Source organism: Anabrus simplex, chromosome 8 (assembly GCF_040414725.1).
Source record: "Anabrus simplex isolate iqAnaSimp1 chromosome 8, ASM4041472v1, whole genome shotgun sequence".
NCBI lineage: Eukaryota > Metazoa > Arthropoda > Insecta > Orthoptera > Tettigoniidae > Anabrus > Anabrus simplex.
The window spans coordinates 124,533,341-124,605,429 of record NC_090272.1 but is presented as its reverse complement, the minus strand read 5'-3'; the positions used below and the strand labels follow the sequence as shown (position 1 = coordinate 124,605,429).

At 38.1% G+C, this 72,089-nt stretch overlaps 1 protein-coding gene across 2 annotated transcripts; it reads right to left on the bottom strand.

Moving 5' to 3' along the window:
• Nucleotides 1-26,079: 26,079 nt before the first annotated feature.
• LOC136879192 (protein NATD1) lies at nt 26,080-68,301 on the bottom strand. 2 transcript variants are annotated; one of them, XM_067152965.2, is made up of 4 exons: nt 68,212-68,301; nt 67,811-67,962; nt 50,966-51,072; nt 26,080-26,291 (listed from the first exon to the last, which is right to left on the bottom strand). In XM_067152965.2, exons 2-4 carry the CDS (start codon nt 67,950-67,952, stop codon nt 26,178-26,180), a joined length of 363 nt encoding a protein of 120 aa, XP_067009066.2. In that variant the 5' UTR covers nt 67,953-67,962; nt 68,212-68,301; the 3' UTR covers nt 26,080-26,177. The 2 variants fall into 2 exon arrangements, with proteins under 2 accessions (XP_067009066.2, XP_067009067.2); XM_067152966.2 differs by lacking the exon at nt 68,212-68,301 and adding an exon at nt 68,142-68,160.
• Nucleotides 68,302-72,089: the final 3,788 nt, after the last annotated feature.

Below are 72,089 nucleotides of genomic sequence, written 5' to 3'. Positions count from 1 at the left end.
AGCCCTCTAGGGTTTTAAACGAGTACGGGACCGTGACTCAGGGCAAGATCACGGGTCCCGCACAACGTCCAGCCCCCGGAAAATCAGAGAAGTAAGTAGGGAAAATAGAAGGCCTGACCGAACACAGCACTGTCAGGGACAGAGCCGTGCAGAACATGATCGCTTGGGCTCGATCTTGGTCTATGCCAAAGAGAGAAAAAGGCCCTTTCGATTTTTAGTCGATACCGGGGCAGATGTGAGCCTTCTAAAAGAACATACCGTGCCTAAAAGAGAGATCTATCATAGGAAACCAGAATTAGAACTGGCCGGAATCACGGGGCGAAGCTCGCGCACAAGAGGTTGCGCTACTTTGCAGATAGGGGAATATTACCCCGAATTCCACATTGTAGGAGATGATTTCAGACTGTCTGTTGATGGATTAATAGGTAGAGACCTATTGCAGGACAGTATTATAAACTTCAAGGAAGGGTATGTTGAAATTTTTGAACAGATATACCCTATGGGGCTAAGTGTCCAGGAAGTCTGTCATGTTCGTGTAATAAGCGAAAACACTCCGAATGAACCTGACGGCACTATAGAAATTGGGCTGAGAGACTGTAAAAGTTTACTGCAATGCCTATTGGACACAGGAAGTCCAATATCCCTTTTAAAAGAGCAATTTGTACCTTCCAAAACAGAAGTGCGTAGAATAGGCGCAAAAGTAAGAGGTACGGATGCCCAAGAAATCCGAACCAAGGACACAGTTGACCTTCTTATAGGGGAAAACTTTAATGAATTTCATGTGGTTAATAATAAAGTACCCCTACAATATGATGCCATTATAGGGCGGAATGTACTCAGGAATAGTATATTGAATTATAAGAAGGGCGATGCGGAAATAAACGGAGAGCAGTACTGCATAACTAAGAGGATCCCTCAGAGTCAAGTTATCAGCCTCCAACCGAGGACAGAAACAATAGTATCGGTAAATACTGATAAAGCGCTGGCAGAGGGAATAATAGATAAGGAAGAGCTACTGCCAGGGGTGTATCTTGCTAGTTGTGTGACTCGAGCACCCAATCGCAAAGCTATAGTGAGTATCTTAAATACTCGCGATACCGAAGTGACACTTGATAGCCCATTAATAAATATCCACCAAGTACAGTGGAACGAAACCCCTAACCAAGCAGAAGTGTGCACGGTAGAACAAGTATCGCAGCAACTTGAAAATAAGTCTCGTGAACAGAGGCTCATAGAGCAATTAAGGGTAGATCATTTATCGCCTAGGGATAAGGAAAAACTATATGCGATTTGCGCCGAATATAATGATGTATTTCATCTCGAAGGAGATAAATTGACGTACACAACTATCTTAGAGCATAGGATAGATATAAAGGAGAATCAACCCCCTATAAACGTTAGGCCTTATAGAATTCCCGAAGCACTGAAAGACGAAGTGCAAAAACAGGTGACTAAAATGTTAGAGGATGGAGTAATCACTCCGAGTACCAGCCCGTGGAATGCCCCATTGTTAATTTTGCCCAAGAAAATGGACGCCTCAGGGAAGCAGAAATATAGAATTTGCCTGGATTATCGTCAATTAAATAGTGTAACCATAGGGTCTGCGTATCCCATTCCCCTAATCACTGAATTGTTGGACGCACTAGGGAAAGCACGCTACTTCTCTACCATGGATCTCGCGTCTGGATATCACCAAATTTTAGTACGACCGGAAGATCGTGAGAAAACGGCTTTCTCAGCATTAGGACGCCACTACCAGTACGTTAGAATGCCCATGGGGTTGGTTAATGCCCCAAGCACCTTTGTCAGGATGATGAATACAGCCATGGCAGGCTTATTAGGAGTTAAAGTTCTGGTTTATCTGGATGATATTCTTTTATATTCGAGCTCTATAGAAGAGCACCATCAAAGACTCAGAGAGGTCTTTCAGAGACTCAGAGAACACAATCTGAAGTTACAGCCAGATAAGTGCGAATTTTTACGCACGGAAGTAGCTTTCTTAGGACACATAGTAACGAAGGACGGTGTTAAACCGGATGAACGAAAAGTAGAAGCGGTGAAGAACTTTCCTAGACCCACCACCACTAAACAGCTCAAGGGATTTCTGGGATTAAGCGGCTATTACCGCAGATTTATACCCGAGTACAGTAAAATCGCGAAGCCGCTGTATGGACTCTTGAAAAACAACGTCCCTTACGTGTGGACCGATAAACAAGAGACGGCCTTCTGTATATTAAAACAGAAGCTGACAGAGCAGCCAGTGCTGCAGTACCCTGATTTCACGAAACCTTTCATCCTAACTACGGATGCAAGTGGAGAAGCAATCGGTGCCGTGCTCTCACAAGGAGAGTTAGGAAAAGACTTGCCGGTAGCTTATGCAAGTCGAACACTGAACAAGGCAGAGAAGAATTACTCTGTAACAGAGAAGGAACTCCTAGCCATTGTGTGGGCAGTTAAATATTTTAGACCTTACTTACTGGGTAGACATTTTACAGTGGTTACAGACCACAAACCGCTGAAGTGGGTATTCAATGTTCAGGACCCATCTTCGCGACTGATCAGGTTCAGATTGAAATTAGCGGAATACGATTTTTCAATCGTATATAAAATGGGAAAAACTAATAAGAACGCAGATGCGTTAAGTAGAATCCCAATAGAGTCCGAAAGAGTAGAAAAGACGGAACCTGAGACAGCGGTAAGGGTAGTAAGCGCTGAAGGCCAAGAAGCCGTATTAACAGGTGAACAGGAAGGAAACTCTAGGAAGGATGACCTCGAGGACGCACAAGCAGAGAGGTTAGACGAGAATCGAAACCGTAATCCCAGCCCCGTAAATGCTGAGCCAGAGGGAGCTGAGGAACCGGAACAGGATGGTTCACCTGAAGTAGAAGTTCAGAATCTCACTGAAGAAGAAAAGCTGAACATTCTACGGGAAGCGCATTGTTCACTTGTGGGTGGACATCAGGGCATGACTAGAACGTTAGCCCGAATTAAAGAAATAGTCCAATGGCCAGGTATGAAGAAGGACATAGAGAAATTCATACGTTCTTATCCTTCCTGTCAGAAAAACAAAATCGTAGGCCCAGCAGTTAAAGCTCCACTGCAGGTGACCGACACTCCCGAGACTGTGTTTGAAAAGGTGGCTATGGACGTGGTAGGCCCACTCCCGGTGACCGAGAATTCTAATCGCTTTATTCTCACGTGCCAAGATCTGTTATCCAAATATTTAATAGCTATTCCGATCCCTAATCAAGAGGCGGAAACTATAGCTAGGGCATTGGTAATGAACGTAGTCAGTATTTTTGGGATTCCCAACATTATACTAACCGATATGGGTAGTAACTTTATGAGCCAAACGTTCAAGAAAATGTGCAGATTATTAAAAATAGAGAAGGTGCACACTACTGCTTTTCACCCACAATCTAACGGTAGCATAGAGAGAGCGCATCGCACACTAGTGGAGTACCTGCGGCATTATATATGCTCAGAGCAGAATGATTGGGATAAGTATCTCCCCACTGCTACATTTGTGTACAATACTACTCCACATACAAACACAGGGTTCACGCCCTATGAGTTAATTTTCGGTCGAAAGGCGAATATTCCTGGTATACTACAGCGAAAGCCAGAAGCCACCTATAACGAATATCAGAATGTAGTTGAAGAGCTAACGCGTAGGTTACAGCAAAACCAGGAAATTGCTAGGAAAACTCTCATTAGTAATAAAGAAAGAGAGAAGGAAAATTATGATAAGAAATTACATGAGGTAACTTTTCAGATAGGAGATAAAGTACTCCTTAGAGATGAAACTCTACGCCGAGGACGTAGCTCTAAATTTTCACAGCCTTATCGAGGCCCTTACACAGTAGAAAAAGTAGACGGTGTAAATTGCTTGCTAAGAATGAACAACAGAGGCAAACTCATAAAAGTACACCAAAATCGCCTCAAACTCTTCATTAGTTAGGCCACCTCCAAAAAAATGTAATGGCCCTTATTTCGGCCACGGTAGACAACACCCCCTTCTACCCCTATGGCTTTTTGGAACTATCGAAGGTTGCTGGTGGAGTTATATGAAATACTCAGCCAAACCATCGTGCTAAATTTCCAGGGGAGTATAGAAATTCAACCTCAATCAGAAGGGCCTAGGATATCGGTGCGCAGGACGCAATGCGCGTAACTGGACGGCACCTTTCAATAAAGAGTCATGAGAGGCGAGGACATGACTCGTATGTATTCTCGCAACTTAGGGTATGGTTTACCCTACTATACAGTATAAAACCCTATAATATGACTGCCAATTAAATTTCATACACACTAAGCTTGATAATATGTCAAAACAAAACAGTAGTAACCACTCTTTAGTAAACACCCTGTACCCGGACACGTAACAATATGTAATACATATCATGTAATCGTAATGCATAATCCCAGCGAAAGTGCCACACTGAATGAATGAGTGACCTTAAGATAAGACAGCGCTACAGCTGTACTGGTAAACAGTGAAACTAGATAAGACCTCACAAGCGAGGCAAGACATGTGTGAGTCAGACCGGACACCAAAATATGCATGATATTTACAGTAGAAATCACACAAGTACCTCGTCCTTAGTTTTAAAAGGGACGAGAGAAATTTTTCAACGAAACCTGCCTCGCCCGTAGCTATAAGAAGGGCGAGATGACACTCATTAAAACACATAGTAAACACAGAACTACTAAATACTCAATCATAAACCATTTATTCAAAAAAAAAAAAGAGGAGAACCCATAGCTATCGGTAGTAATGTACTTGAAGATACCACGAGGATCCAGAACTGGGGCCTGATAGATAAACCCTAGTCTTATGGTATGTTTCATGACAGTACGAATTTGTAACAACTGTCACTCTGAGAACAAATTGGTGTCGGAGCAGCAATTTCCAAGTAAGTAGCAACGCTCTGAACAACGACTCATAAGGTAACATTCTGGTACTCGAATTTACGGTGATGTTACCCTTGGGCCGGAACAGCCGTCTCCTTCTAGGATGTTGAGTATCGGAAGGTGAACTAGTCATGGGCCGCTAGCCACCACCTTTAGAGCCACTCATTACAACTCTTTAAAAACGAAAACTGCCTAACGGTGTACCCTAAGTTCCATAGCGGACACTGTAAGATAAAGCAGATCTTCCACGCCACAAGCTAGGATCTCCATGCAACTGTAAGACTCCTTTGATGTCATTTTCTTCAATTTTTCGGACAAGTGCACAGTAATAGTACCCACATCAGGTACTTTCTGTGACCAGGAGTCACACTGCACGAATCAATATTATAACCTGTTTTAAGCATGCTGCTTAAAAATATACCCTAAGGGCCAAAAGGCCGACCCCAAAGGCATTACTACCAACAATAACCTTTACTCAAAGAAATACACATATATAGATAGAAATATATTGGACACTGTTGCAGGCAAATGAGGCAATTTAACGTGATCACAATAAAAAGAGTACTGTGCACATGTACTACTCACAAACGTTACAACGTAGTGAAGTACATTTTCTTTCTTACAGGTCACTCTCACTGAACAAGATAGTGCAGCCAACAGCGAAGGCAACCCACCTTCTACTCACCACACTAGTAGTATTCATGTATCACATAATTATGGTTAGTACACTAGACTACCAAGTTGTCCCGTATGAAAAAACTCCAGGCATTTATTTTAAGGACCAAGGAGAAATACAACTTACCACTACCGAATGGAAATTGGTCACATACGTAAACTTGACAAGGCTTCACACAACCCTTACCATCGTTCGAAAGAATATTCAGAAAACACAGACACTATGTTACCAACTACCACAGACATTAAATAATACATGTCAACGGGAAGTTCAGTTAAAACTAATAAGACTACAAAAGATTCAAAACCTCAAAAATATAATTAAACAATTTTCTAGAGTACAAAATCAGAGAACCAAAAGAGGTCTATTCAATTTTATTGGCACATTATCTAAATCATTATTTGGAACAATGGATCAAAACGACGCCGACTTTTATCAGGATAAAATATCCGAGTTAGAAAAAGAACAGATATCAATGATTAAAATTGCGAAAGACCAAATGTTGGTCGTGCGTTCAACACTCCAGTCAGTAAACAGTACACTGTATGACGTCACCAACAATGAATTAAAACTTAGTCAAAGTCTGGAACAAATTAAAAGTTTTATAAAAAATGAAACCAAACAGTTAAAACAAGCTTACGACCAACTTAGCATTGAAGTAAACATTAACCAACATTTAATAGAAATTGAGGACTTATTAGTCCAATTACATGAACAGTATAACGTGATAACCTCAGCCCTTACATATGCTCAACTAGGAATCATTCATGTTCAGATTTTAAGCCCTGCAGAAATAATTAAAGCTTATAAAAAAGCATTAGGGCAACTCCCTCAGAAGATGACCCTACCATTTGAATTGGGCACAACTCATGAGTATTTAATTTATAAGATAGCTCAGTTGCAGGCTATCATTAACAAAGATGTCTTATTATATGTACTCACAACTCCTCTCAGTGACGAAAAGAATTTTAAGGTGTACAAGATTCTTCCTTTCCCCACACCAGTGGCAAATGAAAATCACCAATATGTTATAATAAGACCAACATCAGAATTTATTATGATAAGTGAAGAACAACAACTATATACTTACTTGTCCAAGGACCAAATGCTCAAATGTAAGGCAATCTCTAATGATAAAAATGTATGTCCATTAGACTTCCCTTTAAAAATTACTCATGGAGAAGATGATTGTATTTTAACTTTGTTGACGGGTACTAGCTCCATGCCAATAAACTGTCCTAAAGATATAGTGCAAGTGCAACAGTCTTTTTGGATGTCAATCAATAGAAATAAATATATCTATGTAACCACAAAACCAACTAAATATACAATGGTATGTAAAGACACAAGTGATGTCACAATAAAGGGAGTAGGTATTCTCACCTTTTACGAAACTTGCACTGCCTACGGGTCAAACATAAAACTAAAATCTACAGCTCAGGTTAATACCACTAATAGAAAGGACATAGTTCCTGATCTGTTCCTAACATATGATTGTTGTGAACATTTAAATGTAAACTTAAAATTACCAGAACTAGATTTAAAAGAAACCCCTTTACGTAACATATTAGTGCATGAAAATGAACTCAAATATACGAGTAGAAAGGTAGAAGATTTAGAAAAACTTATTACTGAGAAAGAAAAGGACTTGCAATTCAACCACTTGTATTCACATTTCAATATTTACAAGATTATAGTATGGACAGTGATAGCAATAATAATAATGATAGGAATTTTAACTTGTTGTAAATGTTGTCCCCTCTATCTAGGTCCAACATATAAGAAATGTTGGAAAGATACCTCGGGGTGTTGTACTAAAATTTGCCTCACACAGAAGATTGTAAATGAAAGCAAAATTAAAGCTAAAAGCTCTGATGATGACTTAGTAGTACATTTCGATAGAAGTACACCTGTCACAGGTCGTGTCAGTATTCATGAAATGGAAAGTGAAGATGACACTATCAGTCAGATGCAATCACCCCTAGGTAAGAAGTCACGCACAAGAGTATAACAGTAAATTACAAGTGGTTATCGGAAGGGAGTTTAGGAACCCCTCAAGGGAACAGAAAAGAGTATACAATAAGAAAGTCATTACAAACAAGTGTAAAAGAGAAGTGCCTGCGTCATGTGGACGCACACACTTCTTTTCCGAAGGGGGGAGGTGTCGTATCGCTGATCAGGCACTCCCGCATGTCATAAGTCGTGAGCACGCGGTTCGAAAATAAATTCGAACCGCGACCTCACAGTGCAGAAATAAAAGTAGATATAAGAAATTTTGAGTCTGAAAATGAAAATAGGACTTAAGGCATCAAGAAGAAATAATTATATGGGTAAGAAAATGAGATTGAAATATTCATTGGGAATTACTAAAAGAGATGCAGTTCTGAGCTTTCAGGCAGTGGTGAAATGTTTGAACAAACACAGGATATTGGTCATTCCTTATCACTGTATGTACATGGTCAAGGATGACAGAGAGCGGCTTAAACCGCACGTAGTACAGGGAAAATTCCGAGGTTCGACCTTCTGGAACAATTGAGAAGGTTGAGAATTCCCTCTGGGAAGGGATGCTCCCAGCCAATGAGAATAAGACAAATCAGAAGTACACAGGGTTCAAAGTTCGGCTGAGCATAGCAACAGCGAAATACAGAATTAACTTAAGGGAGAGCAGAGAGAGGTAATCGGTTAGTTAGTTCATAGCTCACAGTCAGAAGAGGTAGTTGGGAAGGAAGCTGAAGGTCTGGCGGGGACATTGAGCCAGTCAGGTCGCGAACAGAACTTGAAGTGAAGTTAGAAGTCAGGGATATTATCATTAATAATAATACTCTTAGACAATACGTCAGGAGTCTGAACACTCCTGTAAAAGAGTAGTAGGGTGAAGGGAACGCATTAGCGATCCTGTAAATTAACGAGAAAATAAGGGAAGCCTTTTTTAGTAAATTAGGCTTACGCGACCAGGGAAAAGTAACGGATTCTGACAAGCAGTGGAAGCACATAATCTCTACTGCTCTAGTAAAGACGTAAAGTAAAGGGTGACAATTAAGGACTTTGACTGTTCTTCAATAGGAGTGAAGTTCTCTGGAGGAACCCACTCAATAGACACTAACTATACCAGGAGGCTAGAGGGAAGCATCACTCAGGGACTAAAGTCTCCTATTATCAAGGAAACAGGGATAAGACTGTACAAGATTGGGCCGGTCAGTAGGGAAGAGGCAACCACGGATCGACAGGTTCCAGTACAACATACGAACTCAATCACCTTGTGATTAGCCTGGACTGTAACATTGTAAATCAGAACTGTATCTCTTGGGGAACCAGTGAAGGGAAGAAGTGTAACAGCGTGTGCTAACGTGTGATAGTGAAACTCAGGCTTCAAGAAAGAAGACGTCGTAGAAGACTCCCGCCGCTCGGAAGATAAGTATTAACTAGTATTGAATGAACTAAATAGGGAACTAAGGACTTTTAGCTAGAGAGAAAGTTGTGCAGGTTTAGGAAGTTCCCTAATTCATGATCAAGTTAGTTTCAAGAGTTGTATATATAGATGTATATGTTGTACAGTGAATAACTTTGGGAAATTTCAATATATTAATTCTTGGCATTAAGCCACCTTAATCTTGGTGTTATCATTGTAGAGTATAGTGCATTCTAGAACCCTATCCAGTCCCCAGCTTGCCATATCCTTAGGATATGACATATGGAAATAAGGACAAAGGAAACCAAAAAGGGGGCAGGTAGGTCAAAAGTGTTATTCAGATATATGGAGTGACCTCTAGATAGTGTTATCTATGGAATAATTGCCGCAATTACCAAGACGGCGGACATTTATGGCACAAAATTCATATTAAATATTACCCCAAAAACACTATTATACAAGAAAAAAATCACAAGATAACACTCACACTCTTAGCACCAAAAGTTAAACCACTATTATTTCTCAGAAGCCACAAACAAAGTACAGTTCTTCTGTATAAGCCGATACAAGACACAGCACCATTATACATGATCTTACTTATGAAACAAAAACTTGGCATTTAAGTTCATATATTCCTGACTGCATTTACTTATTTATTTTTGTAATGTGTTGTTTGTTCAGCATGCTATTTTAAAACCTTTCTTTTAGAATATGTTAGCTGTTCTGTACATATTTTTCTTCATGAAATTCAGAACTACATACTGTATTTATCGTTCTTTGGCTGGGTGTTTGTTTTGGCTTTATTGCTGTTTTCTTAATAGGTGATCTACTGTGTTGGGTGGATAGTTGTCTTATTCTGCGATTTCTTTTATTTGTATTTCATTGTTAAAATCTGTTTTGTTCATAGGTATGGTTATAACTCTGAGTATCATTGTGTTCAGTCCTGCTAATTTGTGTGTGTCCGATGATTGTAACCATTGTATACTGCATATGATGTTTGTGTGGGCTTCTTATATATTTTGTATGACAGTTTATTTCTATTGATTGTGATGTCTAAATGATCTTCCCATTTGTTTTTGGTTCCATTGTGAACTTGATTGAACTGTATACAGAGTTTAGTGTGTTGAATAAGTGTTGGGCATTTGTGACATCATAAATGCATATTTATGTGTATATCATCAACAGATCTGCTCCAGTGCCATATCCCTGATAATGGTAAACCCACGGTTAATCCTTTCTTTTGGGAATATATTTTGTTGTTGAACATAAATGTGTTTTGTTTTAAGGTTGTTTGCAACAGGTTGGTTTTTTGTGGCAAATTGTTTTCTTTTAGTTATTTTTCTATAATTTTAACCAATTCTTCTACTGGTATGTCAGAAGATATGATTGTATTTCTATTATTTTCAGTTTACTTAGTTCTAATGTGTTTTTAATCTACCTGTCATTTTTGATTGATATCTTTTAGTTTAGCATTTTGATCAGTAGTTTGTTTAAATTGTAAATTGGCATGTTTTTGAGATTTACTACTGGTCCTATAGGACATGTGTCTTTGTAATTTTGGGAGTGCTCTTAATGTTGGGATCTTGCGATTTGTAATAAGTTTTCTTTTTCCTCTTTGGTAGGAATAAAATAATTTTTTAAAATAACTTCTTTAAGTTTTTTGTGTATTTATTTGTTTTTTTAATTATGACCACTGATGTTCCTTTATCTACATTTATTAATATTGAAAAGTGTGATTTGATAGAATCTGATGTTATACAATTGAATTCTTTCAGAATTTTATCTTAGAATCTGATGATGTTCTTTCAAGAATGAAACACATCATTATGTTTTTAATCAATGGTATCTTGTTCAGGTATAATCTGTTATTTAATGCTTTATTTTTTTAGGTATTTTCTAAATGTATTTTATTCTGAATTAGTTTTTGACAGATGAAAAACCTAAGTTATAGATAGTCAGTAGTTGCCAATATGTGATGTTAAATCTTCTTTCAACATAGGCATATTAGGCAATCCCGGGAGTCCCTAATTCAATGCAGCATGGAAGGTGCAAAAACTTATAAATAAGAGACTTCGGAATAAGAATTGGTATATAAAGGATTTTCAATGTGGGAATAGGATGAACAATGTTGTTACATAGAATGCTTGCTATTGTTCTGTAATTTAGGGAGTAATATGTGCTATGTTAATGAAAAGCAAGCCACCCACAACTGATTATAACGTATGTATTAATGTTTTTGTAAGTGGCCATTTTTGTACATATTAAATTAATTGCATATACAGATACATAATCATTGATAATGGTAATAATGACTGAATGGTACTGAAATGTAACTAAAATTGTACAAGGTAAATCTTGTTATATTTTCTGAGAATAATGTAAATGTTGGAACAGGGAAAATTTCATGCGCTGGGAGAAACACACAAGTCAAGAGATTGCTTGCTGTTGGCAAGCCACCAGCCGTGGTGCATTCTGATTAGATTGCTGCCAGCAAGCTTCTTAGGAGACATTCTGGTTGTTGGTAATAATAATGGCGTGTGGGAGATCTTTTAAGTTGACGACTTTCAGGTGACCTGTGCGTCTGAGAAGATGGAGCTCCGATTAATTCTAATGCTGAAGACGGCACACACACCCAGCCCCTGAGCCATTGGAATTAACCAGAAGAATAGTGTAACTCCTGAAAATAACAGACCCTCCTTTAAAGGGCAAGCTATAAACCCTAAAAAAGTCTGCAAAATAGTCTCAGAACTAAATTCTTCAAACCGTGAAGACTACTATGGCATAAGTAATTTTATTCTAAAACAAATTATTGACATAATAATCATTTCTTTAACTCGCCTCATCAATTGGATACTGGCTGAGGAGACTTTCCCAGACTGCCTAAAAATTACAGTTACAATTCCTGTGTTTAAGAATGGAGACGTTATGGATCCAGGCAGTTATCGACCCATTTCAATTGTTCCAATCATATCTAAGATAATAGAACATTGTATAAAGGAACTGCTATCTGTATATTTTGAAAAGTATAATTTATTAAATGCTGCACAGTTTGGGTTCAGAACAAATAAATCCACCATTAAATCCTTAGAAGCTGTTGTGACTGTAGTAATTCAAGGCTTTGAGTCTCACCACATTAAAAGTGCTACACTGTTAGACCTCAGCAAAGCTTTTGATTCAGTACCGCACAATATATTAGTAAGTAAGCTTAGCTACTATGGCGTAAAAGATTTAGAGTTATTATTAATTACATCCTACCTCAATGACAGGTATCAAATTGTACTGGTAGAAAATCAACGATCTAGGGCTCTCAAAGTAAAAACAGGGGTGGTTCAGGGTTCAGTTATAGGAACTTTCTTCTTTCTTGTGTATATAAATGATACTGTTAGTAATTTACCCTGAAGGTCAGTGCTCTATGCAGATGATATTACTATCATAACAAGCAATAGACTTGAAATATGTTGAGGAGGAAAAAAAATGGAAATGCTACACAAATCATCCTCTTGGTTGCAGGTAAATAAACTTATCCTAAAAAAATAACAAGACAGAAGTGGTCTACTTCCATTTAATTAATTCAGGTCTGGGTAATAATGGTCAAAATTCTGTCAAATTATTGGGATTGTATCTGGATTGTAAATTAACCTGAAACACACACATGCAAAAGTTATGTACAAAACTGGCTAGAGTGATATTTTTGCTTTGCAGACTCAAAGGATCAGTTAGCAGTAGTCAGATGATGAATGCATACTATGCTTCCTTTCACTCACACTTATCATATGGGACCATGTTATGGGGTAACTCAACAGGGGCTCAAGATGAGTTCAAGTGGCAAAAGAAGGCAATAAGATGTATTAAGGCCACAAGGGAGTCATGTAAACCTATGTTCCAAGACCTTGCAATTATGACTCTTCCCTCATTATACATTTATCACATTATACTCAACACTAAAGAAAATCTTATCGACCTAACAACTCGCAGAAATGTACACTCATATGGCACAAGATATAAGAACGATTTAGATTTACCACATGTTAGGCTGAAGAAAACATAAGAAAACTATAGGTATAATGGCATTAAATTATTCAACAAACTACCTGCCCATGTGAAGGATATGCCACTATGTAACTTCAAAAGAACCCTAAAAAATTGGTTAACGTACAATACCTTCTACTCAGTATCTGAATTTGAAGGAAAAATAACACTGTTTCAAGGTGGGTAATAAAAGGCCAATGCCATCCTAACACGTTGGTAAATTAGTAATTATTTATCACTCTTTTGGACAAATAGTGTTATGTTTATTTTAACTCTTGTGTACATAAATGTATTTATTTACTGTGCTTAATGAGATACTGAAGTATTTTCAGAGATTTGTTTTTAAGAGTTCTTTTGTCTAGTTATATTTGTTTATGTAATTGTGGAAAAGTAGGTATGAAGTTGTATATTACTGAGAAAGATTATTTATTTTATTGTAGGGTTCGAACTGTTACCTGCTTAATAAAATATAACATTTATTCACAAGATGAGTGAACACTGCCCTCAGGAGAAGGCTGCCAGAAATGATGAAATATCCACTAAAGTAATTTTCAAGAGAACTTGTACAGTAGAGCTTTGTTATAGAATCATACCATATATTTTTTGGTATAGCTAGTAGTACTATGAACATAAATTATTTCAGAGTAAGGAGACTGATCCTTTCAAGGCTGCCGAGACTACAGTCCGGATCAGGGACAAATCTATATTGAAAAGTTGAAAAATGTGAAAAAGTTCTCCAGTATGGCTCCTCTTGCCTTAAATAACAAACCAATAACATAAATGTTTACACTACCATATATCTGGCAATAAAATGGGATGGTAGGTTTCTATATTATCTTCTTCTCTCTCATTGACTTCACTTGGCTGATTGGCGTTGAACTCAAACTAAACTGCAGAATCAATAATGAAAGCTGTTGTAGTTGTGAATGCTATCATATTGCCCATTCAGGTGCTCCCATTAGCTGATAAACCATGTACTTCCTCATGAACAGCGTATCCGGCGTGTTCGAGGGACTTTTAATATATATTAATATTAATACAGAAGCATAATTATAATTTAATGTTTAGAGGCCTAGTTGCATGCTTCTATCCATTTAATCGTTTTTACGGGGTATTACGTAAGACTGAACATCACCATACCAGATTTCCAGTTTAAGCAGACAATCTGAGAAGTGAAATCAATGCTTTATCATTATTTTTATTTAAAAGTGAGGGATCGTATTATGCCACTGGTGCCCATTTACCTGTTTTTATTTTTTGGAACTAGGCCTTTTATTAATGAGCAAATAATATGCAAGGTGACAAGGTGAATATCATTTACACTTATAGTGTGAAAAAATAGTTGAATAATCCAATACAAATTTAAAATCACAGTTATTGCTAGTGATAAAACACAGATAAAGTACAAAATTAATAATTAACTATGAATATTACTGCCCATCTCCATCTCTAAAGAGATGCAGAATTTACGATACACTGTGTGTTCTGGTATGAGCTAAAACAAATTTGTTTCTTATATCATCTGTCTGTGTGTCTGAGTTCCATCCTTGGCTTTGACAATATGAAAGTGTAGCAGAGGTTGGAGCACTATCAGTACCACCATTTCTTCTGCAGCCAGCCCCAATGATGGACTGAAAGTCTCATGCATAGTAATAATAATAATGTTATTTGCTTTACATCCCACTAACAACTATTTTAAGGTCTTCGGAGACGCCGAGGTGCCGGAATTTTGTCCCGCGGGAGTTCTTTTACGTGCCAGTAAATCTACCAACATGAGGCTGACGTATTTGAGCACCTTCAAATACCACCGGACTGAACCAGGATCGAACCTGCCAAGTTGGGGTCAGAAGGCCAGCGCCTCAACCGTCTGAGCCACTCAGCCCGGCATCTCGTGCATAGTGTCAATTAGTATACACATTTCAGCAGGCTTGATGGAATATGGAACAGCACCTTCTCGCTTTTGTATCGAAATATCAGAATTGCATAGCTCCCTCAATGGATCAATGGTAATGCAATAGCCTCCAGATTCCAAGATCATGGGTTCAAATCCAGCAGAGGTACCTGGATTTTTAAAGGGCAGAAAAAATAAAAGTCAATTTAGCACTCCAAGTCGTAAGAGTTGGCACGTAACAGATCTCCGACATATTTGGTGCTTACCCAATACAATATTAACTCTCAGCCCATAGATCACCCTACAGAGATCTGTTTCTCTGCCATCAGATATAGGAACGTCAAAACTGATAAGCAGAGAGCCCAAATGGCATCAAATCAAAATGCCTGCACACAGTAGCTGAGGACATATGTTTTCTTATAATTTTATCATTTTATCAGAAATGTATAACTTCCCTAATTTTTCAGTTGCATACATCTATGCCCACTACAGATGGCCTGAGAAATCAAGGTTTGAATAGTTGAGCCATACTGAGTCCACATATTGAGTTGTGTTGTAAGTTCTGTCCCTAGTTTACAAAGGTAGCAATAATATGTTAGCCTGGCACTCCTACAGTGATATTTTCAACAAAGTGACAATATAATCCGAACTGCTGGAAAGGGAGTTGAAATCAGTCACTGCACAATCAATATGGAATAAGGAGTGAAAGGGAACCATATCCTTGTGATTGCATGATAATAGTATAACAAGACTCCAGTGGAGATTCTGACTTGTTACAACAGCTGCAAATAACACAAAAATGTATCGAACCAATAAATGATACAAGATTTTCTCTGTTGATGTTAACTGCAAGACAAAGACACTAGTAGCCATCAAAGCTGTGGCTGAGAAAATTCAAAGAAATCTGGTCCACAAGCAAAAAATCACTGCACTACAAAAATAAATAAAATAAATAAATAAATAAATTAATTAAAAACACCTGCCCACACAGCCACAATGTTCCCAAGTTCAACAAAGCTTGTCAAAGCTCTGACCTTAATCTACTAGACAATCACTTGTGGAGAATTTTAGACTAGAAGACCTACTCTAAACTCTGTCAATGTATTAATTCCTTAAAAGCAGATCTACTGAAAGCAGTGTAACCTTAATAACATTGAAAGTAGTGTGTGAGTTGATATGGAAATGGATGGGTCATTTGAAGAAGTGTGTCATGGTAAAGGGTAGATATTTTGAGTAATATGATTTCAGAATAATATGTACTCAGTAATGAATAAATAACATACAATACGGTATATGCTTTTATTGTAATTTACACATTAGTGACCATTGCATGAGAGACAAAAAGTATGGTAAAATTAGGTTCGCCAGGAAAATTTTTCAATGTGAAAAAACGAGAAGGAAAGAGATGGATTAATTGGAACATGTAGATTGTATTAATTTATGCCTATTAACAACAGGATTACCAGGTTGAATAAAAACATCACACAGTCTGAACACACTTTATTATATGAAGTATGCAGTTCATAATCTGACAAATGGGCTCAAAACGTTTAAGTTTCGGTAACCAAAACATCAACATTACGGAAGATGTGAATGGCACTTCATTTGAAGAACTGGAGTATTTTTCTCAGTCCTGTCCTTCATTTAGCACAGATATACTTATCAGTACACACTTCACAATAACACAGCTAATCAAATATATTTTATACACTCTAAGTACATGGAAAAAATCATCACATTATCAAGTCCCTAACTGAATCAGTAAATCAAGTCACTGGCATAGATTATTTTCCTTTGTCTGCATTCTGTACTTTAATATACTTTTGTTAATTTTCACCCTTCAGGAGGTGATTAATGCAAATTAGTTGTTGGTGATGTTCTACTGGGAATGATTAATAAAATTGTAACGTTACCCTCTTGCCCTCCACACGTGCAGAGAGTTGTCATCAGGGTGAAAATCAATTTGCACTTCATCTCATGTTGAAATCTGATGTGCTCTAGCTCATCGAATGAAAGCCACCCTGTGGTGTCGTCAAAGTGGAGGAGTCCTGAGGAGTCTACTTGAATACAGCCCCTATCATGGAGTCTACTGTTCACAGTTTGGGCACTTACAGTAACTCCTGTACTGCTCAAAGGTTGTGGTGCAGAGTAGTAGTTGTGCGTGTAGGGTGTCTATGTGCAGACATGCATATATACTGGTCTTGAGCTGCTGCTGTCTTGAGTGGACGGCCCATGCTACGTCGATCTGCTACTGAATGAGTGTTTTGAAACTTTTTCTACAACCTGGAGACAACACTTCGATTCACATGAACAATGTTGGCAACGTCAACTTGTCTCACGTTCTGTTGCATCAAAGTTACGATTTTAATGCAATATGCCATAGACAGCGTATGATGAGGACTTTTAGAGCACAATGCATAGAAGCAAGGCACACTCGACAAGCTTGCTTGGATAACATCTCAGCTCTAGTGTACTGGATTTGTTTACCAGTTGAGAGTCAAATGCTCCTAGCTGTGAAGAAGGCAGGATTGCCTTGATTTAAACAACATACTTACTATCTCACCATAAATGAAACATAAATATTATACATTGGTGGGTAAACTGTAAATATCCTTAACTCCTTTTGATGAGTGAATTAAGAATGAACTTATACATTATATCAGATAATATCAGAAAGAGAATGAAAGGTTCTTCCTTCCTTTCTTTCCTTTTCATGAGTCTCTATGTTTGTTCAACTGTGAACTGATAGGGATGTGATAAGAGATGGTTCACTGTAAGGATAAGAGGGTGCTACTTTGATGACTGTTCACAATGGGCATTAGGGGTGGGGCAGGGCCAATAGCAGGTCAAAATTCCTTGGGATAGGGTGAGTGGTGTATGTCACAGTAGGACAGCTTCGTAGTAGATACACAAGAAGAAAGGATATGAAGCTCCAGCTGATGGAGATGTTTGATTTTGACCGTCCAGGATGATATTAGGTGAATTGTAGTGTACATGGTTGTGAAAATAAAATTAGGAGTGGATGCAGTAGAAATGTTGTGTGAATCTGCTGCAGCACAGGGTATAACAGGGGTAGATACCAAAGGAAAGATCCTCTTGAAAGTTCAGGAGGATAAGATTTGAGTAACTGCCTCACACAAATATTTGAATCCACCAAAAACCATCTTTTATTAATGGACATTTTATCTTATTCACATGAATTTCTTTCAATTACGATACACATAGCAGCCCATCAAATACCGCATGACAATCCTCAACTCTTGCAATTTCTTAGCAAGAAGACTAGTCCCTGCAATTCTAAGAGTTTTTGCTTAATTTAGATCTTGAATATGTGTTCTCTCTAACATAGGATTACCATCAGATATTCCGCCTAATTTCTTAACAAGAATTGTCAACATCATCACGCCAATAAGACGATCTCAATATCTTTTTACTGGAATACTCACTCATGTTTATCACATGTTATCGATCATCTTTATTCTACTGGAACTAAATATTGTGCTCCTTATCATCAAGTTTCACAGACACATCGGAATACTGTATGTCAATACAGCACCGTCAAGTCAAGAAGGACTCTATTACCAATTTTATTGAATCTTCTCATATGTACAACTTTTAAATTTTACTTTTAACAGTATTCAAGTGTTATGCTCAGAACATCCCAGCACATTCTTCACTATTTTAACTGATGCATTCGGCAATCCGAATTATTTTAATGTGTAGTTTTTTTGTCCTTGTCCTTGATCTTAAAATCTTTTCGGGTGATGATGTCTACAAGATAGATGAAACATGTTCCGTTACATTTTTTTTAAATGTTATTTAAATAATTAAATAATAAAACTTTTAGTATTGTAAAGGTGGAACACTTGACCATACCTTTAAAGTATACGTACGACAATACGGGCTTTATAATGAAATTCATTTTATGCAATTTTATGCAATAGGATTACCATACGTCTGCATTTTTGATGTTTAATGTAGCGTCTGAGTATATTTTTACGATTTCTGCTAATGTGCGCATTTTTTATTTTGGGGAAGTAAGATATTTTGATTTTTGTTTTCATCTTGTATCATCAACAAGTTATATATTTTTGATATAGATTATTGAATTACACTGTTTGTTATTCGCTTACAACCGATCTGTTATGCTAGTAAAACCAAGAATATAAATTTACAATGCTTACAATAAATGTAGCAAATTTTTTTTAGCTAACTTAGAGATAGCTGTGATAGTGAAAGTTTTTTTTTTTGCTAGGGGCTTTACGTCGCACCGACACAGATAGGTCTTATGGCGAGGAAAGATTATGATGGATGTTTGGAGTATCTGAACATACGGATGTAATCATTTAGTGAATTTTCTTGCTTTAAGTGGCTTAATTTTGCAGATGTATCATGGAATTATGTGGAAGAATAATTTTTGTTGAATAAAAATACGAAATTGATGATGAAAAGTGTTTTGATCAATTTTCAAATTTAAAAAAATTTCAGAGCCACATATAATGAAAAATATGAACCAAGCCAGAAGAAATGGTGTAAGCACATACAGTCGTGTAATAGTGAAGAACAATTTAGCAATTTACTTAAACTTGTGCAGTTCTTCCTTGCAGTGCCAGCCCATAACGCTTGTGTTGAGAGGTTGTTCTTAATACAGGCACAGTGAACAAAGGATGGAAATAGACTGTCAGTTGATTCTGTACAAGGGATTGCAATGGTAAAATTTAACTTTAGACATGTGAACTGCAAAAACTATTTTAAATATGTGTGTCAACAAAAGGAACTGTTAAAAAATGATTCAGTCCAGTGAGAAATACCCATGAGACATGCGTCTCTAAATTGTAGTTATGTGCGATGTATGTAATATTTTCCATTTTGTTTGTTTCTTATGTAAATATAGCTATCTGACACCATAAAATTGAACTAATAATGTCTCATTCAGGATTTGGCAGTCTTAAGAGCGTGTTGATCAATTCCGTTGAGGGTGTCCTCATTTTGGAGTTTCAGAATACAGTAACCCCACTCTAACACAGTATTTTCCATCATTGCTAGTATGAATGTCTACTTATCTTCATTTCTCAAGGGTGGCCAACTCCCTCAATTTGACTGGAAATAATAGTACAGATAATAGTACAGATCAGAAAAAATAAAAAAGAACATTGAGGATCAAGAAATATGCAACATTCAGAGAAGTATGTTCATCTTAACCCTTTGTTGGTTGAGGAATGAGTGCAACTCCTCACCTTCTGATGTTGTTATTTATAATATGAAGTTAAATAATTAAATAATAAACCACTGTTAGGGTGTCAGGAGTTGAGTGGGGCATTGTTGACTTCGGTGGCAGCAAGACATTGTTTCCCTCAATATTGCACTAAGAAAGAGTGCTGTGCTCACCTTCGACCTGCAGTGCTACTGTATCTTTACACTCAACTACTGCCCAGGATTCATTCTCGATAATTTGCTGGTAGACGTTGGGTCAAGATATGAATATTAGGCAATGGCTGTTTAAAGAGATGGATGATGTTCCTGAGTATATATGCCTAGGGAATATTGACGAATCAGAGGGTTTGGATGCAGAACAACCTGCGAACGGCCATCATGACAGTACTTCGGAAATTCCTGGTGGTGAAGCAAACACAGATACACCCAACAATCCTGGCCCTCAGTACACTGTACATGACAATGTTATGTTGTAAAATATTTATTCGTCTCCACAAAGCAAGAGAAGACTGAAAAATAATATAGTAATTCGTTCATCTGGAGTGAAAAGAGGACAATAAAATTCAAAGACTGTGTATGAATCATGATCTCTGTTTTCCCCAGATAAACTGCCTTGCACAAATGCTCGTTTACATCATACACGAGGTAAGATCATATATAAACAAAATTTTATTTTTTTATTTAAATTCATTTATTGAAAAACACAAGGCAATTACAATTTATTTTTCCACATAGTTTCCAGCTTTGGGAATGCATTTGTCCCAGCATATGGGCCCTCATCGTAAAAAGAACAGGGTTGTTTCACCAGCCAGTTGCGCACAAAGTCTTCCACCCTCTCCTCATCTTCAAATCCTGCCCTCCTAGAGCTTCTTTAAGCGGTCTGAACAAACGGAAATCACAGTGCGATAAGTCTGGGCTTTAAGGAGGTTGATCAAGTGTAGTCCAGTGCATGTCCTGTAGCTTGGAGACAGTTAGAGCTGCAGTACGGGGCCGCGCATTGTCATGAAGGAGGATGACCTGTCGAATCGGTTGGTCTCGTCTTTTGCAGCAATATGCAATCCTCGCCTTGTTCAACTGCTGGCAATAGTAAGCAGCATTGATTGTGCGTCGCTTATGCAAACAATCAATCAGCAATAATGTCTTTAACCCGCGAGTGGTCACAAGCCGAAATGTAACATGAGTGGTCGCGCGTGAGATTTCCTCTCACATTAAAATAAATATGACATTTTTCATAGTTTTGTGGGGCGTAAGGCTGAAATTTACTACTGAAATGTAACGCAAGTTCTACCATATATATTTTAGATAAATGAAACGAAATGGCGTATGGCTTTTGGTGCTGGACGTGTCCAAGGACATGTTCGGCTCGCCATATGCAGGTCTTTTGATTTGACACCCGTAGGTGACCTGCGCATCGTGATGAGGATGAAATGATGGCGAAGATGACACATACCCGCAGCCCCCGCGCCGACGAAATTAACCAATTAAAGTTAAAATTTCCGACCCTGCCGGGAATCGAACCCGGGACCCCTGTGACCAAAGGCCAGCACGCTAACCATTTAGCCATGGAGCTGGACTTATTTTAGATAAAAATGAAATGATTAGCTGTTTATTAAAGACACAAATTACTACTTAAAACAACATAGCAATGTACAAAAAAATAAAATCTCACACATCCATTATTTCTAGTAATATTTACGTACAAAGCAAGCTTTCTGAACACAATAACATTTTGAAAAACAAGAAGTGCTCATAATACAAATACTAACGCGTACAACAGAAGTAAGTTTCCCGCTCCACTTCAACATAACACCAATGTCATTGGTCGCGCGATGAGAGAAACTCTCAAGCAGCACGCACGGACACATAGGAACCTTTGTTCTGACTAGGAGAGGGGGTGCTTACCCTTCAAATGTGAATCACTCTACTCACGACAGTTATAAACTCAGCTAGAAGAGGGAACAGTCACCTCCCTTTCATTACTGTGAAGTAATATCACAATAAATACAAATGTGAGAGAAAATCTCATATAGCGACCACTCGCGCGTTAAGTTTTCGTCTGTAATGCTGGTCCGAGGACGGCGATCGTGTTGCTGATTTCCCACATGTTCTCGTCCTTCCTTGAACTTTTTATGCCAAGCAAACACACGCATCCTTGACAATCTTTGATCACCGAACTGTGCAGTCAATCTCTGGCAAATATCCGCCACTGTAACTCCTTCACGAGCAAGAAATTTTATAATTATGCGTTGCACAGTGGAGGGGTGCACCTGTTGCTCCAACATCGTGAATGTTACTGACAAAACGACGGGAAATATTTAACAGCACGCACTCCCTCACTCCTAACGGTCCTCCCTAAGCACAGCAGAAGCGCAAGGCCAGTCCTACAAACTGTTGATGTTCAGGAACAAAAATCCTGTTTATATTTGATCGATCTTCATAAGAGCTAACTATTCTCGGAAGAGTGATGTTGTGGACATCAACCTTGAAGAGATAAAGGCGTGCTATATTTAGGTGGAGTAATTAAGTCATCCCATTACGATCTTGAATAACTCTGGGCAACTGAAATTTTTTGTGTGGTTATGTCTTGCTACAAACTTTATTTTTGAGAGCACTTCAGTTTGATGATGACCGAGCTCGATAGCTGCAGTCACTTAAGTGCGGCCAGTATCCAGTATTCGGGAGATAGTCGGTTTGAACCCCACTTGATATAGATGTTGATTTCCATAGGGAATCTGAAATATTTGTCCCGAATGAGCAAATTTATAATACCAATATAAATGGTCCGTTATTGGACATTATAAATTTTCCAGCTAGCTCATTCTTGGTTGCCAGCGTTTCGCCCTCGTGTGCTAGGGTGGGCTCATCAGTTGGTACCTAGCACACCTACCAATACGCTGGCTAGTGCATACCGTGGAGGCCACTGCGTAGGCTAACTGGAGCCACCGGCAGTGCCAATGCACTAAGAGACTTTGTCTCATCACTAAAAATTGATGCCTGCTTGGCCATCAGATGATATTCCCTATGGGAATCAACATCTCCCACTCCTAGCCCTTTCCCGTCCCATCGTCGCGATAAGACCTATCTGTGTTGGTGCGACGTAAAGCAACTAGCAAAAAAAAAAAAAAAAAAGTTTGATGATGCTCAGACAAGACAGGCCAAAAAGCTTGTGATAAATTTGCACTAATCAGAAATGTTTTTAAGAAACTTATAGAACAATGCCAAGAGCTCTATTCTGTAGGGGAATGTGTTACAGTGGACGAGATGTTGGAGTCCTGTGGACGATGCAGTTTTAAGCAGTTCATGCTTAGAAAGCCGGCGAAGTATGGACTCAAGATCTATGCTAGGGTCAATTAACGGATGTTCTACACGTCTAACATGGAAGTCCATGTTGGCGTTCACTATGGCATGTGTGTTTACTACTGAGATGTACTAACCAGCACAAAGTAATGTGTGTTACAATACTGTACTCATACAATAACAATACATAAAGAACTGCAGAAAACTAGGTTTTCACACATGCCATGCAAATGTCATTCTCTGCTATTCCATACGAGTTCAGTAGAACTTTCCCATACACTCTGTGAAAAGTACATGCAGGGAGAAAACTTACAAAGATAGTGTTTATAACATCCTGGCCAATATAAGTTGCTCTTCCTTCGTATATATTTTTCTCCAATTGACCATGGTGCCTATATGTTGACTTACAAATATGGAGTGGTGCACAAAAAAGCACCCACTACTACGAGTAGATACAAACAACAAATAAAATTAAGCTAATGCAAAGGTCTCTAGTCTTATACAGAAGGTGCTGAAAATACACTGTTGTGCATGTCTTAATATTAACGTTAAAACTGAATAATTGAAAAAGAGGTTCAACCTATTCAATACATAAGAGAAAGAAATGTAGTGATTACATTCTTATTTAATAGTAATTAGAAATGGGACCGGTTTCGACCCTAGTCCAGGTCATCGTCAGCCGTTCAAAACATAAAAAACATGAAAAACAATGCATATGAAAAAGAAAAAAGATTAAGTGAACTCTGGATCGGTATAAGATGAAATATAAAATGATGATGGGGGTAATTGAGTAATTGTGCTCCTGCTGAGTTCTTGGAAAACAGTTGACTTGAAAAAACTCAGCAGGAGCACAATTACTCATTCAATTATACTGAATTGCGTTGTATATATCTATATATACGTACTTAACTTCCCGCAACCTAGGCAAATACTGGATCTTCAGGATATTCTCCATTCTACTTTGGCGTTCAAGACCACAGCGCATGACCTTGAGTGTGCTGCGCTGATCACTGGGAGCTGGCAGTTTACTTCTATAAATCTATTCGTCTTCGACTTCAACATATTTATAGATCTTCATATGTTGTTCGCTAGTGTTGTGACTTTGTACCTGACGGTGTGTAAAAACTGACCCATTTGACCGTTTTCCACTGTTCATAAACATTGTGAGACTTTACCTATCATTGCGTGTGCCGTACTACCATTTATAATATTACGTACTGTTTTCTTTTAAGTGACTCACAGTTTCTACCCCCATCATCATTTTATATTTCATCTTATACCGATCCAGAGTTCACTTAATCTTTTTCTTTTTCATATGCATTGTTTTTCATGTTTTTTATGTTTTGAACGGCTGACGATGACCTGGACTAGGGTCGAAACCGGTCCCATTTCTAATTACTATTAAATAAGAATGTAATCACAACATTTCTTTCTCTTATGTATTGAATAGGTTGAACCTCTTTTTCAATTATTCAATTTTAACGTTAATACTTTCAATACGGAACAATGAAAATTTTTATCTTTAAATACATGTCTTAATATGTTATCATACGCTCTGTGGCATCAATTCTCAAAATTTAATTATATTGTTCTTCAAGTCTTCTATTGTCCTTGGATTATTTGTCTACACTTTTTCCCTTAGACTGCCCCACAGATAAAAGTCACAAGTGGATAGGTCACAGGTGGCAGCCACAATACTACTTCGCTAACAGCCCTTTCTTTTATGAATCTTTCATGAATTCGTGAAATTGACTTGTGTGAAGTGTGACGGGTTGCCTATCCTGTTGAATGGCAGCGTATGAGAGTTCATGGGCCGTCAATTGTGCATAAAATTTCTCGAAGATTCCCATATACACATCAGTGTTTACTGTTTGTTTCAAAAAAAAAAAAAGGGATACAAAATCCGACTTGCAGACACAGCACAGCACACTCCAATTACCTTTTTATCGAGAAGAGGTTCCTAATGAAATATAGGGTTAACATGTTCTGTCAGACAGAACCAGGCTTCATCACTCACGAAGTACAGCAGTGGATCCAATGATCCATTCACAACTGTTCAAAGTACCCATATGCAGTAAATCACACATTTTGCCATGTTTTCCTCCTACTGTTCTAGGGCACATGCCATTTTGTAGAGATTTAAACCTATATCCTGTAAAATATGTTGACAAAACCTGTTGCAACAATTTACGTATTGACTTCTTAGGACTCTGAATATTCACGGTTGAATATCACAGTGATCACAGCAGGTATACAAATGAACGTTTGCAAGTGACCCTAGTATGCCACTTCTGCATCAAATTCTGCATACTGCTCCTTGGTGGTAGGGAATCGCCAGGAAATTTATTTTCAAAAATATCCCGCATTTTCTTAAATGATGTATGGCTCTACTGTTGTGATTCTTTCTTGAAGCACTTGCTGAACACTTCACATGTCTGAACCAAGTCTTCACAACTTTCATACTAACAATGGTAAAGTATATATAGTCGCAACAGTTTTGCAACAATAAGTGATATTAGGTGGGCAACAATAACAATCAGGCAGTATCAGTCTCTAAACAGGTTGGTTTTTGGTGCACCACTCTGTACAAAGGAAATATACACACAGGGTGGCCTTATGTGTTTCAATAACAAAAAAGTACAACAACAGTAACTCAGTGCTCAGTGTATTCTATATTTTACAGTCCATGACAATACTACTTGTGCCAAGGAGATATTAAATACTAACATACTGTACCATAAAAGAAACTACTCCACAACATATTTTTGGTATCTCTTATAATTATCCTCATAAAACTTTTGTAGAAAGGAACAATTCAGCTTCATTTTCAGATTATGTTTAACACAGTAGTCGAAAACACCCTGCAACAAGAAAACATTATAGTTAAAATCTGAATATTTTACCACGAAAAAAAGGCACATGGCTGACATATAATGACATTCTCATACTATGAAGTATCTTTCGATTTGTTGCCTATATAAATAGCTTTTGTTTTCAGCATTTTTCAGAAAACATTTTCTGCATGTTGTCTAACTTGATCTAATTATGAGTAAAACTTGTAGTGTCTCTATATCGATGGTATTCTGGCAAAAGGTCGTAACCCACATTAAAATTATTATTTTTACTTATTTAAGTTGATTTCTGTCTTATGCATGTACTGGCAAAAGATCGCATGCCACAAATAAACAGAAATATATTTTATTATATATTTTATTATTCAACGAGCAGTCAGGTTTGAAACAGGCAAAAGGTCGTAACCCATTACCACATGGAATACGCCTACTTGAGAAGGAACATCACATGGACTTGTAACTGGCAAAAGGTTGCAACCCATGACAGTAGTTTGGTATGTAATTAACTCTAAAGTACTCGTGATTGCGCACTCAGTGCACCACACATGTCATCATGCAAGTATATTTTTATTGACAAATTATTTTTATTTTTCATTAGAATTGTCTTCCATTAGTCTTTTGTGCACTGTTTGTTGCCTTCTACGGGAAGTCTCTTATAATCGTTCAGTTTATTTAGGGCTGGAAGAAATCTGTCAAGTGCTGGTTACAGAATTAAATTTTTTTTTTAATAGAAAAAATAGAAAATAGAAAAAACAGAAATAGACAAAATAGAAATGACAATTCTGAAACTGAAAATCAGCAAATAATTTACAGTAAATAAACAAATAAGTAATCAATAAATAACTTGGAAAGAGTGCAGCTACCAATGATGCTGAATAAACAGGGCAAAACTGAACTGCGCTGAAGCCAGATTTAAATTCATGCGTTTTAATATGCCGTAATAATTATACTTCTGATACTTGAAACACAAAAATATACTGCACTGACGTTAGATTTGAATGTACTCATTGCCATAATAAATACACTTGTTAATGTTAGCTCAGGAGGTAAATATAACATTCATATAGAAGCTTAGTGAATTTCCATTACTTTATATTCTTATGTAATATAGTGAGGTAAAATAACGTAAATATTATGTAAAATATGTAAAGAATTAACTGATCAACGATATAACATAGAATTTAGGCATTTAATTTGATTAACTTTGAAGGAGACAATAAAATATGTAACGGAGCACACAGTGCGCCATGCGAATGTTTGAGTGATGAAAATGAACGCAAGTGCTTAAGGGTTAATGTTAGTATTTTGAGAATGGGAAAGAACAGACGAAAACGATGTAACAACACAGCAGAATTTTAATTTTACATAAATTTGTAATAAGACTAATAATAATAATAATAAAAATATTTTGAACTAATTGCTTAAAATAATGTTATTAAGGAAAAGTTACTGGATTTAACATTGGTGCGCTTGTTCAATAATAACAACAGCAATAGTTCAGCTCTTCAGTGTTGTTCTGTGTTATGGTAGTACATCTGAAATCTTGATATGCATACTGCTAAGTGATAGACCGAAATTTCCATAAAATGAGGTGAGATTTGTGAGATTTTTCATTATTATTGATTTTTCAATATATCTATTTCAGCACAGTGCTTTAAAGATCAAGGAAACTTTTTAAAATGGCTTTGGCACTGTTTGCTGAGGATGGTGTTTCAGAAGACTGGCTTAGAAAAGAAAGTTCAGGATACACCCCTACAGACTGTAAAGAGGCACATGCTGTTAGTGACAATTTCAAACGTGTGTTTTGAAGGTGTTTAAAGAATCTCGACAAATTCTGAGAACATTCTCGTTATAAATATATCAGTCAGTATTTTGGACTCTAAATCTGTTGAAAGAGGAAGTATAGCTGAGACGGGCAACACGTACCCAGTGGCATTCAAACAGTTCGGCAAACTTTGAACTCCCTGGCCACTCACTGGCCTAGCAGGGTGTGATTTATGACGGCAGTGGGCTTTAAAACGGAAGTTCGCGTTCCCCTTCAGAAATCCTTACAGCTCTGTTGCCAATGCACCTCTTGTTAAATAGACGTCAGTCTCTTTTTTAAGCTCAGACAATTCATACTTGCTTTTTTCGCTGTTTGAAAGTTTTGTATTATTTCTTTGCTTCGTTAATTAATATTTGTGAAGTGTGTTGCTTTTCACTTGACTTCATGCAGTAATGTGGAGGTCGTGGGAATCACACCTGGAAATTATCGCATCAGAAAATCCTGAATTTAATCTGCCAGTGCATGAAACGATCCTCAACCGAGCACCAGTAGCAGTGATATTCGACCAAGTAGTACTGGTTCCGTGTCCGCGAGTGATACTCGACCGAGTAGTAGTGGTTCCGTGCCCGCGAGTGACACTCAGCCGGGTAGCAGTGGTTCCGTGCCTGCGAGTGTTATTCAACCGAGTAGCAGTGGTTCCGCGCCCGCGAGTGTTACTCAGCTGGGTAATAGTCGTTCTGTGGAGAAAAGAGAGGCGGCTAAAACTTTAAGTAAGCAAAGTCAACAGCTGGTATGTAACGCATACGAATACGTTATGAAGAACAACTTACGTAAGGGTTATATTTCGGAGACAGCTAAAATGTTGAAACTTAACAGGAAAACTATAAGTAAAACAATACAGAGCGGACCTACAACTCTGAAAAAGTGTGGTAATAATAGGGTTTATCTTTAATAAAATTGATGATTTTTGGTGTGACTTGGTGAGACGCGAGGTATATACATTCTTTACTAAAGGTAAGTCACCAACCGTACAGGAATTGTTAAAACATTTGAAAAATGTGTGTGGCTTTCCTTATGAAAAAACTACTCTACGACAGCTGTTGATAAAACTTGGGTTTTGTTTCTGTATTCTGAGGAAAAACAGACTTTAATGGAATCTGCTAGAATAGTAGCTTGGCGATACAAATTCACAGACCGTCTCCAGAAGTTGCATTCCAAGGGGTGCAGAGTTGTCTATCTAGATAAAACTTGGTACGATACTCATGACATTGTGAAGAAAGGATGGGATGATGGAACTTGTAACACCAACATCGCGAGGCAAGCGTATCATGGTACTGCATGCTGGAGGCAGTGAGGGCTGGGTTGAGAACTGCCTTTATTTGTCAGCTAAAAACATTGGAGACTGCAAAGCTGATAGCCATGACGAAATGACAGCTCAAGTTTTCGAAAACTGGTTTAGGTCTCATCTTCCAGAGAACCTACCAAGTGACCGAAAATGTATAATCGTGATGGACAACGCAAGCTATCATTCGTGGCAGCTGATTAGGTTTCCTTCCAAGAACACTAATATTAAGGACATTATTGCGTTTATGGAGTACAATAACATTCCCGTGCCAAAACCTATACCCATCAAGGCAGTTATGTTGCAGGAAATCAAATCAGCCAATATCAGTAAAAGGTACGCTGTAGAGGAGATCGCAGCCTCATGTGGACACGAAGTTTTGCGACTCCCTCCATATCACTGTATTTTAAACCAAACCAAACCAAACCCCATGGCACTACAGCCCTTGAAGGGCCTTGGCCTACCAAGCGACCGCTGCTAAGCCCGAAAGCCTGCAGATTACGAGGTGTTGTGTGGTCAGCACGACGAATCCTCTCGGCCGTTATTCTTGGCTTTCGAGACCGGGGCCGCTATCTCACTGTCAGATAGCTCCTCAATTCTAATCACGTAAGCTGAGTGGACCTCGAACCAGCCCTCAGGTCCAGGTAAAAATCCCTGACCTGGCCGGGAATCGAACCCGGGGCCACTGGGTAAGAGGCAGGCACGCTACCCCTACAGCACGGGGCTGGCTCACTGTATTTTAAACCCCATAGAAATGATCTGGTCCCAGCTGAAGGCGTATGTTAGGAAAAATAATGTTACGCCAACTTTGAGTGCTAGTGTATGTCAACTTCTGCGCGAAGGAACTGGAACGATCGGTCCTGACAGGTGGTCTGCTTGTGTTCGAAGCACCATTAAGACAGAAGAGAAGTACACGAAACACGACACGGATAGCAACCAAGATAGATTTGTAATTCACCTAGCAGACAATGACGAGGACGACGAATAGAGGTAAGGTAAAAACTGCATTTGTTTTTAGAGTAGCTAAGTTTGCTGGCTATTTTATGTCCGAAATATATACTCTGATATTTATTATTATTATTGTACCGGGAGGTACACCCCAACGCCGCGCATTCAAATTCAGCGCCTAAAGAACTCCTCTATTGGTAAAACAGTGAAACTGAAACTACACCTACTTAGAAATTTACTCAGAAGATGTCACCACTAAAATCTGATGTAATTTTGTTATTGTGAAGTTTCCTGAACTGTGTGAATCTCTACTTGTTTTGTTTGCTATCCATCAAGAAATTTGGACATTCTGGCACAGATGTCACTACTAAAAACTATGATCATGCACCCTGGTGGGAAGTATAAGAAATTATTCAAAGAAGTTTTGTATTCATAAGTTTTTTTTTCTCTGATTGATGTTCATTTCTTTTTGGGTTGGCAATATTTCCTTTTTATTTCTGCCAGTTTTGAATCTAGCCAATCCCTAATTTCTGTAATTAATTTTCTACCAATGACAGTCTTCTTCTTCTTCTTCTTCTTCTTATTTGATTTTGCGTGTAACTTTTAAACTGACCAATAAACATGAGAGGGTGTGGCTAGTTTAATCTTGAATGGTCTCGAACTTTCCCCGAGGGTTTATAAACTGCGGATTTTCATGTTTCTTGGCCAATTGATCGTCATCTTACTGAGTGTGTGCGTCAAGCAGGATGCGGGCGGCCTCTTCATCAGCTGCTAGAACTTCTACGAGGTAATGGCCACATAACATCTTTATTTCTCGCTAGCTGAACAGTTTAACCCAAGGGAAAGGTCCAAAACGTTAACTATGTAACCTTCTTTTCTAAAAATGTAACTTTTTGCCAGCTAATGTAATTACTTCATAAAATCTTTAACTGTAAATCGGAGATAGAGAGTGATATACCCTCTCAAGCTCCCTTTCATCTTGGTTTGAGGTGCCACACTTTTGTTTCTGCAATGTATTAAAGTTATTTCCATGCGTGCTACCTCAGTAGTTTGGGAATAGCCCCTGTTTCGTCGGCTAAGCGCCCTATAGGTTTTTAATTTTTTGGAGCTCAGTCTTCGACTCCATTCAAATTGTACTCGGGCCATTTATTTAACCTGTTCTTTTTCACCAAGGCCCTGTAGGTTGGGTACTAGATGCCTCTGTGTAATAAAAGATTTCTATTTGTAAATAGTGCCTTGTATGGCCAGAGATTATTAGATATTCATGGTATGTTGCCTTGAGTAGGCTTGGAAAACTGAGAGCACGTTAGCTCTTTTTCAAGTGCTGTAAAAGTGCCTCTGGGAGGCTTGATATTGTAATTTACGGAGCAAGTGCTCCATGTATTAGGGGAGTTCTGCCCTTGTATAAAATTTGTGCTCTTTTGTAAATTAGAGCTAGGAGCTCAGGAAAAGTTAAGTGAGGGCTTGAAGCCCACGATCTGTTTATACCACCAATCTTGTCTTTCCTAGACTTTAGTAATGATTACTACTAGTACCTGTAAAATTGTTAAATTTTGTGTGTTAAAAATATAACCTTCAGTTTACGTTTTAAATTCAGTTCTCAACATTGTAGTTAGACCCATTCACCCCAGCACCTTCTTTCACCTCTGCGATCCACAAATACCCCGGAACAATTATATTATTATTATTATTATTATTATGATTATTATTATTATTATTCCAGTCCCTAGTTCATGATTTTACTTTTCCTTTGTAGGGCGAGTTGGCCGTGCAGTTAGGGACGCACAGCTGTGGGCTTGCATCCGGGAGATAATGGGTTGAAGCCCCACTGTCGGCAGCTCTGAAGATGGTTCTCAGTGGTTTCCCATTTTCACACCAGGCAAATGTTAGGGAAGTACCTTAGTTACGGCAACGGTCACTTCCTTCCCACTCCTAGGCCTTTCCTAGCCCATTCTCGCCATAACACCTATCTGTGTCAGTATAACATAAAACAAACTGTAAAAATTTGTTGTACTTTTCCTTTCTTTACTGAAAGTGAGACACTGATATTAGCAGCATAAAATTAATATTTTAATAGGCCTACTTTGGTATCAATTTAAGTTTAGTCTTTGTCGAGTTTATTTGCCAATTCCCTCTTCCTGTTTTTTCTTTCTTTCTTTCTTTCTTTCTTTCTTTCTCTTTTCTTCTAACATCTGCGACCACCGCACGGGTTAAGCACGAAACAAATTATTCTGTGATATTGGTTTGTGCTGTGGTTCACGATCAGGTTTTTATATTTATATTTTGACTTTAGAATAAATTAAATGTTAACATGTTTAAATAATCGACGCAAAATATGACAACCTTGCTTTTAGAACGCTCACTTGCCTTTTAAATGACACGCGCCCCTTGTGTCCAGAGGAAAGAAACTGACTAACAACCCTCATTATCAGTAGGGCGGGCAGACTTACAACCCTCATTATTACCAGGGTGGGCCAAGTTTTGAGATCAGAAGATTCCGCATGGGTATGCGTTCAGCGTCAGGACTATAGTAGAGTTCATGGTGACTGTGGAAGTATTTTGGTATAAGACAGTGTGCACCCCCAGGAAGTGACCACAGAGGATAAATGTGAGTCGGTAAATATGTCAATGCTATGTGATTTATTTCTCAAATCCTCCAGAAGTAGAATATGTTATAGCAGAACATGCCAGAACAGAACACGAACCAATATGAAATGCACAGATCATGACAAAACAAATCAAAAATCCTCAAAATGTGTTACAATCAGAATATGCCAGAGAAGAATTAGAAGAATCACAACAATACGATACACAAACAAAGCAGAGTGAAAGTGGTCATAGTGATTGTGAGAGCAACAGCAATCCAAGTAATGAAGAGGCAATTGATTTTGGAATTAGAAATCATCATGTAAGTGAAAGGGATGAGAACCAAAGGAAAAAGATTCTTGGTATGGAACAAACCAAGAGGAAATATGCTGAAAAGTGCATGATGAAGCCCAAATTACACACATTCAAGGAACCTTGTGTTCATGATTGTTAAAATACTTCTCTCAGGACAAACAAAAAACGATTTGCTCAGACTTTTGGAAATTAGGTGACTATAAACACAAAAATCCAGCTTTATTTATTATTTACATATTTTACGCCCACATTGGAGCACTTAAATCAATACATTTGAGTTAATTTCTTCTTTTTCTCCCAGAACTTTCTCATCCTCTCCGACCTGGAAGCCCTTTGTGTGTCCGATATAGTATTTTGTTTCCGTTCAACTGTTTTTAGTTTGAGACTTATGCTTTGTTCTTCAATATCCTCTTCTCTTTTCTGTCTTTGATTTGTTGCTGAGTTATACCCAATTCTTCCAAATCATCCTGAACTTCTTTGAACCAATTATTATTGATTTTTTTTTTTTTTAAAAATCAAATAGCTGTTTCAATATCCTGGTGTCTGGTAATATTGATATGTGACAGAAAAAGGAAATTCTTTCTTTTACACATTGTAGATATTATTGATTCACATTCACGATAGACAATGTTGTTAGGCAACAATCTCCACTGTCCATCAACTTGGTGTTTTTTATTAATAATTGTTCTAAGAATTCTTCTATCAGTTTTTTGTAATTTGTCTGTTGTAGATTTTACATTTAATTTGAATAAAGTTTCACTAGCGTACGTTGCCTCTGGTTTAACTATGGAATTATAGTGTTTCAGCTTAGAGTTTATCGAAAGAGATTTTTTTTTATAGGTTGGCCAGATAAGTCTGTGCTTGTTTAAATTTAGTTGTTCTGTGTTCTATTGCTTCTTTTTCATTTGTGTTCCATGTTATTATTTCCCCAAGATATTTGAATTTCTGAACAATTTTAATCTCTTGATTACTGTTCAGTTGAATAACTGGTAAATCAACTTTAAAAGTTGGCATCATTTCTGTTTTTTCAAATGAAATTTGTAATCCCATTTTTTTTGGCTACAATTTCTAGTTGTTCAATTTGAAATTTAGCCTCTTCTATTGTATTTGCAAGTAATGCTAAATCGTCCACAAAAGTAAGGCAGTTGAGTTTAATATTTCTACTGATCTTGATAGTTGGTTGGCATTTTTTGTTCCATACACGCATAACCTTCTCCAATGCACAATTAAATAACAATGGTAAAATCCAGCTTTATAATAAATAATGTTAAGAAAGAGAACAAGAAATGAATGTATGAGAAAGGTCATGAGATTAGAAAGAAAGCAATTATGAAATACTTCTTGCCAGCAGTTAACGAAAATGTGCAGGCGTGTAAAGTATTTTTCCTTGGTACTATCGATCTTTTTGAGAAAAAGGTATACAACTCCCTCAACAATCAGACTGCCATAGGATCACCTCAAGAAGACAGAAGAGCCAGACATGAGTCGAAAAGTAAAACAAGCAAAGCAGTAGCTGAATACCTGCCAGCAAAAATGTTGTAACCCTCAAAATGCAAATTTTTCCATTGATACAATGTTTCTGCACCCGCACGACCCAAGGCGACATTTAAACAAAAGAAAAAAAGGCGTTTAACGTTCAAGTTTGCCAACATAACTTCCTACATGCCTCACTCTAACCGCATACATCGTTTATGCATGGAAACCTAGCATTCTAGAAAAGTGAGGTTTACAACGTTTTTGCCGGCAGGTGTTCAGTTGACCAAACAATCACACACATAAAAGGTTTACCCAGTTCCTTACCACTTGCTGCAATGAAATTGAAAAACATGTTTTATCTGTGTGAGAAATGCATAATTCCATCAAAATACCACTGTGAATATAAATCATTATCTTCTAGTGACACAGTATGAGATGTTCTACCTGAGAGTGATGAACATGAAGATGATAAAACTTAACCAAGAAAAATGTGATCAAATGTTTTTTAAAAATGCCCAATTTTTTTCAGAAAAAGCTATTTCACGTAATTGTTGGATAACTGCTGGTGCTTTTTGTCAGAAAGTATTTTGTTTAGATATAAGTTATTTGGCATTTTTGATTAATTAAATGATGATTAATATCTCTGTAACGTTATAATTGAACATAAAGAAATAAACTAAAGATCTGTTAAAAAACTACACATTTTCTCTGATTGTGTGCTTTCTATTTTAATAATTTAACGCCATCAAATCGTTATTTTGCTCTCCTGAAAAATTCATGATTTGAGGGTTGTGACCTTTTGCCATAACACCATCGACATGGTTTGTAATGAGTCAATTAAGGATCAATCCACAGTTGTAGGATGATACAATCGAGTTCTTATATTCTTATATCCCAAATGTTAACAAACCTGTTTTAAAATGTTAGGGCCGATTGCAGAAACGGTGTTTAGATGATGTCTACGATTAAACAATGCCTAAGTATCGCTGCCACATTGCAGAGCCGTTATTTATCACTTAGAGTCTTAGACACTGTCCAAAACCGACTTTCGAACACTGCCGAGAACACTGTTGAACCTCAAACGAGAGGAGTGAATCACAATCAGATGTTATGTACCATGAAACATATAATTTGTATTATGTTGAGATGATACCGACCGGGCGAGTTGGCCGTGCGCGTAGAGGCGCGCGGCTGTGAGCTTGCATCCGGGAGATAGTAGGTTCGAATCCCACTATCGGCAGCCCTGAAAATGGTTTTCCATGGTTTCTCATTTTCACACCAGGCAAATGCTGGGGCTGTACCTTAATTAAGGCCACGGCCGCTTCCTTCCAACTCCTAAGCCTTTCCTATCCCATCGTCGCCATAAGACCTATCTGTGTCGGTGCGACGTAAAGCCCCTAGCAAAAAAAAAAAAGAGACGATACCGGGAAGAAAGATTAGTCCGACGGCCTCACTGTGGATCGCCCGCTGCAAAATTGCAGCAATACATTTGAAATGTACGGGAAGTTAGAGCTTAAAATAAGATTTTGCTTTTCAAGAGACTTGTTTCTTGAGACTGACAAAGGGACAGTCCAGTAACTGTTAACTTGAATACAATTCTTGGCAACCGATGTGCTAATTCAGATAAGTTTAAGGCAACTATGAAACAGGAAAACGCAAGTGATGGTGATAGTTGTTTAAAGAGAAGAACTGGAGAAGAAGAGCCATGGCCATAATAACAGCCCTAGCATTTGCCTGTTGTAAAAATAGGGAAACTACGGAAAACAGTCTTCAGGGCTGCCGATGATGCATTTCGAACCTACGATCTCCAGAATGCAAACTAAATCTATACGGCCCGTACAACACATTTGGTTACACTTTACTATTGTTTCATCTTCCCTTCGTCGAAGTTATTTACGAGTAGATTACATTCACCATAACAACGCTATAATCAAGGCTACACTTCCCCATACGGTGGTGTGCTGCTTTAGTGTCGATAATATTATGAGAATTTCCACCGAAAGCGATATTCTTATCTGTGAGCAAGTCATGCTCCTCAGTAATGTGTAGGAAGAAAACAGCTGACTGGCGTTCGGTGCCAATTTCATTGGTTGTGACAAGCAAAGAGTTACATGAAAGATACTTCTATCTCCATTTTCAAACCAATATTGAAACTTTAAACGATGTCTAGTTAAACAATGGCTGAATATTGTTTATGCAATGGAATACCGTGCTCGATTTAGACGTTGTTTAAGGTAGATGTTGTCTAAGGCTTAAAACTAGTAATCATTTCTGTAATCAGCCCTTAGTTGGAATTTTTGTTCCCCTAACAGTATTATTCACAAAACATCCGATTTGTATCTTTACCAAGGATATTTAAAAAGTGCTTACTGTTCTTGGTGTGATCGAGCTGACCAGTACTTTTACATATGGATACAGAAAAAGTGACATCTCTGTTCTGTTGCTATTTGAGGAGACCAACACTGCATCTTTAACTCTCCCCTGGTCGACATATAATGGAGTCACGCCGTCGGTCGACATATGAGCGCAGTGATCTTCAAAATAATACATTAGCTTATATGAGGAAATTGTCACTCTAACACACATTTTCGAACCCTGCCTCTACATTGGACACACTACAAAACAAGACTGAAGTAGGACTGTAACCACCATGGAGCCTCACTTTCAGACTTTTTTGTGGCAGAGATAACAAAGTGTGTTCACCACAGACTGGCACCTCACATTTTTCACACTTTAGAGGTAGTTCTGCAGTTCTTTCTTTTAGGACAGAAAGCACATTTTTCATCCTGTCCCTGGTCTGAACTGGCTGCGGAGTTGTTCTTTCTTGTTCAAGTCCGAGGCACTTTGCCATGCTGATTAGCATGAATGCTGTGCGCTGACAACCCTGCAATCATATAGGGCTTTATAAAATCCATTGCCAAACTTTTCTGGAACTTCCTCCAGATCATTTGTTCTACGGTGTTGCACCTAAAATGACTTGGGCATTAATGCCCCCCACTGTCAAGCATAGTGAAAAAGATACAGAGAGGCCAACTGTAGCATACCCTGGCAACAGTAGACAGTGATTTCATCCCATCCACCTTATTCTATAAAGCAATGCCATCTACCCCTACATACTGACGACCAATGTTTTCTGAATCTCTGTTATTCTTCCTCAAGCAAAGGTTCCACTACCTTCCTATATCTCATTTTGATGATCTTTTCCAGCAGCTTCGGGGTGCAGGACAACAGCATTATGACTACAATTTCTACATTTCTGTCTGTTGCCCTTTTTAAACAGTGGGATGACGATTCCTTTTCTCCAATCTTCTGGGATTCTGTTTTCTTCCCAGATCACTGAGAGCACTCTATATAGACAATTTAAGGCTGGAATTCCAGCTGCATTTATCCTATCTGAAGTGAGATCATCAAAGACCGAGAACTTTCCATTTTGTATGCTCTTTAGTGCTGTAACTTCAAGCCTTGTTAATGGGGGTCTTCCTGGATTTAATCTATTCTACAGTTGTTGTTGGTGGTGTTGTCTCTCCACTTACCAACATAGTGACATAGGCTTAGCTCTTCATTTCATCTCTAATTCCTTCCTCTGTTCTTATCATAATTTGTTTCCAATTTGTGTAGTCATATAACTATACATGGTTCAGGATAGTCAAAGCACGTTAGCTTGCCTCTCAATTCCAGCTTGGTGATCGGTGATCTGTGCTGTGGGTTGAATAAACTTGGACAATCTGACAATCCACCAGCTCACCTGATATGAGTTAACTCGGTGCAAGCGAGCTGGCGCGAGCTCTGCCTCCAGGTGTACGAACAAGTGTATACGAGTGAATAGAGGACAATTATTGTGCTGCCTGTAAGCATTTGAAAGGTTATTCAGGTTATTCATCTGAGAGGATAGGCATGATATCCGGTATTTCTAATATACTTAGGCCGCTGTATTTACTTAAATTGTTTTGAATGATGGGGTGAAAGAATGAAAACCTACAACCTGTTTTCCAGTCAATGACTGGGTCAGGGATGGGATGAATGAAGCCCCCAACTTGCAGCGAGGATAGGAATTGTTCCGGCTGCTGAGAGATGTCGCACTCTTCTGGGGCAATGATTAATGAATGACAGATGAAATGAAATGATAGTGGAAAGTGTTGCTGGAATGAAAGATAACAGGGAAAACCAGAGTATCCGGAGAAAAACCTGTCCCACCTCCGCTTTGTACAGCACAAATCTCACATGGAGTGACCAGGATTTGAACCACGGTATCCAGCGGTGAGAGGCCGGCGTACTGCCACCTGAGCCACAGAGGCTTTTCAATCTCAGATTAGGTAAACAAAAGTCAGAAGGAACAGTTTTCTATTTCTGCCTGTCTATCAAGGCATTGCAGGATAACAAACGCTGCTACCACTCTCATTAATCTAAATAACATTGATCCGCATATAAAATTCACACTTGAATCCGAAACTGGACAGAAAATTAACTTTTTAGATGTAACTAATATCAGGCATCCAGGCTCCTTAAGATATAAATAGGGGCCAATGACCTAGATGTTAGGCCCCTTTAAACAACAAGCATCATCATCATCAAGATATAAATATATAAGATTTTCAGAAAACTTATCCAAACAGTCACTACAATCCATCAAGATTCCTCACACCCTCAAGTTCACAAACGAACAGCACACAACAACAGGGTGTACCGGCCTTCAATGTTCCAATGTCAAAAAGAGACCTCAAAAATGATATGAACACTATTCGTAATATTGCTAAATCTAATGGATACAACAGTTTCTTTGTTGAAAGAATAATCAATAAATATAAATATCGCCCCTCAACCACTTTGAAAAAAGATAAACAAAACAACTCCTCGTTTTCTAACTTTACATTCAACGAACAAATCTACAAAGTCACCAACATCTTTAAAAAGCAGGATGTGAAAGTAGTTTCCAAAACCAATAATGGGAGTGTAGAAGTATTATATAATGCCACATCCAAAAACAAGTTCAATAGTTTTTCAAAATCAGGAGTGTTCTTCAGGATTAATTCCCACAGTTGTAATTCTTCTTACGTTTAATATAAGATACTCAGAACACGTTAATGCCTTGAAGTTCAATAGATTTTTGGCTGTGGGACAGCATATGCAAGACTATAATCACAAATTCACAGACATAAAACAAGATATGTAAACTCTCTCAAAATCATCAACAAAGTACCCCTCCTTAACATTACAGAAAGCAGCTTCATACATATAGATCAATCCTTTAACCCGAATTAGAATCTTAATGAAATTTCAGAAAATCCTGTTTGACCTTCTAATTCCTATTTTTAGAAACATCCAACCAAAAAGTCGTAATTCAATTTTTCATAATATTCCTCAGCAACCATCTGTGTTCCCACATCCTTCGGCCCCGCCTTAATTCCCCTTCCCCTCTCTCCCCTTTCATTTCACCCGCCCTTTCCTTTTCCGTGTTTCCCTTTGAATCACAAGATCCAATCTCAACTCCTCCCTGTCAACATGAGGCACACAACAGTAGGTCACGACCACATGCCGCAACGAAAGGTCTTATATAACCTATGCCATTTGATTAGCTCTCTCTCTCTCCTTTTAGTTCATTACTTTTTGATTATCATTTATTTAGGTTAACTTCATGGACACCGCATTGAATTGCAAATCTCTACCAGCTGCAATCTAAGAACATACCAGCTATTTAATCATATCTCCGTGTGCCGTCCTTGAAACAACCATTGACAATTTCCAACAGAGGAACTTTTCAGTGCTTTTCAAGATATTTTAACAGGAAACACAAATGAAACATTTTAACATGATGCAATGCATCTAAGGATTTTAGAGCCTTATTTTAATTTCATCATATATTTTACGTGTTGTGTACATAATTCATCCCAGATGCTTTTAATACTTTTTTACATCATTTATGTATGTTTATACTTTTGTTTTAGTCATTAGATGTGTTTGTACAGTTTTGTATTATGGCTGATGATGGCCAGCCAAGGCCAAAACTAGTTCCTAGATTTAAAATGTAATGTAAACATTGCATAATATAGTATTGAAAAGGAGTTTGGTTATTAATGTCCAAATACCTATGCAGGGGCACTACAGGCAGGTTTCAAGGAATAGGAAGGAAGCAGCCATGGTCCTAATTAAGGTACAGCCTAAGCAATTGCCTGGTGTGAAAATGGGAAACCACAGAAAACCATTTTCAGGGCTGCCGACAGTAGGGTTCGAACCCACTATCTCCCGGATACTAGCTCACAGCTGCGCGCTCCTAACCGCACGGCCAACTAGCCCGGTGTGTGAGGGTTGATCATATGCACTTTTGCCTTCAACATTCCCCACAGATAACAAACACAGGGTTTTAAATCAAGAATCTAACAGGATAATTAACCACAAGATCTTAGAGAATGAAGTCTATATAACAGTCAGCATTTACTGTTTCATGGAAAGTTGTAGGCCTTATAATGCTATAAACACTTATTGCACACTAAACTTCTATCTTTACATTGTGATGTGGACTGAAGCAGCTGATGCAGATTTTCTGCACTGTAGTAACAATTGTTTTGACTATTTACATAGCCACTTAAGTGCAGCCATGCCTCATCACTAAAAAATAAAACTTCTGGGTCAACATACCCTTCGTGAACTGACTGAAGCAACTAGTTACAATACTCAACCATATCAAAACTGTCAATCCTCTTAAATGTTGGGCAGCAGAGAGTTTGTACGGTATGGCTTTTAAGTTTTATTGTATGGCATGATTCAACAGGGCTTTTGTTGGAGTTCTTGCCAAGAGAGCTCCTATTTCATCAAGCTTTTCCTTTGTTAAAACAGTTCGCCTCCTGCAATTTTTCTTGTTAAGAATGGACCTGGTGGTGTGAAACTTCTTCACTAAATTATGTACCATATTCCTATGGGAAGGGAGGATGCCAGGAAATAGCAGCACTCTCTAAAAGAAGAATGCTTCGCATAGCACAACACAATGAATGCACGCTGTTCTACTGTATACATCACTCATTAAATACACATTAACTTTTGTATTCATACAGAAACTATGCTATATTAAAGCTAACACACTGAACACACTCAATACCATAGATGTTAAACTAAAATACTGCAGTGAAGTCATGGGACTTATTGTTACTGGATTAGATCACCTCAGCCAGACATGAGGCAGGCTGATTCCAGAGAATAGTCCACCCAAGTAGGAAAAAAAAAAGTTTAAAATAAAACTCAACAATGTTTTTATAGTAGATAAAACATGAAATTTTATTAATTTTAAGATAAGTATTCTTTTATTGATGTCTTTCAGTTTTTAATTGTGTGGTTAATTGAGCCTTTATGTACAGGCTCAATCAATTTGATATTTTTCTATGGTTTTAGGAATTACTGTTTGTTATGATGAGAAGTTATGAAAATAATTGTAGTAAATGTTAATTCTAATGCTCTTTCTCTTCGCAGTAAAGTACTTATTTATGTTATTAACAGTTTATATAACGTGTAATAAGACGACAAATCTATTGCTGCAGGCCATGCAAACACGAGACGAAAAAGGTATAAAAGTTTCTGTAGACGAAAAGTGCATGGGCCAATTTGAATAAAATTTGGTATGCAAAGCCAATACTGTACACACTTTCAAGTTGCTATATCATTGTTTAAAATTTCAAATGGTCATACGAAGCTGATAGTAAAATATGTTGTGTATTTACGACGTTCTCATGAGCAGGTGACTGGGGAGTTCCCCGTTGCCGCAACACGCTGCCCACAGGATGCAGTTTCTGCATCACACTCACTTGTAAAGGACATACTTTAGAATAGCAATCAGTGTTCGCACTGAGGTGATTTTTAATAATGCCACTTACTCACAAGGAATGTTGTAAACAGTATCGCGAGAAGAAAAAGAATGATGAGGATTTTAAAAGAAAGGAAAGGGAAAGGCATGCAAGGAGAAGAAGAAAAATGACACCTCCTTGTTACGTGTACGCCGCCAACAGGTACAAGAATTGGTGAAGAAACGCAGAGCTCAGAAGAAACTTCAGGGCTTATCAACAGTTACTTCCTGTTCTACAAGTCCAACAACACGACCATATACATTGATTGCAGAGCCGAATACGCCAACGTCTGCTTATAAATGCAAACAAACATTGGGGAAAGCCGTAAAGCGTTTGGAGCAGGCTTTACCAGTGAGTCCGCAGAAGAAACGGGAAGTTTTTTTTTTTTTTTTTTTTGCTAGTTGCTTTACGTCGCACTGACACAGATAGGTCTTAATGGCGACAATGGGACAGGAAAGGGCTAGGAGTGGGAAGCAAGCAGCCATGGCCTTAATTAAGGTACAGCCCCAGCATTTGCCTGGTGTGAAAATGGGAAACCATGGAAAACTATTTTCAGGGCTGCCGACAGTGGGGTTCGAACCTACTATCTCCCGAATACTGGATACTGCATGATACTATCCTCATTTTTCCGTATTGAAATTCAGTTAAAGTAGAACAATAAAAGTTTGATTTCCACCTATTCAATACTTTACAAGCAATTATAAAATTAGGATCTCATCCTTATTTTATTGCTAAATTATTAAAAACATAGGACATGTTCCGTTCAATTATTGAACATCTTCAGCTACATACATTTTTAACAAGGTCAAAATCGGTAATACTATTCTAATAACCTGCAACTTATTGTTTACTGCTAACAGATTTAATCATAATAACTATTAAAATACTTTTGAATATAAAACATTATATATTACGTCATCATTGTTAAAACAATATTACTATTTGTAGTGTTTGATATTTTAAAATCTTGTTTAAAATTTGAATACAATGTCACAAGTTAGTCAGATATAAATACATTTACAACCTGTTGAAGTTGTTGAATATCTTAAAACTATCAGTTGGATACACATTAAAATCTTTTTGCTACTATTGGCGCGAGCATTACCACATCTTGTACTTTATGAACACAAAATCTTGGTGCTCTCTCAAAACAGCTGAGCTTGTGTGTGACTAATAATCTTTTCATCCATAAATTAACAAAATGAAGCACACTGTTGATTATTATTTATTGATTTGTCGTATTTTAAATCTTTAACGTCCAATTGTTCAAATTCACGACTTGCTTTTAAACTTTACTACACGAGGAGCACAAGTAGTCGTCAAACAGTTGAGTGCACAAATGTAAATACAGGCAGAAGTAGAAAAGAGATGTCAACAAACTTACTTTCGTAAAATTCATCATAACTGGACTGTCACCATTTGACAGAGTTCATGATAAAGTTTTGAAGAATTGCTCAACACCGGTAAAGTTTAAAAGCAAGTCGTGAATTTGAACAATTGGACGTTAAAGATTTAAAATACGACAAATCAATAAATAATAATCAACAGTGTGCTTCATTTTGTTAATTTATGGATGAAAAGATTATTAGTCACACCCAAACTCAACTGTTTTGAGAGAGCACCAAGATTTTGTGTTCATAAAGTACAAGATGTGGTAATGCTCGCGCCAATAGTAGCAAAAAGATTTTAATGTGTATCCAACTGATAGTTTTAAGATATTCAACAACTTCAACAGATTGTAAATGTATTTATATCTGACTAACTTGTGACATTGTATTCAAATTTTGAACAAGATTTTAAAATATCAAACACTACAAATAGTAATATTGTTTTAACAATGACGACGTAATATATAATGTTTTATATTCAAAAGTATTTTAATAGTTATTATGATTAAATCTGTTAGCAGTAAACAATAAGTTGCAGGTTATTAGAATAGTATTACCGATTTTGACCTTGTTAAAAATGTATGTAGCTGAAGATGTTCAATAATTGAACGGAACATGTCCTATGTTTTTAATAATTTAGCAATAAAATAAGGATGAGATCCTAATTTTATAATTGCTTGTAAAGTATTGAATAGGTGGAAATCAAACTTTTATTGTTCTACTTTACTGGATACTGGCCGCACTTAAGCAACTGCAGCTATCGAGCTCGGTAAAGAAGTTATTTCTGGGCTGAGTGCAAAATTTGGTTTAAGTTCAACTACCTCCGGCAAGCGCAGGAAGTCTTCACTTCCAAATCAAGAAGTTCTTGAATTTTTCAATCGGGATGATATCAGTTGGCCATCTCCTTGAGCAAGAGATTTTATCTCCGTAAAGGGCAGTTCTGGATAAAAATTTAAAAAACAGAAACGATTCATGTTTGTCACAATACCCATATCACGCCATCAGTCGGTCTTCTTTTTGTGGACTTTGACCAAAGTAGGTACATTTCGGTGCACTACCAGGAACACATGATATTCATTATGTGGAGCCATTCCCAAAATTCATAGTTCAGGCAAGAAAATATTATTATTCTGAAACTACTACCATACACACTCTCTATATCCAGACTACAAGATCAAAGCAGATGACAAAAATCCACCCCGTGATACGGCTTTTAAAGCGGGTGACTTTGTACTTGGAAACAGCGGAAAGAAACATTCAAAATATTACGTTTGTACCATAACTGAAAGTGATGGTGATGTTTATTTTGTAACCAATTTTTGCAAATGCAACGATGAAATTAAACTGTTTTGTGAACCCCCGACGAAAGAATGCTTTTTATATGTGAGTGAAATTCGAAAGAAAACTACCGGTGCTTTGTTTCAATTGTGGGAAATGGTATTTTGATAAGTCTATACCAGAAGTAGTATGAACAAAAACTGTTTTATTTCCATTTTTTTTTCTGATCAAGCTTTCATTCAAACTGTAGGCTACTTAAGCGTTAAATATTTTAGTTCAGTTTACATTCACTGTTATTACTGTTAAATAAATGTGTGACAATTCATAAAAACACTTTACTTTATTACATAAGCCACATGTCAGTACCAGTATCTGTAATTATATACCTTATTATTATTGGGAGAAATGAAGCTTGTAGTTTTACGTGACCGTTAATCTCACTATCACATAAGCCATGGGATCTCAATTTTTACGTGAAATCCAATCCATCGGACGTGACTTTCACCTCGAAAATCACACATGCATTAATCGAGACTCCAACCCAGTCCGTATTGATGGTTCCAAGCAGCTTGACCACTGCGCCATTTTTACTTACTGTGATATTAAATATACATATACATTTGATGCGGAGTTTAAGATTTATTAGCTCCTCACGCCATGTCGCCACAGCACTGATTCGCGCGTGTAATCTTGCGATGCTGTCAAGTAAACACATGGCGACCGCCTTTAACTATATTACGCAGACATTACGCAACTTACACATTGGTATTTTTCGCAAAATGTACCTTTGTACTTCTTGTAGACAATATTTTAACATTAGGCTACCAATAAAAGTTACCACAATTCGCAGAATTAAAAAAAAAAAAAAAAAAAAAAAAAAAAAAAAACGTAAAGGTATGTGAAGTTAAAAGTCCGTCCCATGTAAACACCGATCACTACATTTAAAATTTTATAAAATAGCATACATCACATATACAACAATGAAATTTGTTGAAGTTGTTAAGTATCATCTAGACGTTATTATGCATAAATGTCAATTTATTTAGATGGTAAGTTTCATATATATGTTAAAAAGAAATGTACAAATGTAAACAACCGGCGCCTGGAATTGGCCAGTGATAAACTATAATACTGTGGTGAAGTCACGGGACTTATCGCTGCTGTGTTACATCACCTCAGCCGGACATGAAGCAATATATCTCTCGGCAATTGAGTCACCTGGCCATACTATCGTGTTCCCCATAGCTCCCCGGACAATCGCTGCAAGCTAAATTTCTCACAAGAGGATACATTAGTCACACACCTTCTTCCCTTTCTGCTAATGAATATTTTTAACACTATTCCAAAGCACCTGTAAGTGAATTGACAATTAGGAACTTAACTTACACTAAGTACTAAGACTAATCTGCTGTTATCTTTTTGTATTTTTCCCTCAAAATATTTTAAGCAAATCATATGCATGGCAAATTTAGTGATTATTTCAAGTTTAAAACAACTGTTGAAACATTATGTCTCTGACTTGCTTTTACCTTTATTGAAATTCTGAAAAATGTTTGCCTGTGTAGGCTCAGTAAAACTGCAACAGACAACATATGTTTCAAGAATGAAGAGAGCATATTAGAAGCGGTTCAGCTTACTCCTTACTTCATAAACAACCTGCTGGCCTCCTATTTACTATCTTTTGTAATTTACAACAATCTTTGCCCCAGAATGAGAGTGTAAGCAAATGGCTCCTACTCTGCACACCACATACACTGCAGGTCATCAGACAATGCAGAAGAAAAGACTGATAAATTTCAATAGTCTGGTTCTCTGACATGTTTATAATGTCTTACAAACTTACCCTTTCATTTCTTATTGATCTTTTTCCAATTAGTTTCATCAGACTGAAGAACCTAACAGTTGACTGAGTCAGAACTGAAAAGAAATGGCTTCCACCATAATAAACTTCTCTCAATTGACAGTGTAGCTGATGTCGCATTTCATTTGTGCCGCACAGTATAGTTCTGAGATCATAGTGTGTGGGTCACTTTCTTGCAAGCTGCAATCCACCTTAAACAAAATCCCGATTGTGGCACTTTTCCTGTTGTCACTCCCTTCAACTCAAGTACAACGGCAATCGGATAGTGAAATGGCGTATGGCTTTTAGTGCCAGGAGTGTCCGAGGATATGTGCGGCTCGCCAGATGCAGGTCTTTTGACTTGACGACCATACGCAGCCTGCGCGTCGTGATGAGGATGAAATGATGATGAAGACGACACATACACCCAGCCCCCGTGCCAGCGAAATTAACCAATGATGGTTAAAATTCCTGACCCTCCCGGGAATCGAACCCGGGACCCCTGGGACCAAAGACCAGCACACTAACCATTCAGCCATGTAGCCGGACGGCGATGGGATAAGGATGGTGGAGGCAGGTTTCCGGGTGAAACTGGAGGCCTCTAGTTCGGACCTGCATGTTGGCAGCAGATGTGTGATGGTTGTCTTTCTGAGACCCCGTGACTACTCAGCAATTCGCTCCTGCATCTGTGTTTGGGCAGGCCTATTAAGGATCATTGCTGTCCAACCTGAATGGGGAAGGCCCCAGAAAATGTGGGCTAAACATCGGTAGTCACACACTCAGCAGGTTGGGAGGCCGCACCCAGCGGGTCACCCCTTATGTGATCGAAAAACGAAGATTACCAAAACTTTGATTATAGGAACCTGGATGTTCAAACTCTCTTGATTTGAAAGACAATAACAGACCTGAGAGAAGAACAGTGCTCGTCACCCATGAGCTTGGACGAATGAACATAGATATGAAACCAGACTGTCCAGCGAAGGTAAACTTACAGAGTTCAGCTCAGGCTACACAATCTTCTGAAAGGGAAAAGATGAGGGAGAACACCATATTCATGGTGTCGGATTCGCTGTGCAGACCACATTGGTGAATGATTATCAGCTAACTCCAACCGCTGTCAGTGAAAGAATTATGACTCTCCGAATCCCACTCTCTAGAGCCAAATCTCTCTGCATATGCTCCCACCTTGGATGCTGATGTAGAAGCTAGCACTATCATCACCAAAGTATCACCAAGAGACAAACTGTAATGCCAATGGTCTACTGCTCCTTGGTTTATGTGTAGACCATGAACTCTTCATTACTAATACTCAGTTCCACTTGCCTAATCGCTACAAGACTACTTGGATGCATCCTTGCTCAAAGCACTGGCACATCCTTGACTATATCATCACCAGACAATGTGATAAAAAAATATGTCCTTGTTACAAGGACCGCAAGAAAAGTCGATGAATGCTGGACAGATCATAAGCTCCTTTTTTGCCAGTTGAGAATCTCAATCTGTCTCAAACCAAAAAGATCCATCCACAACCTGCCCAGAAAGAAATGTGATACTTCTAAATTTCAAACTAAATCCATTGCTACAGAGGAAATGAAATGGCGTATGGCTTTTAGTGCCGGGAGTGTCCGAGGACAAGTTCGACTCGCCAGGTGCAGGTCTTTTGATTTGACACCCGTAGGTGACCTGTGCGTCGTGATGAGGATGAAATGATGATGAAGACGACACATCCACCAAGCCCCCGTGCCAGCGAAATTAACCAATTGTGGTTAAAATTCCCGACCCTGCCGGGAATCGAACCCGGGACCCCTGTGGCCAAAGGCCAGCATGCTAACCATTTAGCCATGGAGCGGGACATTGCTACAGATTACAGAAATGCAATCTCAAACAAACTGGCTAGTCATCCAGTCAGCAGTGATAGTACAAATCAGGAAGATCATCACCGAGTCAGCTGAGGAAACAATTGGTTTTGTGAGGAAAAAAAGACAGGACCAGTTTGATGAAAATAATGAAGAAATTAAATGTCTGATCAATGCCAAATGGGAAGCCCATCTATCCTATCTTCATGCCAAACGGGAAGCCCATCTATCCTATCTCCAAGACCCGTCTTTCAATGTAAAATCACATCTTGGAACTTAAAGGAAAATGTCAGGCACAAATTAGGGAAATCAAGAATAACTGGTGGCAACAAAAAGCTGAAGAACTGCAAAGATTATCTGATGCCCGTGACATGCAAAACTTCTATGCTGACATAAAGGAGATAGTCCAATTCGATCTTCACTGGGGTCATTGAAGACTGCTGACAACTCCATCATTTTAACTGATAATGGAGAAATTTTAGAGCGTTGGAACGAACATTTCTATGCGCTTCAAAATCATGTCTCCAATGTCTCTGAGGACTTTCTTCGTAATGTCCCACAGCAGCCCCAACAACCATGGACGGCAGTTCCACCTACATACAGAGACTTCACCAAAGCACTCAATCAACTAAAACCAAGAAAGGCTCCTGGTCCTGATAACATCCCTCTGAAACTGATACAAAATGGAGGTATACCCTTGAAGATTAGACTTTTCACACTCATCCTCTTGATTTGGGAAACTCGAGAAGTACCTGACGACTTGAAGTATGCTACCATCATCACTATCTTCAAGAAAGGCAATCGTAGTGTATGTGGCAACTACCGTGGTATATTGCTTTTGTCTACTGCAGGTAAAATTCTCGCAAGAATTCTATTAAACTGGCTCTGAGTTATCTCAGAGAGGATTTTGCCTGAGTCCCAATGTGGTTTCCTAACCTCCAGAGGCTCAACAGATATGATCTTCTGTGCTGGACAACTCCAGGAAAAATGCAGAGAACAACAGCAGCCTCTGTATTTAGTTTTATATGATCAGGAAAAAGCCTTTGATTCAGTACCAAGATATATGTGGAAAGTACCGAGACATTTTGGATGTCCTGAACTTTACGTGGAACTGGTTCAGGTTCTTCATGGTAACTCAGTTATCAGATTCGTTCCCAATCACTCATGGATTGAAACAAGGCTGTGTGCTTGCTCATACTCTCTTTGCACCATACATGTCAGCCATGCTGCATGAATCATCTGCAAACAACTTAAGCATGGAGATTACATTTCGTTTCGATGGAGGCCTTTTCAATTTGGCAAGACTTCGCCCACAAAGAATAGATAAAAGTGAGGAGCCTGGCACAAGTAAGTGAAAGCAATGCCAGGACTCAGCTAAGGGCCCCGTAGTCGCCAACCTATGCTCCAAAGTTCAGAGCCCCTGGGGTTTAAGTGGGAGGACTATGTGACCAACATGGCAGCTCTTGACAAAGTGCTGCTAAATAGCACTGAGACAACAATCATCGCTCAACAACTGAGATGGTTAGGGCATGTTCACCACATGGGTGATACCAGGCTTCCCCGCCAAGTTCTTTATGGTAAACTTTGCTCCGGCAGTAGACTTCATGGAGCCCTTCTTAAGCGTTTTAAGGACCAGCTCAAACACATCATGAAGACAAATGGTATAGATATACAGACATGGGAAGAATCTGCTGTGAACCATTCACTGTGGTGGAACACTACATCCACTGCTGTCAACTTCTTTGAAAGAGAACGCCGCAGACATCAAGAGGCCAAGCGACAACCAAGAAAACTCTGTCAATTACGACCCCGCCCTCCTCCATCCATTCAGTGTGATTTGTGTGGGCGTATGTTCTATGCCAAGATTGGTCTGTTTTTGTCATTGTAAACACATTCGCAAACTGAGTTGAACTGGTCAATATATGCACGAAGAAGTTATATATACTCGGATTGAGTTACAGCCAACGATTACGACGTAGCTGATGTGTTTCACAAATTTAAGCAGAAATATTTCTGAACATTCCAGCAAAAATAATAAAAATGAAAAAGGTTCTGCTCACCTGTGCAAGAATTTTGCCAATGCCTTTTCCCTGAAATGCTGGTGGAACATTAGTTTCTTGAAGCTCTATTACTCCATTTAATGTCTCATACTCAACAGTAGCTTTATCTGTAAACAAAAATAGAAATGAATAGTAATTACAAGGAAGTTAGAACTAGGTAGCAATAATTCATCAGATCTCCAACTCTGTATTAAGGACTAATTATCAATGTAAGACTGAAAAATAACCACACTCTTTTTTTTTAAAGTGTTTTAACTGGGTTTTTTTTTTGTTTGAACCAGGTTTAATTTCAAATATTTAGTTTAAATTAATTTGAACCAATTCTGGCTTCTTATTAATAATATAGGCTAATCCTTTGCTCAAAGAGAAGTAACAGTCTTGCTCAAAATTAAATTCTCTGCCAAATTAAATGCTGAATCACGAATTATGGTATTATATTTTGAGAACTCCAGTCATCAGTGTAATGATTTCATACAGAAATGTTGCTTCATTTTAATAAACTAAGCACAAAATAATTAGTGACTCTCACACAATATGAAAACTAAAACTTTAAGTAGAGTTCAAAAAAGCACTTAAGTTCATGAATGATTTAAACATCAAAAGAGTAAACAACTATATCTATAAACATTATTTCACCTGTTTTCTTTCTTTTTTTGGGGATTACATTTTCACATTCCTGTTCAATACTTAATGCTAGAGACTTTCTTTGTGTCCACAAAATAAACATCACCCATTTTTGGTGGTAACTGTAAGGTATATAAGTTCATTGCAAACATTTGCCCAAACCTAGATGCAAATTTTTACTGAGCTAGTTGGCTGTGCAGTTAGGAGCGCGCAGGTGTGAGCTTGCATCCGGGAGATAGTGGGTTCAAATCCCGCTGTCGGCAGTCCTGAAGATGGTTTTCCGTGGTTTTCCATTTTCACACCAGGCAAATGCTGGGGGCTGTATTTTAATTATGGCCATGGCCACTTCCTTCCCATTCCTAGGCCTTTCCTATCCCATCGTCGCCATAAGACCTATCTGTGATGGTGTGACGTAACGCAAAATCGAAAATTTTAAAAAAATGCAAACTTTGATTTTTCAGAATAAAGAAACAAGTTTTCTTTTCATCTTCATAAATAGATTCCAATAAAGACCCAATAATTTCCTTTTTGTCTGGCAGGGTGTAACCTAGTCCAAGTTGTTGCATATGTTGCACAAATTGGGGATGTTCAACACTATGAAAAGCACTATTTGTTGCAAATATAAAACAAATTATTTGCATACCCAGACTACTTCTGCATTGGTGTTCAATTAACCATATAATATTAATTCAATGATTTTGCAGCCTTATTCTTTTTAACCTGAAAATATTCTGATTTATGCATCTGCGCTGCAATACCAGTAGTGGGAGTGGCAAAAGCATAAGTAAATGTACAAGGGTAATATAGTTTTCATTTACAGTAACTTCATTACCATGGACGTTTCATTTTAAGGACTCCCCAGGAAGGCTTATGTCGAATCTCAGTCGATTCTGGGTCAAGATTTTTATCTCAAGAATACCCCGCCTGGTGGTGGCCATGATCATTAATGCGTGAAGTCTATGCGGTCTGACACCGTGGTTAGCCGGTGCGAGTCCCGTTGGTCGAAAAAATGTTTACCCTTAAAACGTTAGCTGGCAGAATAAGGGAGGTGGTGAAATACAGTGCGTGCCAAAAGCCTGGGTTAAATTCCAAATCTCTCCGCTGTGCTCATATTGAGTGAGGGCATATGACTGTTGGTAGTGATTTGTCTCTTGGGTGTAAAGTTTTGAACAGACCCCTGGATATTATTTGGTAGGAGTAGGCTACGTGCCGACACAGGTTTCACCCTCACTACCTCATCCCACATCCAGATGCGCAGGTCGCCTATGGGAGTCAAATAAAAGACCTGCACCAGGCGAACCGAGCATGTCCTCAGACACTCCCGACATGAAAAGCCATACGATTAAAAAAAAAAATTAACACACTCCCAAACCCAATTCAAATTTGCCTAATTCCCATCACTGTCCTGTAAGTGAGTCCATCAGCAAAAGTCACCCAACTCCCTAGAAATCCCCCAGGTGGGTATCTAAGGTGGGCATAATAGAGGTATTCTGTTTCTAAATCTAGATGCTTAATGTATTCAATTTTGTACTTTATAAATTATACAAGAGACGTTATTATTGAATATAGAGGGTGTCCTCAAAAAAGGTTCCAATATTAAAGAGGAGGCAGCACGAAACAAATGAAGGCAAAAAGGTCCTATAAATATTGGCCGCACACCCAATATCTTCGGTGTTATGGTCCATCACCACTACCATCAATGATCACCATGTCTTTAATCTACTCTTCACAATATGTGATCGATGTGACCGCCATCCATTACAATGTAGCCGTCCACCCTACATCGCATGGAATCATGCATTCGTTGGAACACCGCTGGCTTTTGCCAGACTGCATCACAAACACTGAACATACATTCTCATAGTGTATTCATATCATTCATGGAGACTGCATACACCATGGTCTTTTCATGTCTCCAAAGCCAAAAATCTAAAGGGTTAAGGTCAGGCAAATGGACAGGCTAAGATATAGGCCCTCCCCGACCAATCCAACGCTCACGGAGGATCTGTGTTAGGTGTTGCCTAACCCTATGACAAAAATGGGCTGGTGCCCCATCATAAGTTTACCACATTTGCAATCGTTCATGTAGTGATACATTCTCCAGGATCGCAGGTAATTGGTCCTGAAGGAAGGTACAATATGTAGGAGAGGAGCATTCAATCTGTTGTGTAGAACAACAAACTGTGCGCGTGAAAGCCTACCCACACACTGATACTAAATTTGTGCTGGAAATGTTTCTCTTCCACTGCATACGGATATGCATCACCCCATATGTGGGTATTATGAAAATTTACATACTGAACCTCATGAAATCCATCTGATCTGTAAACAAAACCTTCACTGTAAAACGCAGATCATGGGCACATTTGGAGAAACGACTAGCAGAAGTGCGATCTTGCAGGCCAATCTTGTGCTTGGACGCATTGTACAGGGTACGGATAGAGCAACTGTTCATGAAAGACTATCCAGACAACACTTTTAGAAATACCTTCAGCTGCAGCTATTCGTCAGACACTTGTACCAGGGTTGTCCTCCACACGTTTTAATACCTGTTGCTCCATATCAGGCGTGCAAATTGTTCCATGCCTCCACAAACGTTTGTTTGTGGTGCAAAGGATCCTATTTCCGAAAGGCGCTGGAACAGGGTACTAAACAACTTTACAGATGGTGCATGGTGAGTATGGATATTTGACAGCATACAGATTATGTGTCCGTAGGTTGCTTCCATTTGCTTGCCCGTAACAGAAGATCATATCGGCCATTACCCATGTAGAATAATAACAGGCCTCCATTTACGTGCTGGAAGGCTACAGAAGAAATACAGGGAATCAAATTACAGTACTACAGTGTCACACAAAAGAAGTGCCATTTGAGCACTATTGTACACATGACAAAACTAATCTACTTGACTGCGAGAGCAATAGGGTCTGTAATATGCAATGGAATGCTGTACATTGACTATGAAGTGTGTTTCGTTTTTGCTCGATATGGTACAAATGCACAGACACAATGTAGGCTACTGCATCAATTGTCTACGTGCAATGGTTTCACATTTGTTTCGTGACAAAGTGCTCGGAGTGCAAGATATGCCTGTCCAACATAATAAGACCATAACACATCATGCTAGTAGGTTTATGACTAATATTTAGGTAGGAACATATTTCTGTCTTTTGTTGCATGCGATCCTCCGTAAATTATTGGAACATCGTGATCACTGATAGTAGAGGTAGCGGACAGTAACTCTGAAGATACTGGGTTTGCGACCTATGTTTATAGGCCTTTTTTTCCCATTTGTTGTGTGCTGCCTCCTCTGTAAGTATTGGAACCTTTTTCAAGGATACCCTATTTTTGTACAGATTGAGTTAATACATTACTGGAAATTACATAGGCTTTTTCCCTTGTTGTGAGTATTTTGATTCCTTGAACCATTTCTGTATATTCTTAAGTAAAAGTTGTAAATTCATTCAATAATAATATCTTACCTGCATCATCTTCGCTGTTTCAGCTTCGAAGTGTGCACATTTTGCTAAATGACTGGTAAAATTTTACTAACGGGAGGGCAGTGTAAATGAGAGATTAGGAATCAAACATGGCATGACTCGCACAACATTGTAACACAATAGACAATGCTGCCAACTTAGGTGCGGCTAGTGACAAGATCATTCAATCAATCAATCAATTTTAATACTGCTCTGCATTTAGGGCAGTCGCCCAGGTGGCAGATTCCCTACCTGTTGTTTTCCTAGCCTTTTCCTAAACGATTTCAAAGAAATTGGAAATTTATTGAACATCTCCCTTGATAAGTTATTCCAATCCCTAACTCCCCTTCCTATAAATGAATATTTGCCCCAGTTTGTCCTCTTGAATTCCAACTTTATCTTCATATTGTGATCTTTCCTACTTTTATAAACGCCACTCAAATTTATTCGTCTACTAATGTCACTCCACGGCATCTCTCTGCTGACAGCTCGGAACATACCACTTATTACATGTTATAAATCTCATTTTTGGTCCGTATTGAAAATTTACAGTTCAACAACACCTTTATTGTTGTTGAAACATACCACTTAAATACAAGGTATGTTACAAGTGTTATTATTTTTTATATCCACCTATTCAATACAAAGAGATCTTTTTAGAAATTAGATATTATTATAAAATGTTAAGGGACATGTTTCGCCCATATTAATGGCATCATCAGCCTTAAACTCAAACCTGTATGGTGAAAAATCAGGATCCTGATTGCTCTTACAAGTCATAAAAAGATGATATCATTGTAGGTGTCTGTCCAAACATACAAATTGTTAGAATGTCCTTAGCTAAAATTGCAGTATCAAGCTGCATGTCAAAAGTTCACACGATTATACTTTCTGGTTTCGTAATCTATAATCTTCAATTCCGTATTGACGAATTGCACAATTAAAAATAGGAGAGGATTTCCACCAAATAAATAAGTACTGATTGGTGGAAATCCTCTCCTATTTTTAATTATACTTTCTGGAGCGTTGAAAAACTTGTTGGGGTAGAGTAAGAAACAGCTCAGTCTTTATAATGAAACAGAAATGTGCCTCCTTGAATACTCCTGTTAGAGGATCAGAAAAAGCAAAGCTGATAAACTGTCACAGATGCCAATTTCGTATGTTGTGAAAAGACAACAGCCTTCTTAAGTGGCTGTTCAGCTGCCTATAGTCTATTTAACTGGCTGAAGGAGTGAAAGTCGAATGCGTTATGATAAGACAACTGTCTTCCTTAATTGTGGGAGTAAGGAAAAAGCATTCGGTTGTCTATAGATGTATTTATCTTGTTTGAAGGAGCGAAAGTCGAAGGTTTTTTGACGCTGATAGAGTCCTTTCGTCTGTAAAGATGTAAATTACTTATGGAAAGGTTAGTTGAAGAAAAACAACTTTATGTGTAGGTTCATTTATTTCTTTGAATTACGTGTAACATACCACTTAGTCGAGCAGCTCTCCTTCTTTCTCTCAGTTCTACCCAGCCCAAACTTTGCAACATTTTTGTAACACTACTCTTTTGTCGGAAATCATCCAAAACAAATCGAGCTGTTTTTCTTTGGATTTTTTCCAGTTCTTGAATCAGGTAATCCTGGTGAGGGTCCCATACACTGGAACCATACTCTAGTTGGGGTCTTACCAGAAACTTATATGCACTCTCCTTTACATTCTTACTACAACCCTTAAACACCCTCATAACCATGTGCAGAGATCTGTACCCTTTATTTACAATCCCATTTATGTGATTACCCCAATGAAGATATTTCCTTATATTAACACCTAGATACTTACAATGATCCCCAAAAGGAACTTTCACCCCATCAACGCAGTAATTAAAACTCAGAGGACTTTTCCTATTTGTGAAACTCACAACCTGACTTTTAACCCTGTTTATCAACATACCATTGCCTGCTGTCCATCTCACAACATTTTCGAGGTCACATTGCAGTTGCTCACAATCTTGTAACTTATTTATTACTCTGTAGAGAATAACATCACCCACAAAAGGCCTTACCTCTGATTCCACTCCTTTGCTCATATCATCTATATATATATAAAGTAACCTGTCCTGACTGACTGACTGATTCATCATCGCCGAGCCAAAACTACTGGACATAAATGAATGAAATTTTGAGGATATATTCATATTAAGATGTAGGTGCTCGCTAAGAGAGGATTTTTGGATATTCCGTCGCTAAGGGGGTAAAAAGGGGGTGTGAAATTATAAAATGAGTGTATCTATATCTCAAAACTTTAAAAGTTTACAGATGTGAAAATTGGTATTTAGAATCTTCTTTAAAAATAAGGAAACCCGTATTTTTTTATTTTCAGAAAATCCCAATAGGTTGGGTGAAAGAGGGTGAAAAAGGGGTTGAATGCCTTTTAATCAGGATACCGGTACTTATATCTCAGAAACCGCAGACATTACAGACCTGAAAATTGGAACTTTTGTTCGCTTTTAAAAATTAAGAAGCACGTATTTTTTTGTTTTTGGAAAATCCAATTAATGGGAGGGTGAAAAGGGGGGTAAAATTTTGAAATGAGTGCATCTATATCTCAAAACTTTTAAACTTTACAGATGTAAAAATTGGTATTAAGAATGTTCATTAAAAATAAAGAAGCACGTCTTTCTTTGTTTTCGGAAATTCCCAATAGGAGGGGTGAAAAGAGGTGAAAAATGGGTTGAATGCCTTTAAAGAGAATACTTATATCTCAGAAATTGAAGATATTACAGACCTGAAAATTGGTGTTTGGGATCTCCTTTAAAAATAAAGAAACATGTATTTTTTGTATTTGGAAAATACAATTCATGGTGGGGCTGAAAAGGGGGTGAAATTTTAAAATGAGTGTATCTATATCTTCAAACTTTTAAAGCTTATAGATGTAAAAATTGGTATTTAGAATCTCCTTTAAAAATAAAGAAACACGTATTTTTTTGTTTTCGGAAAATCCCAATAGGAATGGTGGAAAAGGGTGAAAAACGGGTTGAATGCCTTTAATGTAGCTACTTATATTTCAGAACCTGAAGATATTACAGACCTGAAAACTGGTGTTTGGGATCTCCTTTAAAAATAAAGAAACACGTATTTTTTTAGTTTCGAAAAATCCAATTAATGGGGGGGGGGGGGGGGTGAAAAGGGGGCGAATTTTTAAAATGAGTGTATCTATATCTCGAAACTTTTAAAGTTTATAGATGTAAAAATTGGTATTTAGAATCTCCTTTAAAAATAAAGAAACATGTATTTTTTTGTTTTCGGAAAATCCCAATAGGAAGGGTGGAAAAGGGTGAAAAAAAGGTTGAATGCCTTTAATGAGGCTACTTATATTTCAGAACCTGGAGATATTACAGACCTGAAAATTGGTATTTGGGATCTACTTTAAAACTAAAGAAACACGTATTTTTCCGTTTTGGGAAAATCCAAATAATGGGGGGTGAAAAGGGGGGTGAATTTTTAAAATAAGTGTGTCTACATCTTAAAACTTTAAAAGTTTACAGATGTAAAAATTGGTATTTAGAATCTCCCTTAAAATGAAGGAAAACGTATTTTTTTGTTTTCTGTAGATCCCAATATGATGGGTTTAAAAGGGTGAATAATAGGTTGAATGCCTTTAATGAGGATACATATATCTCAGAAACTGAAGATATTACAGAACTGAAAATTTGTATATGGGATCTCCTTTAAAAATAAAGAAACACGTACTTTTTGTTTTTGGAAAATCCAATTAATGGCGGTTGAACGGGAGTGACAAATTGGGGTGAATTTTTTGAAAGACTACATCTACAGAATATCTGAGAAACGTAGAATGTTACATACGTAAAAAGTGATATTTGGAATCTCCTGTAAATGTAAAGAAACATAGGCGATTTGTTTTTGAAAACTCCACTTAAGGGGGACTAAAAAGGGGTGAAATTTCAAAATGAGAATTTCTACAGTATATCTCCAAAAAACTTAACAAGCTACAGAAGTGAAAAATGGTATTTTTATCTCTATTAAAAATAGACGTGAATTTTTAGTTTTCGGAAATACCACTTGGGTGGAAGGGGGGGTAAAAGTGACTGAAAATGGTGTAGAATTCTTTTAATTAGGCTACTGATATCTCAAGAATGAAGATGTTACAGACGTGAAATTTGATATTTGGAATCTGCTTTAAAAGTAAAGAAACACGTAATTCTCAGAAAATCCAATGAAGGGGGCGGGGGTGAAGGAATTAAAAAATTAATTGACTTAATTGTATGAGAATACATACATCTAATAAAAATTAAAGTTGTTACAGACGTGAAAATTAGTATTTGGATCTCCTTTACAAACAAGGAAAAACGCGTTTTGGGGGGGAACCATTTTGGGGGGCGGGAGTGAAAAGGAGTTGAATTCCTTTCATGAGGTCACATAAATCAAAAACTGAAGAAGTTATAGTCGTGATAATTGGTATTTAGAAGATACTTTACTATTAAAGAAACAAGTATTTTTTGCCGGAAAATTCACTTGGGGGGGTAGGAGTGTGAAAGGGGATACTTATATCTCAAAACTGAAGGTAATAGATGTGAACATTGGTGTTTGGAATCTCCTTTAAACATAAAGAAACACGCCTTCTTTTAAACTTTTGTGGGGGGCGGGTAAATAAACTTAACGGCGATGGGGTGTAAAAGGAGGTGAGAACAATTGATTTTACTGTTCATAATGTACTTATAAGGAGCCTCCGTTCCTCAGGCGGCAGCGCGCCGGCCTATCACAGCTGGGTTCCGTGGTTCAAATCCCGGTCATTCCATGTGGCATTCGTGCTGGACAAAACGGATGCGGGACAGGTTTTTCTCCGGATACTTCGGTTTTCCCTGTCATCATTCATTCCAGCAACACTGTCCAATATTTCATTTCATTTGTCATTCATCGATCATTGCCCCAGAGGAGTACTTCGGCAGCCGGCATAATTCCTATTGTCGCCGCTAGATGGGGCTTTATTCATTCCATTCCTGACCCTGTCGAATGACTGGAAACAATGACAGCAGGTGTAATTTACCGCGAAGTAGCGGTCTTGCATCTTGCTGTGTGGTTCAGAACGTCTAATAATAATAATAATAATAATAATAATAATAATAATAATAATAATAATAATAATAATAATAATGTTCTGAACCGTCGTCAAATGTGCGGACCGCGCTGGAAACGGGTCCTGGACGGGTAATGACTAAGAATTCAGTTCGGCCGCGGGTTCAGTATCGCCAAGGCACCCAAGACGACACCACGCCGGATCTCCTGAAGGATTTGATCCATATTAAAAATGCTTATAGGAAAAGATGACAAAGATTTAGGGACCCAACCTAGCCCGGGAAGTACGAAATCGATTGCTGGAAGGAAAGATTGAAAACTGGCAGGAAACCTGCCGTAATCTATTAGAAAACGAGTCAGATCGCGAATTTTGGCGGATTCTCTCAGAAAACGAGTCACATCGCGAATTTCGGCGGATTATATATAAAACAATAAGCATTCAATTATAAATTTCAGTATAATACCGTAGCGAAGCACGGGTATCTTGCTAGTTTATATATATAAGAAAACATAAACGCCAGATAATACTGCCTTGAGGAATTCCCCTCTTAATTATTACAGGGTCAGATAAAGCTTCGCCTACTCTAATTCTCTGAGATCTATTTTCTAGAAATATAGCAACCCATTCAGTCACTCTTTTGTCTAGGTATCAAATGCTTTAGACTGGTCAATCGCGATACAGTCCATTTGACCTCCTGAATCCAAGATATCTGCTATATCTTGCTGGAATCCAACAAGTTGAGCTTCAGTGGAATAACCTTTCCTAAAACCGAACTGCCTTCTATCGAACCAGTTATTAATTTCACAAACATGTCTAATATAATCAGAAAGAATGCCTTCCCAAAGCTTACATACAATGCATGTCAAACTTACTGGCCTGTAATTTTCAGCTTTGTGTCTATCTTCCTTTCCTTTATACACAGGGGCTACTATAGCAACTCTCCATTCATCTGGTATAGCTCCTCCGACCAAACAATAATCATATAAGTACTTCAGATATGGTACTATATCCCAACCCATTGTCTTTAGTATATCCCCAGAAATCTTATCAATCAGCCGCTTTTCTAGTTTTCAACTTTTGTACCTTATTGTAAATGTTATTGTTATCATATGTAAATTTTAATACTTCTTTGGCCTTAGTCTCCTTTTCTATCTGGACATTATCCTTGTAACCAACAATCTTTATATACTGCTGACTGAATACTTCTGCCTTTTGAAGATCCTCACATACACACACCCCTTGTTCATTAATTATTCCTAGAATGACCTTCTTGGAACCTGTTTCTGCCTTAAAATACCTATATGTACCCTTCCATTTTTTACTAAAATTTGTATGACTGCCAATTATGCATGCCATCATGTTATCCTTAGCTGCCTTCTTTGCTAGATTCAATTTTCTAATAAGTTCCTTCAACTTCTCCTTACTTCCACATTGGTCTGGATTGGTTTGACCACTGGTCTGGGGGCAATCACAGGGGGTCTTGGAGAACAAGCCCCCAGGTTAGAGCCACAAAGTGGCCAAAGAGCTCTAGTATCCTCTGTGACAAAATTGGCTAGTTTATATCTGATAGGTTTTTCAGTATGTAAAAACTGGAACCTAGCAGTTAAAAAGTAACAGTCGAAACTGAAAGAAATGGTTTCCTCTACAACAAAGTATTGGCTAGTGACACGACCACTGGTCTAGGTTGATTAGACCATTGGCTAGTGACTAGACCATTGATCTGGGGGCAAGAGAGTCATGGATACAACACTTGCATCCAGCACACACTACGACATTTTCAAAAACTTTGTGGTTTTAATATTTTTCATGGATGATGCGTTCTCTATCGGAGACAATAGCAAACTGCTCCCTGGCCAATAGGAACACAGAATACAGTTGCATTTTCCAAACTGACAAAGCCTCCATTTAATTTTTCTATATTAGAATACTTTTAGGGGCAGGTAGGTGGGGCCCTAGCAAGCATAAAGGGACATACTCAGACTTGCCAATTTTCAGAAGTAAAAAATCAGGAGAAATTTGGCAGCGAATCGTGACGTATTTTGACACATCACTGATGGCAGAACATGTACTAATTCATTATAATTCAATACATTAACAACTCTATTGCACCTACATATATCTATTATTCATTATTTATATGTGAATACTAAATACTGGATATACCTGAACTTTAGAAACATGTGGCTTCTCATCCTTCAACATGCTGAACACATCACGACTAATTGTTGTTCAACACACCCATAGCTGACTTAGCCCTCTTCAGAAACTCAGAAGTACATTTTTGCTCAAAGCACTTGCCTTGCTGAACTGATTTTAAGGTTGAAAGTTTCTCCAAAGTTTGTTCAGACAGCAAGGATCTGAACTGTATTTTTGTCATTGTGACTCTGCTAAAAATCCTTTCACATTCTGCATAGTTATGTGGAATTGGTAAAATAGCAAGCATCACCTTAGAGAGTCTGTCATATTTAAGTACACCATCAGCTGATTTCATCTGACCTACCAATGTCCACTGAACATCAATTCTTCCTTTTGCCAGGTCAGTTTCTTCAAGCTGAAAGGTAAAGAACTGGGAGTGCAGAATATCAGTTTCTTTAACTAAATGTTCTGTTTCACTAGTCAGAATGTTCGGAAACTTGCTAATGAAACAATCTAAGGCTAGAAAATGATGCCTTACTTACAGCAGAAATATCTGCAACTTCTGCATTAATTAAAACTTCATCTTTGAATGGAAATTTGTGTACCATATAATCACACGATGAAGAAAAATACTTCCTAACAGACTTAAATAATATGCACTTTTCCTCAGGCTTCAAAGTGTTCACCAAAACAAACGTAGAGTTCCCTATCATCAGATCACAATCATCCTTTTGATTTGCTGGAGTGTGATAATCTAAATCAAGGAGAGAGGAGGAGCTTTTAATAACGTGTGGTTTCACAAACCTTGCCATCACATTCTTCAATAGTTCATCCAAAACTGACTTCAATAAGTTGATGTGTGGCATACTTGACTGCAGAGCTACATTTGGATTCTCAAAGATATCCATAAAACTTAAGAGAAAATGGCAAAAATATTTATGTAAATTTTATGAAAGGAACATGAACAGTCGTTCTTCACGTGACAAAGCATGGCTCTTAGTGTCATCAGCAGTTTCAGCTTTTTAGGAGTGGAACTGGTGACTAGGTTTTCCTTTTAACTGAGGAGTGTGGTGAAATGTTATGACAATGCTTCACCTTTTCAGACAAACAAGACACAACTGCACTTGGACTGTGCTTAGCAATGTTCTAAGTCTTCAAAATTCCCATCTGAAAATCCTTACTCACAATTTTGCTCCAAAGGGTCCTACTGCAGCAAATTCCTATCTAAACACCCTCTTAGTGATAACCATAGAGTAGGCACATGCTTCGGAAATTTCCTGATCTCTGTGTTGTGTAAAGTCTGGAATTCTCTGTTTCTTTCCTCTTTGCACTCTTTTCCAGATAATAAAATATAGGCTATCAATTATACTTTCATCTACATTTACACGCACGCACGCCACACCCTTCTCTGCAGCAAGATTAATTTGGTGAAACGAGCAGCCTACGATGATTACGTTACTATTTTCCTGCTTCAAACAGCCTTCCACACCATTCTTTAATCATACCATTACTGGAGCATTATCAGCACTGAGAGCTAGGCAGTTTTCTAATGGAATACGGAATCCCTGAAAAGTTGAGAGCAAATGATTGGCAATGTTAGCTCCAGTAGCATCCCCTTCTAAATTAGGCACAGAGAGTAAACAACCCTCAATTTCATCGAGTCCAGGCCTAAAAAATGTTACGACAATAGGATATATTTTCAAATCGCTTTTAGTGCTACCATCAGTAGAAACAGAAAATGCATTCACCTGCATATGTGATGCAATTTCACCCTTTCTTCCATGCACATTTCTGTAATGATAGTCACTGTTCACCCATATCATTTAGTGATTTCTGAATTAGGAGACATTTTGTGAAACAAAGGCCCCACGTGGTAGGCACAATTTATAGGCAGGTTATGTTCTATGATAAATGACATAAATAAAGCCTCGGCATTCGTCACAGGACTTACATCTTGGTTTTTACATGAAAAGTTCAGTTTCTGGTTTCTTTCTAGACACTGGAAACTCTCCTTACGTTTTTTCGTTTTCACATGTTTGAGTATATCACACTTCCTACCATACGCAACTGAAAAATCACACCTACATATAGTACAGAATGTGAATGTTGGTCCCTTCCTGGATTCACTGAAACATGGAAACTCTTCCCTATAAGCGCTTTTAAACACTCCACCATATTTATTTTTTTCGCATTTTGGCCAAAACAAATATTAAGACATACAACCAAAAAGGACTACTATGTGACGTAACACGAGCACTTATGCAGGTCCTGCCCCGGGTAGACGTCTATAGTGTGCTGTTTCTGAGGTTACATTACTCGCTTGCGACTTCCACTTCCTATTGCCGCATTAAGCTATTTGAGTATTTGACTGTATTATAGACCAAAGAGGAGCACATGGCTGCCACCGTGCCCCGTACTGCCATCCGCTCGTGATTATTAGAACTACTATTTGCCATACTCAGCCAAATGTCGACAGAATGAGGAAATGGAAAATTCTAAGTTCCCATGAAGGGAATTAGATATTTTTCCACCAATAGAGCATGTCAATAAGCAGGGGAGTTAAAAATAATACGAAAATTACTGAAACTCCTCTAAAATTCGGGGGATTGGGAAGTACGATGAAAAATCGGGGAATCTGCCGCTTAAATCGGGAGAGTTGGCACGTCTACAAACTTGGTTCAAACCATGGTTTAATCCAACTCGGTTTAAACCAGCCAACCCTGCAATAGTGTCATTCTGAGAGATGCAATTCCAGATCCAACTGTTGCTGGGCATCAATGACAGCATGAAGAACATCAAATGACTACAGATGAGACGACTGCTTCAAATTTAAATCATCTTAACACTGTTCTGAAATAATCAAGGATTTTCTTTTGAATCTCTCATCAAATACTTTGTGACTATTGAAAATCATTTCTTTTTTTTTTGTGTGTGTGTGTGTGTGTGTGTGTGTGTGTGTGTGTGTGTGTGTGTGTGTGTGTTTTAACGTTGCACTAAAACATTGAAGGCTTTTGGCAATGCAAGGATGGGAAACACCTTGGATTGGGAAGGTAGCGGTCATGGCCTTAATTAAAGCACAGTCGCAGCATTTGCCTGGTGTGAAAATGGAATACCACAGAACACCATCTTCAAGGCTGCCAATGGTGGGATTTGAACCCACCATCTCCCAAAAGCAGGCTCACAGATATGCTACCATAACGGCATGGCCAACTTGCTTGGTAAATCCGGTTCTGACAGCTCATTTGTAGTCTAAAACTATACTAGTTTCCAGTCATTTCATCAATTATTGGATACTACTTTCAACACGATCAGCAAATATTTTGCCAGGATTAATGGGTGGATGGGGGGGGGAAGAAGGAAAAGCTTGAATTTGATTAATGTCACATTACCTTAGACATGCTGTGATCTTTATTTGCCTGGAGTAAAAAGGGGAAGCCATTGAAAACCATTTTCACAGCTGCTAATGGTGGGGTTTGAATCCTACCCCCACCCCACCGTGAATGCAAACTTACAGCTACGTGATGCATACCATGCAGGCAACTCATTCAGTTTCATGGTTTTCAAAAATTTCTATTATCTTGTTTGCCGAGTGGGTTTATTACTAATTTTATCCCACTGCAGAACTTTTCTCATATCCTATACAAATTCCATTATTTTGTGAAGCTATTTATACCTTGGTACTGTACCATACCTGACCTCACTGTTCTCCTCAGAAAATTTCATCAGCTGGGTGGCAGGAATGAGTAGCCAGGTGGGGAATAGTACATAAAAAATAAATATGATAAAATTTCAACTTATTTCCCTCAGGCCATTAACAATAATATTAGAGAGGTAAACATTAAACGCAAAAATGAACTATTTTAATGTTATCACGAAGAAGCCATAATAGAGTATTTTGAACTTTTAGTGTTCTACTGTTCGTTCATAATCACTTGACTGCTGTGGAGAGCCAGATGTGTTTGTTAAGTCCCGCAGAATCGAGCGTTCGCAAGCGATTCCACACTAATCCAGACACCGCTCGTGCACGACACTACATGATAAGCTAAACATTTAAACTCTGATGTAACTCGCGCAATTATGCTGACAATAATGAATATTTTTCGTTTAAATAAACAGTTTTACAGTATTTACATTTTAATTTGAAACACACAATGACTCAAATATGTATTAATATTACGTAAACCGAGCGAGTTGGCCATGCGGTTAGGAGTGCACAGCTGTGAGCTTGAATTCGGGAGACAGTGGGTTCGAACCCCACTGTCGGCAGCCCTTAAGATGGTTTTCCATTTTCTCACAAGGTAAATGTTGGGGCTGTACTTTCATTAAGGCCATGGCCGCTTCCTTCCCATTCCTTGCACTTTCGTATCTTTCGTATCCCGTCGTCGCCATAACACCTATATGTGTCGGTGCAACGTAAAGTAACTTGAAATATTATGTAGGCCTAACTAGGTTATGATAGCCGGACGGTCAGTGAAAACGGCTGGCCCATTAGAAAGTTTTTTTTGCTAGTTGCTTTACGTCGCACCGACACAGATACGTCTTATGGCGACGATGGGACAGGAAAGGCCTAGGAATGGGAAGGAAGCGGCCGTGGCCTTAATTAAGGTACAGCCCCAGCATTTGCCTGGTGTGAAAATGGGAAACCACGGAAAACCATCTTCAGGGCTGCCGACAGTGGGATTCGAACCCACTATCTCCCGGATGCGAGTACACAGCTGCGAGCTCCTAACCGCACAGCCAACTCACCCGGTAGGCCCATTAGAAAGATCCTAGGGAGAACAATGGGCCTAAATTCATTAACTTTATTCATAATTCTCTCTTTCTCAACCACAAATCCATATCCTTCTTAACCTAGGCCTATTTCTTTAGTAAGTCCATGAAATTGCAAGAAAAGTTACCATTTTCATTGAAATTTTCTAGATATTACTTCTTTTGTTCCAGAACACTCAAGAATCATCATGATATCGCCTGACTTATTTCAAGTGCTCTACATTTCCCTCTTTCTTCTGTTTCTAAAATTATCACACCACTAGAAGAGAAATGAAATTAAGTAAGTTCTCAAGCTCCTGTGGGATTTCTAGAATGTTGCAAATAATTCCCTCTCATTTTGGATTGAGGACAATGAAGCTGGGAATACTCTACATGCTGTACCTTGTGTTGCAGTAAGGTAGTGACAAAATACAAAGGAAGAAGGAAGTGGTAGCAAAACTGATGAATGTAACAAGCCTGTGTACCAATTCCAACATTCTGACTTCTTGCTATCTAACAGTGATGCTGAGGGAATTTTGTTCTACGTAGATGCAGAGTGGCTATTCTCAGGTGATTAACATGCCAACAAAATTAAGGCAAGGAGTCTGGAGTGCCAAGGTCTTTTGCACGACCTTCAAGAATCAGCTAATGCGCATTTTTCAAAGACAAAAAAAAGGGGGGGGGCGGATTATTTGTGTATTTTAGAAAAACCTATCGATTTTCAAAGGTTAAAAAGAATATAATAGATTAATAAAAATTACGACTCTTTCTCTTTACTTACCACTGCCCATTTTTATGAAAAACTGTTTAGAGGACTCATCTCGGCGGACTTCCCATTTTAAATTCGGGGATAGAAGTATGCCCCTCTTACTCTCACCATCACTAACAACTTTCTGTAAAATGCGGGCGGATCTTCGAAGCATGAAAACAGTTCTATACAACAGAAAGCTTTTGTCATTAAAGTCTCAATGAAAAGGTTGCATTAAGACCAAAGTTCAGATTGGAATATTTCAATTTAATAGCTCAGTCATCAAACACACCCACTACGCCAATGTCAAATAAATATAGTAGATCATATATACACACTAATTAAGTATTTAAAATATAAGTACATTCTTTATATATCATATTTATACACTGATTAAGTATTGAAAACATAAATATATATTGTTTACAACTCACGCTTTCTTACAAACGGTTTACAAATGTCACCTGAAATGACAAGTTTTCGCGTGTCATTTGTTACCTTCTAGCAAACTTCCCAACGAAAATATCCATCTAGCCAGTGTGTTAGGGTTTTTATCGTGCAACGTTTCGACCATGATCTTCATTTCTAGAAGACATGTTGAGGCCAAGCTACAATTTGAAGTACGGTATTTTAATCATAATCATTAACTAAAATGATTCCCATAACACTACATAGTTATTTTGAATCTCTTCCTATCAACCAGGAATTGTGTAATTATATTTCTGTCTTTCTTTCTATACTTCTGCACCTTCGAGACTATTCAGATGTGAACTACAAATGTTTCTTGGGTGCAGAGGTGATCAAATTACAAATTTGATTGGTTTCTAGATGAGTTTGCCTGATTTATAAAAATAGGAAGAGGTTAAAACAAGTAACTGAAATTTTTATATCATTCCCTACTACCATTGAAATTTCCCTTCGACCCCTGTATTCCACGATAGCCCCCTCCATGCAGTCATTATAAAATTATTCATTTGATACTAAATATCAACATAATACATTCTTATGTTTATATTGTACAAGTATTTTACAATAATCGATCCACCACATTAAGAAAATGGAGTGAAATTTCCCTTTGGGAAAATCAAATGAGCATAAATATAGTAGGTATGTCTTGCAATTAATTTATATTCATCAAGCGAATCAGTTTCGATAGATATCTGAATGGAAATTGCGTCGACAAGTGTAGGATACAGTGCATCGAAAGGGGAAAACTAACTCAGGGCGTATGAAACTACCACTAATAAAGTAAATATTCCTCTACAACAGCCCTGACCAACGCGGCGCCCGCTGTGCCCTTCTATTGCACCCTCCGCAACTGATTTCCAAATTAAATTTGAATTAGTATTTGAAACCAATGTATTTTGCACTTGAATAAATATTCTTACTCTTCTCTTATAAATAGGCTACCGTACCGCCCTCAAGCTCAGGAAATTGGTTATATTTTTGCATTCAGATATAAAAAGCTTTGAGAAAGCCATAAATGTGATCTAGTCCTAACTAACTCGTGCCCGCTATTATTGGATAGATGGAACAAAGGTTCAGAAAGAGAACTGTACCACTCTTGTTAATATTATTGTCTGGATGTGGTCCAATATAATATTCACGTCCACCTAGACCTTTTATTACTTTAAATGTTTACACTGACACTATTAACAACTCATCATTAAACAAGATTAACACGCTTGTTGCTATGTACATATGTTACCAACTTCAACAAAACAAAAAACCTTACATAGTAAAGAAAAGTAGTTCAAGACTCCGTGTCCTTACACTACTCCCCCTCCAGTAACTGTGTTACGAACAAATTATAGTTCATGATAGTGAGGAGTGTGTCTGTAAGAAACACAAAAATAAATACACATAACACAATATAAAAAAAAATTCTTGATGATACTAGTCACTAATTCTTAAAATGAACAACTTGCTCTAAGAAACGAGCAGGAAATTTTATTGTTCTGCCTGACTTTGACACTCTGGTGGTTGATGCTGACTTATCAACAGTGTGTTGAGGTTGGGTGTCCTTTGAAAGATGTATAGGGTTGCTCTCAGATGAACCATCTTGTTCCTGCAACAGGTAAGCTGGTTTCAGTCTGTCCACTGATAGATTAGCAAGTTTTCCCTTGATCTTAATGGTGAAATATTTGTCGTGCCGTGTTATGACAGGGAAAGGGCCCTCATAAGTGGGTTCTAAGGGTTTTCTGACCCTGTCACATCTTAGAAATACATGAGTACAGGTCTGTAGATCTTTTGGAACAAACACTGATCTTGACGTGGTGCATGTATGTGTACTGGGTTTTAGCTTTAGCATTTGCTCTTGTAAATCAGATGCAAACGTATCAGGATCAATTTTGGCTGTTGGTTCCTCAAAAAATTCACCTGGAAGTTTGATAGTTTTCCCATATACCATCTGTGCAATTGAGTGGCTTGACGTTTCTCGAAGCGCAGTCCGCAATCCTAGTAAGACAGTAGGTAAGATTTCTGTCCATTTGGTGGTATTATGGGCCTTGATAGCTGACTTCAGAATCCTATGCAGTCTCTCAACTTTGCCATTACACTGGGGATGATATGGTGTAGTATGCTGAAGTTTTATCCCACAAATTATAGCCAAGTTTTGAAACAATTGAGATCTGAACTGTACTCCTCGATCAGTGATTACACGTAACGGAACGCCGAATCTTGCAATCCAGTGATGGTAGAAAGCTTTTGACACTTTTTCCGCTGTTGCATCTTCAAGGGGGATAACTTCCATCCAGGAAGTGAAGCGGTCAATACAGGTTAAACAGTAGGTCATGCCATTGGAGGGTGGCAGTGGTCCGATGAGGTCAATGTGTACAACACAGAAGCGATCATCAGGCTCCTCATATTCTTCAAGTTGCGATTTAGTATGTCGAGTGGTCTTTGTTTTCTGGCAGCTGATACATGATCTAGCCCATTGTCGTGCATCACTTCTTATGCTAAGCCAAATAAATCGAGTAGTTAGCATCTTCACTGTAGTCTTTATTCCAGGATGAGCGAAACCATGTAAATGCAGAAATATTTGGCGACGAAATGGCTTCGGAATGTAAGGTCTGATATTTGCAGTGGAAGTGTCGCACCAAAGCTTTGCTCCTGATGGAAGTTGATATTGCTTAAAATGTAGGGATTTATTGTCATTCCGAAGTTGCTGCAATTCTTCATCTTTAAGCTGGCTTTTAGCAATGTTGTCATATTCCACTATTAATACTTCATCAACTCTAGATAATGCATCAGCAACAATGTTGTCTTGACCACTGACATGACGAATATCGGTTGAAAACTGCGATATGTACTGCAGTTGTCTCATCTGCCTAGGAGATGCCTTTTCGTTTCTTTGCTTGAAAGCAAACGAGTAGTATAATTGGATGGTTCTGCCGCCTCCTCCTCCTCGCGTGGCGCGGGAAATTTGAATTCTGGCGGGAAATTTGAATTTTGGCGGGAGATTTGAATTTTGGCGGGAGATTTGAATTTGTAAACAAAGCCACGTGCTTTTTGACAGCTGTCATTGACAACAACGCATCGCTAACCTCACTGCTGCCATCTTGACGGGCCTAAACCTCACTAGTGCCAACTTAACCTAACTAGCGTGAGGTAAACAAAGCCACGTGTTTTTTGCCAGCCACGTGCTTTTTGACAGACAACAACGCATCGCTAACCTCAGTACTGCCATCTTGACGGACCTAAACCTCAGTAGTACCAACTTTACCTAACTAGCGCGAGGTAAACAAAGCCACGTGTTTTTTGACAGCCACGTGCTTTTTGATAGACAACAACGCATCGCTAACCTCAGTACTGCCATCTTGACGGGCCTAAACCTTAGTGGTACCAACTTAACCTAACTAGCGTGTGGTAAACAAAGCCACGTGCAGCTGTCATCCGCCATCTTTAAACCACAGAGCACTGTGCTGCCCTCTTTATCGTAGTAGATGTAAATTCATCACCTGTCACCCGCAGTGCTGCCATCTTGACGGGTCTAAACCTTAGTGCTACCAACTTAACCTCACTAGCGCGAGGTAAACAAAGCCACGTGCAGCTGTCATCCGCCATCTTTAATCTATAGAGCACAGTGCTGCCCTCTTTAGCTACTTACCTTTGAAATGTAGTACGTCACAGCTGTCATCCGCCATCTTTAATCCAGAGAGAACAGTGCTGCAATCTTTAGTTGAAATGTGGTGGCGGCAAATTCCACGTGCTCTTGTTTGGAAACAAATTCACGTGCTATTTTCTGACAGCTGTCATCCGCCATCTTGCATCACAAACCTCAGCGCTACACTCTTTAGCTAGATACCTTTGA

Coding starts and splice junctions, on each gene's coding strand:
- LOC136879192 (XM_067152965.2), bottom strand. CDS start 67,952: ATGCTTCGAAGATCCGCCCGCATTTTACAGAAAGTTGTTAGTGATGGT. Junction 51,073..67,810: donor TTTCATAAAAATGGGCAGTG/GTAAGTAAAGAG, acceptor TTTTGTTTACAG/ATAAAGCTACTGTTGAGTAT. Junction 26,292..50,965: donor TTGGCAAAATTCTTGCACAG/GTGAGCAGAACC, acceptor TTCTTGTTGCAG/GGTGTTTTCGACTACTGTGT.